This window comes from Salvelinus alpinus, chromosome 31 (genome assembly GCF_045679555.1).
Source record: "Salvelinus alpinus chromosome 31, SLU_Salpinus.1, whole genome shotgun sequence".
Taxonomy (NCBI): domain Eukaryota; kingdom Metazoa; phylum Chordata; class Actinopteri; order Salmoniformes; family Salmonidae; genus Salvelinus; species Salvelinus alpinus.
Genome location: NC_092116.1, coordinates 23,736,868 through 23,790,523, shown reverse-complemented (window position 1 = coordinate 23,790,523; position 53,656 = coordinate 23,736,868). Strand labels below are relative to the sequence as shown.

Here is a 53,656-nt window from a genome sequence, read left to right as displayed (position 1 = left end):
GGCTTGTCTCTACTAGCTCTTTAAGATTATCTCTCTCAGATCGGTCTACCTTATGGCTTGTCTCTACTAGCTCTTTAAGATTATCTCTCTCAGATCGGTCTACCTTATGGCTTGTCTCTACTAGCTCTTTAAGGTTACCTGTCTCTCAGACCTGTCTATCTCAGGGCTTGTCTCTACTATTTGGTTTGATTTGATTTACTAGCTCTTTAAGATGATCTCTCTCAGATCGTTCTACCTCAGGGCTTGTCTCTACTAGCTCTTTAATGTTACCTGTCTCTCAGACCTGTCTACCTCAGGGCTTGTCTCTACTAGCTCTTTAAGGTTACCTGTCTCTCAGACCTGTCTACCTCAGGGCTTGTCTCTACTATTTGGTTTGATTTGATTTACTAGCTCTTTAAGGTTATCTCTCTCAGACCTGTCTACCTCAGAGCTTGTCTCTACTAGCTCTTTAAGGTTACCTGTCACTCCCTTGACAAACATTTCCACTATTAGCAGCACTATACCCCTGTCTAATGTGTCCCATCTGTCATTGTTGTGTGTGTGTGTGTGTGTGTGTATGTGTGTGTGTGTGTGTGTGTGTGTGTGTGTGTGTGTGTGTGTGTGTGTGTGTGTGTGTGTGTGTGTGTGTGTGTGTGTTTGTGTGTGTGTGTGTGTGTGTGTGTGTGTGTGTGTGTGTGTGTGTGTGTGTGTGTGTGTGTGTGTGTGTGTGTGTGTGTGTGTGTGTGTGTGTGTGTGTGTGTGTGTGTGTGTGTGTGTGTGTGTGTGTGTGTGTTTTCGTGTGTGTGTGTTTCATGTGTGTGACTCAGACCTACACTACCTAGGAAACTTCAGCAAAACTTTTTTTGACCTGTCTGCCAGGGTGTACATACCACCCATTGTCTTAACAGAGAGTTGAGAATAGGACACAACATCATGATGTTTGCCAACTTGTGGTTTTTGGTTGGTTATTATCAAATAATAAACAACATTAGTGACGCTTGTTAAATTACAGATGGTATACCAGTAGTTCATTTAGTATTTTAGTCAGCAAATATCTCAAACCACACACTCAACAGGTGATTTTTTTACATAGTGGTTGGCTACTAGATTTCATCACATTCATACGATTATATATTTCGACATATCCATCCATATAGGTCATGAACCGTCATTCTGATTTCTATGTAAAATAGCCTTTTGAGTGACTAAAATATCACCCATAATATTTGTTTTGGATAGAAATGCTTAAAATTTGAGAAAAAGTTTGAAAGACAGGCTGAGTGGAGGGGGAGGGTATATTCATGAGCTCGCCTTGACTGACAGCTCTTTGAAACGCCTATGTCAAGCAACTTGGATGCAGTGAGCAGTGTTGCAGTAAAAACATCTCAAGCAAACTTGATGATACACAAAGCAACTCAAACAACATTGAAATTGTATCAAAAATGTTTTATACATCTTCCGTTTGGCATGTCTGTTGTGATGCGGTTCACAGCAGCACTGACTGATGTGTTGACTTCACAACTGTGTCTGACTAGTCACTTTTAATTATTATTATTATTATACCTTTATTTCAACAAGGAACACAGACTGAGACCAAGGTCTCTTTTACAGCTGGGCCCTGCGTATACATGTTTACACATACAGTTTAGGTACAATGATTAAGAAACTACACAAGATAAACAAAACAATCACAGATAACACAAAAAAATACAGCAGCAGATTACATTTACACATAGGTTATTCCCCTAACAGCACAAGAACTTGCATTAGCCGAAACAGTTACAAGCAATACAAAAATAAAAATAAAAAATATTTAAAATGGGCAACAGGGGGACAAGAGTCTCAAGTTTAAGCTTAGTCTGCAGGCTATTCCATAAGCAAGGAGCGTAACAGGAAAAGGCAGCCATACCCAACTCTGTGGAAATCGCATGGGCCTCAAGTGTAATCCATGCTTGAGACCTGGTTTTAGGAATTATATTTCTAATATTGACGAGTGATGATAAATAAGAAGGTAGTTTATTCAGAAGTGCTTTATAGACAAACACGAGAGCATGTTGTTCTCGTCTCACGGACAGCGAAGTCCAACCCACATTTTGATATAAAACACAGTGGTGAGTTCTGTAGCTAGCACCCGTAATAAACCTAAGTGCGCAATGATAAGTAGCATTCAGCGATTTAAGTGTGGATGCCATAGCATGCATGTAGATAATATCCCAATAATCTATAAGAGACATAAAAGTAGCTTGCACAATTTGTCTTCTATTTGTAGAGGATAAACATGTCCTGTTTCTATAGAGGAAGCCTATCTTGATTTTTATCTCATCTTGGCTGTGAGTGTGAAGCTGTTTGAAACACTTGAGACAAGGAGGGATGATGACATGTGATGTTTGACTGCAGACTGGAGCCAGACTCACAGACAGTCTTGTCTTATCGTTTCTGAGTTCCTTGAATTAACTATTAATACTACTATGCTAGCCCGGCAAGTAGGCATCCTTCACACACACACGCATACACTCATGACAAATCAGCAGAGATTTTGGCTGGCAGGGAAGGGTGGCGTCTTTGACAGCAACTGTTGAGAGATGTGGGAGGAAGGGAACACACAAACATACCTCCCTACCACACAGACAACTGTCACTGTGTTAACATATTAACTTGTTGGGCTGGTTCATCCAGACCTGTATTTCACTTTCACAACCACTGATGATGACTGGTGATTGGCCGACCTTTGTTTAGACTCCATTTTGCAAGATGGTGTGTATTGTGTAACCATGGAAACGTGAAGATACCTGTGTAACTTTGACTCAAATTCCACTTAATCTTCTTGCCGACTCTGAATAGCTCTACCCAAACCCCTGGACATGCACGTGCACCGATAGGGCTCTACCTGTGCAGAGCACGTGCCCCTTTGCCCTTACAGTCTCCAAAGTGCCCTTTTTGGTGGTGATATCATTCTTTTTAATTTTTTTAATTGTTCTCAACCCACTGTCGTCGTTAAATTATCATCTATGCTTCAGAACCAGAGTGGCTCGTCTTGATTGACTCTTCATATCCCGATTAGTGAACAGAAAGAACTTGTTTAATTTCTTCCAGTTTTGCCAGGCAAAATCAGAGTAGGCCTAAATGTATTATCCATATAAAATACTGTTTAGAAATCTACTACTGACTCATCTTCGCCAGAACAATATGGCTACCTGGCGATTTGATTGATCATTTTCATATTTCAGATAGGCCTAGTTTGGGTGGCTACTAGCTATGTCTAAAGATAAACTGCTGTAACATCGCACTGCCTTCAATATTATGGGATGGAGATGTAACATATTCTGGCGAATTTATTACGATATTTGTGAGGATTAACAGGGCTACCCGGCTGGCAAGTAGCACTCTACGAGTAGGCCTGCCCTCCAAAGTGATGGCGTTGTGCAGACAGAACATGCGTTTCCATCCGATCCTGTGACCCCACTACAACAAGTAGGTAGAATAATCGTGCTTGCTCTGGACTCCAGAGTAGTGACATCATATATCCCTAGTTGATGTCGGATGCTAACATGGATTACTTTCAGCTCCAAATGCAGGCGTAGAACGCAGTTTATTTCTGTAGCCTATCTTGCGTTTTGAAAATGCGTCACCGTTTATTACATTTACATTTAAGTCATTTAGCAGACGCTCTTATCCAGAGCGACTTACAAAATTGGAAAGTTTATACATATTCATCCTGGTCCCCCCGTGGGGAATGAACCCACAACCCTGGCGTTGCAAGCGCCATGCTCTACCAACTGAGCCACACGGGTTTATGGCTGTAATGTCAGACTAAATACAGCAATTGTGAGCGCACGTTCGAGTGTGCGCATGTGTGTGCGCGGGTGGTCGCACGTTTTATTGGCCTACGGCTTCTTTTTGGGGTTTCCAGAGCAAACGGTTTGACAACCACCGAGATACATGATAGTTGCAACAAATGGAGTTGGGTTGGATATTAGTCATGGTAGGCTACAGCATTTCTTACAATATTCTATTATGGAATTGTGTTGGTCGTTGTTAACCAGTGCAGCATTTATTCCAGTTCAAAATAGTTTAGCAAAATACTTTACTCATCAGATTGTGCTGATTTCCCCTCTTGTAGTAATTGCTCAACAAGTCTGTGACAGCGGTTGCGGAAGAAATAACATGTGTGTGCCCTTTTGTTGTTGTTGAGCACATGACCCCCATGCCCTGACAAAACAAGACTTTTGGAGGAATATGTCACCCATTTCTATGGTCAAATCTATTGGATATCACGTCACTCACTCCTCCACTAATTATAGACCTGACAGGGCAGACAAGTACCCATAGAAGTTATACGGATGTATGTCACAAAACTGCATATTATTACGAATGAATCACTGATCAGGGTTTCCGGGTAGCCTCCCTCCTCGAGCTACTCTGTGACTCGGGGTGTTCAGCTACGAGCGTGTGAGGGTGAGTGAAAAATGCGGCGGATCCGACGTTCACTGACGTTGCAGCCGTTCGCTCTCTCCTTCGTGGCAGCCGACCACAGCGGCGCTGCGCCAGAAGCAGACACCCACCCACTTGCTCACCTGCGAGCAAACAACGCACCAGCAGGTCTTTCAACGACCTGTGGAGAAGGGAGTGGTTGGTTGGTAGTCACACAGTCAGACGTTGATGGGCTGTGGGCTTAAGGGTTTTTTAACCTGTATTTCTGTAGTTAACCTCTCCATGACCATTGATAGGCCTCTATACCGCAGTTGTTAGGAACCATATCTATAAAAAATATATATCTTGTTTAAAATGGGCACATTTTATGTTCATAATATGTGTGAGGGGTTGTGTCTAGTTGGAATACTGTTGCCCAACATATAGCCACTTTTATTGTCCAAATAAGCTTCTGCATAAAACTCAAATAGTGGTTTTGGTCAATTAAAGGCCACATAAAAATACGCATAAAACAAGACGTAAGAAGTTGTGCAATTACTATTGGATGTGGTAACTTTAATTTAAAGCATTACTTTTCTGTGACACTCAAATCCTTGCCTAGTCCTATGTAAACTATGTGTGTGCGCGCGGAGCGGGCGCGGTTACAGAAAGGGTGCGCTCTGGCCTGCTCTGCGTGCGAGAGAGGAGTGGTTTCTTGGCTCACCAAGGAATGCAGGTAAATAATACGCACGAGAAGTTTCCATGACAACTTTTGATGTGGTGAGGTTTCCTATAGCAGTGCTTACGAAATAGAAATAGGGTTTCTCTTTCTCTTTAGATAACCCGCAATCTCCTACTTTGAGTGCTGCTCATTGACACACGTAAAGGGACTCAATGAGGCCAGTTGCTGCGTGTTCATTAGGATAACTAAAAGGATAAATTACATAACAGCAAGCGTTTAGGGTTAGGATCCTAGGATAAGAGGAAAGTTAGTTGAAATGTTGTTGACAGTTACTGAACATGAACATCTACTGAACATCTTACATAATACTAAACATCTTACAAACCATCTATTTGAGGCTAAATTATTATATGAGGAAATGTGTCAGACAGCACCAGACAACAACTTGCTTGACAACTTAACACCAGACATCAGACAACTTAAGGCAAATGTCAACTTGCAGATAAAAAATAACTGAGGGTATTTGAACCCGACCACCTGAGTCATAGAGGAGACTGTTGTTTGCTTCTGATGACTACAACTTCTCGTAACTCTTTAAAAGTCGCACCACCAGCATCTCCCACGCACTTGTTTAGCCCCGGCTCACCAAATCCATGGCAACCACTTGTTGAAGCCTCACTGCCCTTTGCTAAGAGATTGGATGAATTCTACCAGAAATCCTCCTTCCTAAATACACACCACCCCTACAAGACCCTTACAACGACCTCACCAAAACCAACCCCCATCTGAATGCACAGGGTGCACAAGCTGGCCCTTATCTAACTTCTGCCATACAGGGGCACTTTATAAGGACTTTGTCCAATTATAGGCTATAGATCACTAAAGTAATGTTGTCAAACGTATAGGCCCATATTTGACCATTTAAAAAGTTCTATAGCTATACAGTTCCACCACTCATGTCAAAGAATTGGAGCAATAAAATGTTCTCTCCACACACAATCTATTAACGTTTCTCTTTATCTTTCTTATTTTGGAATAAACCATGTTTTTCAACTATCCAAATGCTTGGAGCAAATTAATATTCCGAGGTGTGCATGTGGTTATGGGCCAGGGCTAGTGTAGTGGCGGCCAATTTACGTGCTTCTTGTCCAGTTTCACAGCCCTAAATTGCCATGGAAACGACAGGCCATGTTGGTAGAGCTGGTTCCTGAATGTCAGATTGTCATAGAGGGAAAGAGAAAGAGAAAGAGAGAGAGACGTAAAACACCAAATAATGAAAACTCGCTAATTATCAAAATCCAGAAAAGAGCCCTTAAATTCTTCAACCAACTAAAAGGAAGCGATTCCCAAACCTTCCATAACAAAGACATCACCTACAGAGAAATGAACCTGGAGAAGAGCCCCCTAAGCAAGCTGGTCCTGGCTCTGTTCACAAACACAAACAAACCCCACAGAGCCCCAGGACAGCAACACAATTAGACCCAACCAAATCATGAGAAAACAGAAAGATAATTACTTGACACAGGAAAGAATTTACAAAAAAACAGAGCAAACTAGAATGCTATTTGGCCCTAAACAGAGAGTACACAGTGGCAGAATACCTGACCACTGTGACTGACCCAAAATTAAGGAAATCTTTGACTATGTACAGACTCAATGAGCATATCCTTGCTATTGAGAAAGGCCACCTAAGGCAGACCTGGCTCTGAAGAGAAGACAGGCTATGTGCACACTGCCCACAAAATGAGGTGGAAACTGAGCTGCCCTTCCTAACCTCCTGCAAAATGTATGACCATATTAGAGACACATATTTCCCTCAGATTACACAGACCCACAAAGAATTCGAAAACAAATCCAATTTTGATAAACTCCCATATCCATTGGGAGAAATTCCACAGTGTGCCATCACAGCTGCAATATCTGTGATCTGTTGCCGCAAGAAAAGGGCAACCAGTAAAGAACAAACACCATTGTAAATACAACCTATATTTATGTTTATTTATTTTACCTTTTGTACTTTAACTATTTGCACATCATTACAACACTGTTTAATAGACATATGGCATTTGAAATGCCTATTATTTTGGAACTTTTGTGAGTGTAATGTTTACTGTAAATTTTATTTATTTCAGTTGCTTTGGCAATGTAAACAAATGTTTCCCATGCCAATAAAGCCCTTAAATTGAATTGAGAGAGAGAGAGCGAGCGAAAGAGGGGAGGGGGTAGTGTAGGGCTTACTCCCCCCTTCAACGCACTCCACTCATCTCTTCCCTTAGCTTCTCTCCCATCCTCCCCTCTACTCTGCGATTAGCCTGCGCAGGCTCTTCAATTTCCATGAGAATTGCGACAGGCGGTGAAAGGGTTAAGCCTGAGCCGGAGAAAAAGGGGGCGACGAAGCCCCCCGAATGCAACGCTAATTTTCTGCTCCGCGGGGGAGCGAGAGAAAGGGAACAAAGCTCTCTGGGGGAGTCTGCGAAGACTCCGCGGCTTTACTATGTGCACCTGCGAGCTCAAAAGCTACTGACAATGTGCCTCCGAAACGGACAATTACGAGCGGGCCAGCCACCCGCTTTATCTCAGGAGAGGGGAGGGGGGGGGTTTAAAAGAAGTAAATGATCGACCCTAAATCACTCTACACCACTCCCCCCTCTCCTCGCGCCTCTCCTGCACCCCGGACGCCTCTGTTCTTCTACCATCTCCCAAAACTTTTTGTCTGACTCCCTCGAAAGTTTTATTTTAAGCATCCCCAAGCATAACGGTGTCCACCTGTGGTGCCACTGTTTAAACGTAAACCCAGCTCGTTTTGATTGAGCGCGTGATGTCAGGCCTGCGATTGTTATTTTGTGTAATGATTTCCGCGGACAGATGAGGTATAACTCAAACAGCTGAGCTGCCATAGCTGAATAGGAGCAAATGAAAAATGTGTTGTAAAACATTAGCAGTCACCTTTATAACAAAAGCTTAAAAACGTAGGTCTATTGGCTTGCTTTAACTATTGGATTAAGTTAGTATCCCGCACTTGAATTAATTTAAGCCTGTATTATGCCATTTATTTCTGAACTTTGCCCGACAAAATAGGCCATCTCAATCGAATTATAAATCCGGCTCCAAATGATTCCCATAGCAAAACCTTATTTGAATCGACCTCTCAATCTGACGTGTGTAATCTGTGTATTATGCTAACTGGCACAATTTAAGTCTATTCTGTGTCAGACATTTCCCATATAGAATAGCCTATGGTGCGTTATCTTTGTGAAAAGACTCAATTTCACTCAATTGGAATAAACGGAATAGGCCTACAAGAGTGCATTTCCAAAAGTCAGTGAACACAATGTTATATAGCTTAGAAAAGTCATGGCTTAATGTTCCAAGAAACTGCTGAAAGCCTGCAACAAGAAATATATTTGTAGACCAGAGTTGTAATTTTTATTAATACTTGTCATCCTTGCCACATGTGAACATGAGTTAAAAAAAAAAAAAAAAAAAGTAAACCTTAGTATCAGGGCCTTAAGAATATTTATACACATCAAAAGTTGCAAGCCTTTTTCCTCACTATATACACACACAACCAGGATTGACCTATATAGAAAATAGAATAAAGTTCAGTTTAACACACTTGGATTGCAATGTAAACAGTCGTGTTTAATTATTCATTTAAATTACAATTAACCCTACCTCGACTTAAAAGTTATTAGGTACTAATTTCCATTTCAATGCAAGCAAGTTCATGTTTGGATTGCACAATACTAGGAGACTGTCAAAACATGACCAGTTCTATCCATCTGTTAGAATGGTTCTACCACTTTCATAGCCTAGGTCACCCACTTGCAAACAGACATTTTTCACTATATATAAAATAAACTTTAAGCAGCACTGGTTGACTAAATGATCATAAATGTGGGTTAGCAAGGGCTGTCAAATGAAGGAACATTAACCATCACCCCCTAAGTCTTGTTCAAGCAACTTGAGAAAACATGGCAACTCCTTTTGTAGAATAATAGGAAAATGTTACACGGTATCTGAAAATACCTCAAGCAGACAACTGACAGCTCAAATACAAACATGAGAAGTTAGATAACAGAAGTTTAATGTAAAATAAAAATATTTTAATTCTCCACCGTTAGTTGCCCGGGCAGAGTGTCATAACAGTGCTTGGTTGAACAAGTCTAAAAAGTAGAAATCCATACAGTTGCCAAACTAGAGAACATTAATGTGTATTTGGTAAAAAATATCTAGCTAAAACTGAGCTGAAGTAAACAATTAAATGGAATGCAGCATTTGTATAACAGTTAAGAGTGTTCTAAGAACAGTTAAAACCTGCAGAATACAGAGGATATTTGAACAGTAAGCAGTGTAGCAACTTGAGACTTTGCCAGCAGTGTGACTCCAAACATTTACAAAAAAAGGGTCAAAATAGTTGACTAACAAACAATAATAATGGTGCATTAAAACTCATTGCAGGAACAAGGCGTAATGTTAACTTTAAACCATGCTGTTATGTTAAACATTTTATACTCAAACTACACTAAAATTAGGTTGTGGTTTGGACAGTTGCTGCTACTAAACAGGAGTTAAAATAATTTCATATACTGTTTTCCCATTGTATTCAGTGAACTCATGAGATTGGACAACAAGACTATGCCATGTCATCCTATGGTATCAGATTGGCTTTAAAAACAAGAGCACATAACAAAGAGGCCATACATACATATAAACAAAATAAGTCACTTCATTCAAGTTATGTGCATTTCTCCATCTAGTTCACTTCACTAGCAGGCATCTAGTTGATTTGAGATGATCCGTTCTGAGAGAGGCCCCATTGGGCCACACACACCCCCAGTTCTGGAATCAGAATCTTTTCAAGCCTTGTGGCAGGTCATGTGATTTGTATGTCACTGGCCCTTGGAGGACCTTGATTGGCTAACCCAGTTCCCAGTGTGTTGTGTTCCTGTGGTGGGGCCCCTCCATTGTGGGTTGTGTCTGCATCCCAAATGGCATCCCATTCCCTCTATAGTGCACTACTTCTGACCAGGGCCCATATTGCTCGGATCCTAATTTGTGCATGATGGGTAATAGGGTGCCATTTGAGAGAAGTCGTGTCTCCATCCCTGTTGGTTTAGGTCGTGATGATTACCCATCAACCCAAGGGGCCGACGCTACCGTGCCAGTAGGAGAATACAATGGAACGTTGTGAACATTATAGAGTCTTGAAACATACATAGAGCCTGGGAGTTTCTGAACCAAGATTGTGGATGTCAAGGTCAGTTTTGTCAAAGAGGAAAAAAACATAATATGTACACACACACAAACGTTGTCATCATGGAGAGAAGTAAAGATCATATGTATAATACAGCAGTCCTTCATAGTTCACAGAGAAGGGACAGGTCTCCATCCAAACAGTGGCTGGGAGACTGAACAAACCACCCAGTCTTGGGACGGAATGGGGCAGACGAAGGGATTCTAGTTAAAATTGCAGAGGTAGAAAAATAACCTTTCCTATAAAGTCACTGCTGTTTTTAATGCAACACGGAACCATAATGAGTGTGTCTAAGGCTGTGGTTTTCAGTTCCGGGGGTGCGTTTTAACTTGTGTCCGGGCACACCCAACATCAATCCCAGTCACTACCCCCACCGGTCCCTAGATATGACTGAGGGGAACGGTCCCACTGAGATAGTGTTGTTGGACGCTGTAGCCTCCTCTCTGGGCGGCCGGGTCACTGGCGTCCCCCCCGGGGATGTACATACTGATCATATCCCTCAGGTCCCCTTGGAGAGGCCCGCGGTGGTGGTTAGGTCCACCAGTCGGGGAGTGTGATACTGGCTCTGGCTTCACCATGGACATGACCGGGCTGGGCTGCTGGGAGCTGCTGCTGTAGGACATGGGGCTGGGGAGGAGAGATAGGTACAGTGTTATGCCATGCAATGTCAAAGTGTGACATGCTACAGTGTCAAATGCTACGGTGTGACATTTTTGGGCCATGCAACTGAAGTCACCCAATTCAGGTAGAATTGTAGCATATATTGAACAACCCATTACACTATTCTATGCATCTGAAATGACCTAATAATATCAACTTCAGTAGCGCTATTCTTTACATAAAATAATCTCAAACCGCTTTCAAGCAACAAAAAACTATTTAGAAAGCATTAATCGGCTGGAAGGATCTGTAGCATAGCACCCTCTTGAAATAGCCTCAAACTCAATATGGTGTAATTTGCAGTTCAGTGGGTTTCATTTTAAATAGCTGTTTTGTAATAAAAGGGCATATTGATTGAAAGACCAACCCATATGAATAAAAATGATGATGCGTAACAGACTTGATTGATGTGACCAACATGAAAGAACTGCCAGTCACCCGAAGGGAGAGCCCTATACACGTGATGGAATTCACCATGTTTACAAAAGGCATGAGTGTTGGGCGTGGGGCTGGGGACAGCTAGGGCAGGCCCAGACTGGTTAGGCCACCAATATGACTACCGCACTGTAAAGTGAACGACAGATATTCTCCTTTAGGTTCACTACAGCTAATCGGAATTCACCATAAACCAACTAAACTTCAGACGAGAACATTTTAAAATATCGTAAGACTGAAAAGGAGTTGTTTAAAAGTATACTTTTTTGTTATATTTTCTCTAGAAGAGGCCTGGAAGAAGGCACTGAAGCGGACTAGAGGATTGAGGGTGAAGGACCACACACACAAAGCTTTTCTCATAGTGGGCCTCTTCACATGCTCATTCCACAGGCCTGAAAACAAGTAAACAACCTACATTAAACTCAAACGAATAACCTTTTTAATATTGAATAAAGTTAAGACAAAAGGTAGCATATTTTAATAAATTGTTACAGTTCAAATTTACGGGTTTAAGGCCTATACAGGTCCTTTGGCAAAATAATCTAAATTATAATATCATAAAATATGTGCAGTAAATTTATAATTTCTGAACCAAAAAAACAACAAAGTAATCTTCTGAAAAAATATAAAATTAGCAAAAAGAAAACAAAAAGTTATGGCTCTGTGCTGGGTGGGTGACTTGTCGAGAGTCATGACACGGGTTCTAATGAATCTTCATTTCTGACAGGCCAGCAGATCCAGTTTGGCAACTAACAGATGATCAGATCCACTTGTGTGAGCGTGTTGGCCCATGTGAATATTGACTAAACTATAGTAACTCAACTAATTAGAAGGGATAAACAAATAAAAGACCATTATTCTAATTGTCGAATATATATTTTAAAACAATAACGAAATAGGATAGGTAAAGCCTACAAGTATTGACATAGGCCTAGTACAATTGACAACGCAGTAAAAAGCAAATGTTAAAGGGTTTAATAATTGATCTTGGCTTTCAGAATATCAGCCACAACGTATTATTGTGCTGTTGTAATTAGGCCTAAAGTGGCCTATACCATTTTATTGGATTAAACAATTGGTTTTGATGATTGGAACATTGATTCGTCATCTTCAATAGCTGTAGCCTTCCACTGTTTGACTTCGAGAAAGTGAGTGCCTTGGTTACCATTACTGATATTAAATCTTCCATTCAGATGATACTTTATAGAGGCCATTTAAAGCAGGAAACAAACTTTCAAGCAAGTGTTGAAGTAGACCAAGGTTTACGAAGGTGACCTCTTCAAGCTTACAATACTTAATAGACCAAATAATCGAATGAAAAATTCTCAATTTAGTGGAGCTGACGGGCATAATGGAAAACAAGTACACGCATCAACCTTTTCATTTAAAAGGTTAAAAAATTACCCAAACAGGAATGACGTGTAGTCTAAGCGCATGTGACGCTACATGTTGTTCCTCGAGTCATTTACAAGAAGAACATGTGGAAGAATGGAACAGAACATAGCCTACCTGTAGGTGTTGGCTCCATTCATATACGTCTGTGCTGCAGTCATGGCCTGGGGATACTGGAGCGCGGACAGGTCATAGCGGTGCAGCTGCTGAGTGTAGCCGAGGGCCTCGTTCTGCATCCCAGCGTAACCTCCCGCTGGGCCCCATCCGTAGCTCTCCATTCTGGCGCTCCCACCTTGGCCCTGCGCGGCCGCTGCGGCCAGCAGGTTCCCGGCGGAGAGAGGGTACTTCGCCATCTGGTTGTCCTTCTTGAGCAGGGGCTTGGTCTTGCGCCGTGGCTTGTACTTGTAGTCGGGATAATCCTTCATGTGCACTGCCCTGAGGCGCTTGGCTTCGTCGATGAACGGTCGCTTCTCGGCGTCTGTCAGCAGCTTCCACTCCGCGCCCAGCCGCTTGCTGATCTCAGAGTTGTGCATCTTGGGGTTCTCCTGGGCCATCTTGCGGCGCTGCCCCCTGGACCACACCATGAAGGCATTCATGGGCCTTTTGACCTTGTCCATTGGGTCCCCGCCCGGAGGGCACACGGATTTGGACCCCAGGTGAGAGTTGCCAATGTTTCCAGTGACCGGGGACATGCCCTGGGTCGTTTGGTGCTGCTGCTGCTGCTGTTGTTGTTGCCCAGCAGGCTTCAGCTCGTGTTCCATCATGCTATACATTGTTTGGAACTTTTAAAAAGTGTCTCAGTTCAAATAAAAAAATGGATACGTAAACTAAACAGTCACAGCCTCTGTCGCCTATTACAGGCGAAGCCGAACGCACCAAGTGTTCCAAATCAACTAATTAACTAATAAGAACACTGACGACACACCCGCTTCGAACCACAGGGATTAAATTACGAGTTGGTATGTAAAGTGGTCATTACCTCAATCATGGGAGAGAAAAGTAAACTCGAAATGTTTGCGCTGTTTAAAAAAAAAAGCACTCCTTCAGTCAGTAGGTTCTCCGCGCAGTTGCAGACAACCACTTGTAGCGCTTCGATTCTCTCAAACTGAAGAGACCTGCGTGATGACAAAAAGTTCTTCCCTTTCACTCGTCGGGTTTTTCCGAGATAATTGTATTCCAAGAGTCGGGACCAATCCACGGGCGCGATGGGCTTCCCCCGTGCGCGCGCTCATTTGCATCACCATAGGTGGGTCCGGCGCGAGCTGCATGTGCTGCAAGAGCGGGCACTTGTTGATGAGCAAAAGAAAGCGTGTGAGAGAGACCGGGTGCTTTTCAATGAGAGAACGGAATAATCCCGATACACCCATTTAAAAGTGTGTTTTTAGCTCCAATTATTATAATGAAACGTTTAAAAATCATTCGATGGCATTGGTAGTTTGGCACACAGCGTACGCATGGATCGGTGTGTATAAAATGGGTCTACTTGCTGTGCTTCCATGATTAGGAGTAAAACACATAACATGTAAACGTATTATAAAACATTAATATATTTTAACACATTTCATCGATGTATTTCTTTCATGATAATGTCAAGACAATTTAAGGCTATTGAATAGAAGGCTACTTCTGTAGCACTTGTAACCACAACAACAAAGTCCACAACAACAGCAAACTAATTTTACCAAACGAATCGACACAGTGTGTTGTGTCAGAGTGTGTCTGCTGCTTTTCTAGACGTCTGACCTCGTTCAAACGATTGTTAGCCTATAAAGACGTTTGCGGCTTCTATACATGGTATTGATACGATTACAATGGCGCAAAGAATTCCTGTGGGGTTCCATGAGAATGAGGTCTGTTGGTTCAGCCAAATAGACGCTTTTCTAATGCTGGAGATCCAATAGAATACCGGTAGGTCAATGTTTCCCAAACCTACCAGGGGCATTCTGTCTCTCTATCAACCCAGTACCTAACTTCATTCTTCCTTTCATACTATTCTTTTTGAAAGGAAAAAGACCAGTCATCATTCAAGTGATGTCTAGCAGATAGATGGGGCTTTGCTCCTCTCCAAGCTCCATCAAAAGGTCAGATAAGGACAAATCATTTCCCACTGGGCACAGAAGTTAGTTCAACTTAATTTCAACATGTAAACAAAGTTCATTCAAACACTGGTTGGAATCACTTGATATCATACAAGTGGAAATCTTTGTATAATATAGACAGACAGTGTATACATAATAAATGGGTTCTTTCATTTTATTAATATGTTCAAAGCACTTTTAAAGTGATTTTCATTTGGCTACTTTAAAACAGGTAATGGTGTGGTCAGGTCACAATAACATCTTTAGTTGCTCTCTGAGGTTTCTAGCATGCAGGTGACACACAGATATGTGTGTGTGTGTGTGTGTGTGTGTGTGTGTGTGTGTGTGTGTGTGTGTGTGTGTGTGTGTGTGTGTGTGTGTGTGTGTGTGTGTGTGTGTGACACTAGCTCTGGCCCACAAGAAGTTTCCAGGCCAGCTCTCAGGTTAGAAAGGAGCCCCCCCCCTCCCCCCTCCCTCCCAATAGGTGAGCCAGTTTCTGTGAGAGTGACCTGTTTGACACCTGACTGACAGACATTATAAATCTCTCTCTCTCCCTCTCTCGCTCGCTCTGTCTCGCTGTGTTTGGGTCTCAGTGTGTGCTTGAGGGGCAGGTGTGTTAAAGGGTGTTTTGGGTAGCAGGTGTGTGTAAGTGTGTGAGAGGGAGAGAGTGTGTTAGATGCAGGTCTTTGTCACGTAAGAGTGTGTGTTTGTGTGTGTGTTCTGTATAGGCGTATAGAGTGCAGGTGTGCTGAGTGGGACAGTTTCTGAGAGAGACATCTGACTGACAAGATAAAACAGATTCTGTGAGAGTGACCTGGTTGACACCTGATTGACACACATTATAAATCTCTCTGTCAATTCAATTTCAATTTAAGGGCTTTATTGGCATGGGAAACATATGTTAACATTGCCAAAGCAAGTGAACTAGATAATAAACAAAAGTTAACAATAAACATTACACTCACAAAAGTTCCAAAAGAATAAAGACATTACAAATGTCATTAGTCAAGGACCATATCACCTCCACCCTACCGGACACCCTAGACCCACTCCAATTTGCTTACCGACCCAATAGGTCCACAGACGACGCAATCGCAACCACACTGCACACTGCCCTAACCCATCTGGACAAGAGGAATACCCATGTGAGAATGCTGTTCATCGATTACAGCTCAGCATTTAACACCATAGTACCCTCCAAACTCGTCATCAAGCTCGAGACCCTGGGTCTCGACCCCGCCCTGTGCAACTGGGTCCTGGACTTCCTGACGGGCCGCCCCCAGGTGGTGAGGGTAGGTAACAACATCTCCACCCCGCTGATCCTCAACACTGGGGCCCCACAAGGGTGCGTTCTGAGCCCTCTCCTGTACTCCCTGTTCACCCACGACTGCGTGGCCATGCACGCCTCCAACTCAATCATCAAGTTTGCGGATGACACTACAGTGGTAGGCTTGATTACCAACAACGACGAGACGGCCTACAGGGAGGAGGTGAGGGCCCTCGGAGTGTGGTGTCAGGAAAATAACCTCACACTCAACGTCAACAAAACAAAGGAGATGATTGTGGACTTCAGGAAACAGCAGAGGGAGCACCCCCCTATCCACATCGACGGGTCAGTAGTGGAGAAGGTGGAAAGTTTTAAGTTCCTCGGTGTACACATCACGGACAAACTGAATTGGTCCACCCACACAGACAGCGTCGTGAAGAAGGCGCAGCAGCGCCTCTTCAACCTCAGGAGGCTGAAGAAATTCGGCTTGTCACCAAAAGCACTCACAAACTTCTACAGATGCACAATCGAGAGCATCCTGTCGGGCTGTATCACCGCCTGGTACGGCAACTGCTCCGCCCACAACCGTAAGGCTCTCCAGAGGGTAGTGAGGTCTGCAGAACGCATCACCGGGGGCAAACTACCTGCCCTCCAGGACACCTACACCACCCGATGTCACAGGAAGGCCATAAAGATCATCAAGGACAACAACCACCCAAGCCACTGCCTGTTCACCCCGCTATCATCCAGAAGGCGAGGTCAGTACAGGTGCATCAAAGCAGGGACCGAGAGACTGAAAAACAGCTTCTATCTCAAGGCCATCAGACTGTTAAACAGCCACCACTAACATTTAGCGGCCGCTGCCAACATACTGACTCAACTCCAGCCACTTTAAAAATGGGAATTGATGGAAATTATGTAAAAATGTACCACTAGCCACTTTAAACAATGCCACTTAATATAATGTTTACATACCCTACATTACCCATCTCATATGTATATACTGTACTCTATATCATCTACTGCATCTTGCCATCTTTATGTAATACATGTACCACTAGCCACTTTAAACTATGCCACTTTATGTTTACATACCCTACAGTACTCATCTCATATGTATATACCGTACTCTATACCATCTACTGCATCTTGCCTATGCCGTTCTGTACCACCACTCATTCATATATCTTTATGTACATATTCTTTATCCCTTTACACTTGTGTGTGTATAAGGTAGTAGTTGTGGAATTGTTAGGTTAGATTACTTGTTGGTTATTACTGCATTGTCGGAACTAGAAGCACAAGCATTTCGCTACACTCGCATTAACATCTGCTAACCATGTGTATGTGACTAATAAAATTTGATTTGATTTGATTTGATTATGTACAAATAGATAAAGTACAAAAGGGAAAATAAATAAACATGGGTTGTATTTACAATGGTGTTTGTTCTTCACTGGTTGCCCTTTTCTTGTGTCTCTCAATTCAATTTCAATTTAAGGACTTTATTGGCATGGGAAACATATGTCAACATTTCCAAAGCAAGTGAAGTAGATAATAAACAAAAGTGAAATAAACAATAAAAATTAACAGTAAACATTACACTCACAGAAGTTCAAAAATAATAAAGAAATTTCAAATCTCTCTCTCTCGCTCTGTCTCGCCGTGTTTGGGTCTCAGTGTGTGCTTGAGGGGCAGGTGCGTTGAAGGGTGTTTTGCATCGCAGGTGTGTGTAAGTGTGTGAGAGGGAGAGAGTGTGTTGGATGCAGGTGTTAGATGCAGGTGTTTGTCATGTAAGAGTGTGTGTTTGTGTATGTTCTGTTTAGGCCCCTAGAGTGCAGGTGTGCTGAGTGGGGGAGAAAAGCCTTAGAGAGTGAGTGCATGTGAGTGTATGTATGTGTTTGCGTGTGTGTGAGAGAAAGTGTGTGTGTGTGTGTTTTCTGGTGAGGCCAGGTGTTGGTCTCTGTTGGTGACTGACAGTAACGCCCAGACACCAATCAAACCAGGGATTGTCGGGCTCCACTCTGCCGTTTCCGTTTCCAAGACAACCCCCTTTGGAATCTTTTCCAACACTCCCTCCCTTTCTCCTCTCTTCCCTTCACTCCCTCTCTCTCTCTCTTTTTTTACATTCAGTTTTGCAGTCTGTTTTTTCCCTTTTTCTTCTACAAAAACAACTCTCCTACTGAGGACCTCTGTCCCAGTCTCTCTCTCACACACTCTCTCTCTCTCTCTCTCTCTCTCTTTCCCCCCTCTCTCTCTCTCTCTCTTTCCCCCCTCTCTCTCTCTCTCTCTCTCTCTCTCTTTCCCCCCTCTCTCTCCCTACACACATTCACATATATATATATACCAGCCACCACTTTGCCACTCTTTGTCAATGTTAAAATCCTGTTTTCAAGTCCTTGAAAGTTTAAATCCGCAGCAGCAAGTTGCAACAAGGTTTTCCATTCCTACTGCTTGACAAAAGCACAGCCACTCACACCATTGTCCGGGGCTTTCCTTAAATACTAATGGACTGATGCGGCAGCACCTGTGCTATTGTACTGTCTGTTTACTATTAGAGCTTACTAATCACTTAAATGTGGGGTTCGTTCACATTTCTACACATGTGCCTTGGGATATGAGTATAGATTATACGGCCTATATTCTGTCTGTGACCATTGTTGTTGGGAAATCAAAGACGAATCTGAAATAAATAGGATCACATTTCTGAGTGATTTCTGTCATGATTTTAGTGGTTTGTAGTAGAGGTCTTCTCGAGTCCAAAAAGTTGGACCCGGAACCGAACGGATCTGAGAATAATCAGACCCGAACCAGAATAGACTCGGTGACAACCAGACCCCACTCGTACCCTAATGAGTCCATGTCTAGACCAGACCCGATTGGACCCAAGTTGCTCTTCTGGTTAACAAATTGGCCCTTATATGTTGGCTGGTCTTTCTATGCGTCAATAAAATCCCCCTTTAGCGTAAAATGAATATATATACAGTACCATTAAAAAGTTTGGACACACCTACTCATTCAAGGCTTTTTCTTTATTTTTACTATTTTCTACATTGTAGAAAAATAGTGAAGACATCAAAGTTATGAAATAACTCATATGGAATCATGTAGTAACCAAAAAAAGTGTTAAACAAATCAAAACATATTTTATATTTTAGTTTCTTCAAAGTAGCCACCCTTTGCCTTGATGACAGCTTTGCACACGCTTGGCATTCTCTCAACCAGCTTCACCTGGAATGCTTTTTCAACAGTCTTGAAGGAGTTCCCACATATGGTGAGCACTTGTTGACTGCTTTTCCTTCACTCTGCGGTCCAACTCAATCCCAAACCATCTCAATTGGGTTGAGGTCGGGTGATCAATTCAAATCAAACTTTATTTGTCACATGCACCGAATACAACAAGTGTAGACCTTACCCTGAAATGATTACTTACAAGCTCTTAACCAACAGTGCAGTTCAAGAAGAGTTAAGAAAATATTTACCAAATACACTAAAGTAAAAAATAGTAACACAATAACATAACAATAATGATGCTATATAGAAGGGGTACTGGTACCGAGTCAGTGTGCGGGGGTACAGGTTAGTTGAGGTAATTTGTACATGTAGGTAAGGGCGAAGTGACTATGAATAGATAATTTGACCCATATCAGACCCATATCTATCCTGCCCTGCCTTTCTAAAGTCTTCGAAAGCCAAGTTAACAAGCAGATCACCGACCATTTTGAATCACACTGTACCTTCTCCACTATGCAATCTGGTTTCCGAGCTGGTCATGGGTGCACCTCAGCCACGCTCAAGGTCCTAAACTAAATCATAACCTCCATCGATAAAAGACAGTACTGTGCAGCCATCTTCATCGACCTGGCCAAGGCTTTCGACTCTGTCAATCACTGCATTCTTATCGGCAGACTCAATAGCCTTGGTTCCTCAAATGACTGCCTCGCCTGGTTCACCAACGACTTCTCAGATAGAGTTCAGTGTGTCAAATCGGAGGGCCTGTTGACCGGACCTCTGGCAGTCTCTATGGGGGTGCCACAAGGTTCAATTATTGGGCAGACTCTTTTCTCTGTATATATCAATGATGTCACTCTTGCTGCTGGTGATTCTCTAATCCACCTCTACGCAGGCAACACCATTCTGTATACTTGTGGCCCTTCTTTGGACACTATGCTAACAAACCTCCAGACGAGCTTCAATGCCATAGAACACTCCTTCAGTGGCCTCCAACTGCTCTTAATTAAATACAAGTAAAACGAAATGCATGATCTTCAACCGATCACTGCCCGCACCCGCCTGCCCATCTAGCATCACTACTCTGGACGGTTCTGACTTAGAATATGTGGACAACTACAAATACCTAGGTGTCTGGTTAGACTGTAAACTCTCCTTCCAGACTCACATTAAGCATCTCCAATCCAAAATGAAATCTAGAATCGGCTTCCTATTTCGCAACAAAGCCTCCTTCACTTATGCTGCTAAACATACCCTCGTAAAACTGACTATCCTACCAATCCTTGACTTCGGCGATGTAATTTACAAAATAGCCTCCAACACTCTACTCAGCAAATTGGATGTAGTCTCTCACAGTGCCATCCGTTTTGTCACCAAAGCCCCATATACTACCCACCACTGCGACCTGTATGCTCTCGTTGGCTGGCCCTCGCTTCATATTCGTCGCCAAACCCACTGGCTCCAGGTCATCTATAAGTCTTTGCTAGGTAAAGCCCGCCTTATCTCAGCTCACTGGTCACCATAGCAACACCCGTAGCACGCACTCCAGCAGGTATATTTCACTGGTCACCCCCAAAGCCAATTCCTCCTTTGGCCACCTTTCCTTCCAGTTCTCTGCTGCCAATGACTGGAACGAATTGCAAAAATCACTGAAGCTGGAAAGTTAAATCTCCCTCAATAACTTTAAGCAACAGCTGTCAGAGCAGCTTACTTATCATTGTACCTGTATATAGCCCATATATAAATAGCCCACCCAACTACCTCATCCCCATATTGTTACTTATTTATTTGCTCCTTTGCACCCCAGTATCTCTACTTGCACATCATCTTCTGCACATCTATCATCACTCCAGTGTTAATGCTAAATTGTAATTATTTCACCATTATGGCCTATTTTTTTCCTTACCTCCCTAATCTTACTACATTTGCACACACTATATATAGATTTTCTATTGTGTTATTGACTGTACGTTTGTTTATTCCATGTGTAACTGTGTTGTTTGTGTTGTACTGCTTTGCTTTTTCTTGGCCAGGTCGCAGTTGTAAATGAGAACCTGTTCTCAACTGGCCTACCTGGTTAAATAAAGGTTAAATAATTTTTTTTTAAACATTTGCTGCGGAGAGCGTGATCACACAGTCTTCCGGTACAGCTGGTGCTCTCATGCATGTTTCAGTGTTATTTGCCTCGAAGCTAGCATAGAAGTAGTGTAGCTCGTCCGGTAGGCTCGTGTCACTGGGCAGCTCTCGGCTGTGCTTCCCTTTGTAGTCTGTAATGGTTTGCAGGCACTGCCACATCCGATGAGCGTTTGACGCTTTGCCTGTTTGATGGTTTGTTTTTGCAGCAATTCAACCATGAAGGCATGATTCACGCAGTCTCCTCTGAACAGTTGATGTTGAGATGTGTCTGTTTCTTGAAATCTGTGAAGCATTTATTTGGGCTGGAATCTGAGGTGCAGTTAAGTCTAATAAACTTATCCTGTGCAGCGGAGGTAACTCTGGGTCTTTCTTTCCTGTGTCGGTCCTCATGAGAGCCAGTTTCAACATAGCGCTTGATGGTTTTTGCAACTGCACTTGAACAAATGTTCAAAGTTATTAAATTGTTCTGCCTTGACTGACCTTCATGTCTTAAAGTAATGATGAGCTGTCGTTTCTCTTTGCTTATTTGAGCTGTTCTTGCCATAATATAGACTTGGACTTTAACCAAATAGGGCTATCTTCTGTATACCACCCTTACTTTGAAGTCACAACACAACTGATTGGCTCAAACGCATTAAGAAGGAAATACATTCCACAAATTAACTTTTAACAAGGCACATCTGTTAATTGAAATTCATTCCAGGTGACTACTTCATGAAGCTGGTTGAGAGAATGCCAAGAGTGTGCAAAGCTGTCATCTAGGCAAAGGGTGGCTACTTTGTTTAACACTTTTTTTGGTTACTAAATTATTCCATATGTGTTATTTTATAGTTTTGATGTCTTCACTATTATTTTACAATGTAGAAAATAGTAAAAATAAAGAAAAACCGTTGAATAAGTAGTTGTTTCCAAACTTTTGACTGGTGCTATATATATCTGCTATGGGCTATGCAGAGCCTTGGTCGGGTCCATTTGAGTCTATCAGCTGGAGTTAAATAGACCGAGAACCGAAAGAATCAAGCCAACCCGGACTAAAGGAAAAAAGTTTGAATTTTGGTCCTGGTTCGGGTCTCGGTATTTGGGTTCGGGTGGAGCCGTGAAGACCTCTAGTTTGTAGCCTATGATGTTACTTGGGCTACAATATAGGCTTATATAAGGCTAAAGTAACCTTTCCTTTAATTATTTTAATTATTTTAAACACTCTTGAAACTCAAGTCGATACTTGCAATAGCCTACATTCAGGAACTTTCATTCAGGAACTTTCAAAAGCAACACACAAGACCAAAGCGGATGTAATAGTATTAGTTATGTCAATAGACAAATGTACGAGGATTAGTTTGGTGTTATAATATCAAGCCTTCCTTCTTTTCTTTCCTCCATGTGACAGTTTCGGGGTCATTATCTATAATTATCTTCACACCTCCGCTTCTCTCTCTCTCTCTCTCAATTCAATTCGAAGGACTTTATTGGCATGGGAAACATATGTTTACATTGCCAAAGCAAGTGAAATAGATAATAAATAGAAATTTAATAAACAATAAAAAATTAACAGTAAACATTACACTCAAATGTCGCCCCGGATGTTTAGAGACGCATCTGCCATCCTCAAGGCAGGTGTTGATGAGCGATACCTGCCAATAATGTCGGCTGTCGCCTACTGTGGATGACAGTAGACGGTAGCAGTGGCCGCTGTGCAGCCCGAATACTGGTTGCCGCATTGGGTGCATTTGCATTGGAAACAAATTCGCAGCAGCCTTATACACGACAATGCGCCATCGCTACATGATATTTAACGGTGAATAAAATAAAGAGCGCTTTGAACCAGTGTGGAGTTTCGAATCTTGTACGTCATAACTAATATGTCAACCCTGATGGTGAGAAGTGTTTTCACCTCAGATAATGAGAGCGCTATCAGGAGAAATTCGCTGAATTGTTGGGGAATAAAATAAATATGGGAATTACCACACTGCTGATAATCAGGTGTTAACAGCCATCACTTCTTTTGGAGTTTGTAGAAAAAAAATTAAATAATGTCTTGGTAAAACAAGTTTTAAACTACACTCATGTTGTCAGCATGACTTGCCTAGTTAAATAAAGGTAAAATAAAATAAAAAATAGGCCATAAGTGGAGAAATAATTACAATTTAGCATTAACACTGGAGTGATAGATGTGCAGATGATGATGTGCAAGAAGGGATACTGGGGTGCAAAAGTGCAAATAAATAAATAACAATATGGGGATGAGGTAGTTGGGTGGGCTATTTACAGATGGGCTGTGTACAGGTGCAGTGATCGGTAAGCTGCTCTGACAGCTGATGCTTAAAGTTAGTGAGGGAGATATAAGTCTCCAGCTTCAGTGATTTTTGCAATTCATTCCAGTCATTGGTAGCAGAGAACTGGAAGGAAAGGCAGCCAAATGAGGTGTTGGATTTGGGGATGACCAGTGAAATATACCTGCTGGAGCACGTGCTACGGGTGGGTGTTGCTATGGTGACCAGTGAGCTGAGATAAGGCGGGCTTTACCTAGCAAAGACTTATAGATGACCTGGAGCCAGTGGGTTTGGCGACGAATATGAAGCGAGGGCCAGCCAACGAGAGCATACAGGTCGCAGTGGTGGGTAGTATATGGGGCTTTGGTGACAAAACGGATGGCACTGTGAGAGACTACATCCAATTTGCTGAGTAGAGTGTTGGAGGCTATTTTGTAAATTACATCGCCGAAGTCAAGGATTGGTAGGATAGTCAGTTTTACGAGGGTATGTTTAGCTTAATGTGAGTCTGGAAGGAGAGTTTACAGTCTAACCAGACACCTAGGTATTTGTAGTTGTCCACATATTCTAAGTCAGAACCGTCCAGAGCAGTGATGCTAGTCGGGCGGGTGCGGGCAGCGATCGGTTGAAGATCATGCATTTCGTTTTACTTGCATTTCAGAGCAGTTGGAGGCCACGGAAGGAGTGTTGTATGGCATTTGTTAACACAGTGTCCAAAGAAGGGCCAGAAGTATACAGAATGGTGTTGCTTGCGTAGAGGTGGATCAGAGAATCACCAGCAGCAAGAGCAACATCATTAATATATACAGAGAAAAGAGTCCCCCGAGAATTGAGCCGTGTGGCACCCCCATAGAGACTGCCAGAGGTCCGGACAACAGGCCCTCCGATTTGACACACTGAACTCTATCTGATAAGTCGTTGGTGAACCAGGCGAGGCAGTCATTTGAGAAACCAATGCTATTGAGTCTGCCGATAAGAATGCAGTGATTGACAGAGTCGAAAGCCTTGGCCAGGTCGATGAAGACGGCTGCACAGTACTGTCTTTTATTGATGGCGGTTATGATTTCATTTGGGGACCTTGAGCGTGGCTGAGGTGCACCCATGACCAGCTCGAAAACCAGATTGCATAGTGTAGAAGGTACGGTGGGATTCAAAATGGTCGGTGATCTGTTTGTTAACTTGGCTTTCGAAGACTTTAGAAAGGCAAGGCAGGATAGATATGGGTCTGTAACAGTTTGGGTCTAGAGTGTCTCCCCCTTTGAAGAGGGGGATGACCGCGGCAGCTTTCCAATCTTTAGCGATCTCAGACGATACGAAAGAGCGGTTGAACAGGCTAGTAATAGGGCTTGCAACAATTGCGGCAGATGATTTTAGAAAGAGAGGATCCAGATTGTCTAGCCCAGCTGATTTGTAGGGTTCCAGATTTGCGGCTCTTTCAGAACATCAGCTATCTGGAATTGGGGTGAAGGAGAAATGGGGGGGCTTGGGCAAATCGCTGCGGGGGGTGCAGAGCTGTTGGCCAGGGTAATGGTAGCCAGGTGGAAGGCATGGCCAGTCGTAGAAAAATACTTATTGAAATTCTCGATTATCGTAGATTTATCGGTGGTGACAGTGTTTCCTAGCCTCAGTGCAGTGGGCAGCTGGGAGGAGGTGGTCTTATTCTCCATGTACTTTACAGTGTCCCAAAACTTTGTGGAATTTGTGCTACAGGATGCAAATTTATGCTTGAAAAAGCTAGCCTTTGCTTTCCTAACTGACTGTATATTTTGGTTCCTAACTTCCCTGAGAAGTTGCATATCTCGGGGGCTATTCGATGCTAATGCAGTACGCCACAGGATCATTTTGTGCTGGTCAATGGCAGTCAGGTCTGGAGTGAACCAAGGGCTATATCTGTTCTTAGTTATACATTTTTTGAATGGGGCATGCTTATTTAAGATGGCAAGAAAGCACTTTTAAAGAATAACCAGGCATCCTCTACTGACGGGATGAGGTCAATATCTTTCCAGGATACCCGGGCCAGGTTGATTAGAAAGGTTTGATCGCTGAAGTGTTTTATTGAGCATTTGACAGTGATGAGGGGTGGTCGTTTGACCGCGGACCCATTATGGACGCAGGCAATGAGGCAGTGATCGTTGAGATCCTGGTTGAAGACAGCAGAGGTGTATTTAGAGGGCAGGTTGGTCAGGATAATATCTTTGAGGGTGCCCGTGTTTACTGATTTAGGGTTGTACCTGGTGGGTTCCTTGATAATTTGTTTGAGATTGAGGGCATCTAGCTTAGATTGTAGGAAGTCCGGGGTGTTAAGCATATCCCAGTTTAGGTCACCTAACAGTACGAACTCTGAAGATGAATTGGGGGCAATCAATTCATATATGGTGTCCAGGGCACAGCTGGGGGCTGAGGGGGGTCTATAACAAGCAGCAACAGTGAGAGACTTACTATTATTTTGTATTTTTTATTTATTGAATATTCAAAACTTACAATATATTTGCAGTGAAGCCGCTCAACAACTACATCATACCAGTCATCCAATAGATTCAGAGCGACACACAGAAGCATCCAGGGTCAATGCCCGATCTACCACCAGGCCAAAAAACGTGAACCCGAACCCTCCAAGATCCCCCCACAGTTCCCCAATAGCTGTCCCTCAACCATTCGAGACCCCTCCCACAGACCCCCCCCCCCAGGAAGAAAAATAAAAAATACAATTAATTCCATTCCCCACCCCCAAGAACCCCACAATGCACCAACAACCAAGAGAATGAACTAAAGAGAAAAAAGGAAAAGACAGAAGAAAACAGCAAACAACAATGCAAAAATAAATAAATATAATAATAATACACTTAAAACAAAGGACATTAAGGACAGCTAAAATCATAACAGCAATGCCAACTGTATATGTTTGTGTGCATGTCTGGCACTATTACATGTACGTGTGTGTTCTTGTATGTGTTCATTTGAATGAGAGTGTGTGTATATGCATGTGTACAAACACCTGCACAAAATCAGCCTCAGGCCAACCGGCATTAGTTGTAAAAACACTGCCACTTAGTGTCATTCAAATGTACTTTTTATTATGTTTAATTTTAATTAAAAAAAAAAAAGTTTTACTTTTATCTTTGACCATCATTCTATCTCCCACACAGCAACTCCACTCCCACTTGTCTCCAATTCCACATACCAACCCTCAGCTTCCCTCAGCCCATCCCATCTATCTCTGCTGGCCACCCACTTCGGGTTTCAACGCAACACATATCTTTCAACTATGCTGTGATGTTTAACGTACAATTTCAATCTATCTAATCAAATAGAATCCACAGATTGCGAGTTGAAGATAAATACTTTTACTAAGAGTATTAGTATATTAGTAATTGACTGATCCGGTCTCCCCAGATCTCCTAACAGTACTATTTTTAGGGTCAATTTTAGATCAATGCAATGCATTTCAGCCATTCCTGAACCTGAGACCAGAAACAGGCTACCCGAGGGCAATACCAAAAATAAATGGTCTATTGATTCTGTATCCTCACAACAAAAGCTTCAATGATTTTATGCCCCAAATATTCAACATTTTGTTGGTGGCAAGAATTCTATATAATAATTTTAGCTGAAAAGTACGAAGTCTTGAATCTTGCGTTGTTTTATATATCACCTCGTACCATGGAATCGGTACATCAAAAATCTCTTCCCAACCATTTTGCAATCTGTATGGCACAGTTGTCAACATCCTGGTCCTCAAATGAAAGTGGTATACTTTCCTATTTCAGCTATTTTTATTCCTCCGCCAGTTTTTATCCTTTATATTGGGCAGACAGACCAGTTCCCTACCTCCTCCCGTTGCCACCGCCTCCATTTTTGGAGCAATGCTGTAATCAATTGGTTGTACTCTTGGATTGAGCAGACCTTTCCGTACAATTCTGATAAATCCATGAAGGACATAACTCTACCATTCCAATTTACAATATCATTTTCGAACAAAATACCCTTTTCAAACAACTTTCCCATAAATACAGGTATTTTATCAACCAGCACATTTGAGTTCAGCCATAATATTTGTTGTACTATTTGTTCTATCTTTTCAGGGGGATGAAATTGAAATTGTAGCCAGCTCTGTAATGCTTGTTTGAAAAAGAGAGATACTTGAAAAAAGTATCATTTTCAATTAATCGAAAATGAGACATGACAATCTGCACAAAGGCAAAAAGGCAATTTTTAAACAATGGATGAGCTTTTTTTAGTAATCTACTTGAGAACCATTTCGGGGTAAAATAAAACTTTTGAATGAGTGAAGCTTTTAGAGAGAGGTTTAGTGCTTTTATATTTAATAATCTCAACCCACCCAATTCATATTCATTATATAGATAGGCATGTTTTATTTTGTCTGGTTTAGCATCCCAGATAAAGCAAAATATTTTTTGCTCATATGATTTGAAAAACGAATCATCAGGAGTAGGCAGCGCCATAAGTAAGTGAGTAAACTGAGATATGACTAAGGAGTTAAAACGGCTCAATTTTTCCATAAATAGACAGGTATTTACCTTTCCATGGTTGCAGGATCTTGTCTATTTTTACAAGTTTTCTATTGAAATTCATTGTGGATAGCTTATTTATATCTTTTGTGATATGAATACAGAGTATGTCTACTTCACTATCATCCCATTTTATAGGTAAACTGCAGGGTAATGTAAAAGTTGTATTTTTTAAGGATCCAATATGTAATATTGTACACCTATCATAATTAGATTTTAGTCCAGCGAGTACAGAAAAGTTATCTAGATCTTCAATGAGACATTGCAGGGATCTAGCTTGCGGACTTAATATAAAACTTGAGTCATCGGCATACATGGACACCTTGGTCTTTAAGCCTTGGATTTTTAATCCTCTAATGTTGTTATTGGATCTGATTTTAATAGCTAGCATTTCGATGGCCATATCGAATAGATATGGTGACAGCGGACACCCTTGTTTAACTCCTCTTGACAATTCAAAACTCTCTGAGAAGTAGCCATTATTTACTATTTTACACATGGGGTTGTTATACATTATTTTTACCCATTTTATAAGAGAATTACCGAAATTGAAAAAATCCAGGCATTTATAAATACAATCCAGTCTTACATGATCAAACTCCGCTGTAAATACCATTCCTGGCTTCTTATATGTTTCATGATGTTCTATTATTTCTAGTAGTTGTCGTATATGATCTCCAATGTATCGTCCATGTAAAAAACCTGTCTGATCAGGATGAACAATACCTGGTAAAACCCTTTTAATTCTGAGTGCTATGCATTTTGCTAGTATTTTTGCATCACAACATTGACGTGTAAGGGGCCTCCAGTTTTTTAGATAGACTGGGTCTTGCCATCTGGGTCTTGTTTTAATAATAGAGAAATCAAACCTTCCTGCTGAGTACCTGACAAACTACCATTTCTATAGGAGTAGTTAAAACAATCTAACAATGGAGCTTTTAGTATACTTGATATACCTCTACCGGTAGGCCATCAAGCCCTGGGGTTTTTCCAGACTGAAAGGATATAATAGCCTCAAGAAGTTATTCCTCTGTAATTTGGCCTTCGCACTGATATTTCTGTACATTTGTTAAGTTTCCATTTTTTATATTATTTGGAAAGAATTCCTTACCATAATCTTCATTCAGTGGGAAAGGATGAGACGGAGAAGAGAACATCTGCCTAAAACAATTAGCTTCCTCTTTTAAAATATCATTCGGAGAATCATAGATGACTCCGTCTTCAGTAACGAGTTTCTGCAAATTCTTTTTGTTAGTGTTCCTGCATTGGAGATTCATGAAAAATGTTGTGCATTTTTCTCCATATTCCATCCAGTTTGCTTTATTTTTGTAATAGATTACATTAGATCGTTCTTGAATAAGTTCCTCCAGTTCTTTTTGTTTTTCCTCTAACTTATTTTCTTTTTGTTTTTCCTCTAACTTATTTTGTATCTCTGTAGTATCGTTTTTATTGCTATCTACCTGTACTATTAGTTCATGGATTTCCCTTGTTAGTCTTGTCTCTTTAGCCAGAAACTGCTTTTTTATTATTGATGAATATTGAATTGAATGACCCCTGAAGGTACATTTTTAAAGGTATCCCAAACAATAAGGGGATTTGCTGAACCTATATTATACTGGAGAATTAGGTTATAAATTATTTTGTCTTTGTTCAAAATAAGTTATCCTCCAGTAAACTTTGATTAAATTTCCAATATCCCCATCCATGTGGAAAATCTATAAGAGTTATGTGAAGGCCAATTAGATGATGATCCGATCGCATTCTGTCTCCTATTAAAACTTTTTAAACCTTTGATACAAGAGAGAAAGATACAAGAAAGTAGTCAAGACGACTAGCTTGATTAAGTCTCCTCCATGTATATCTCACTAGGTCGGGGTTTTTTAGTCTCCAAATATCCACTATTTCTAATGTGTCCATAATATTTGTCATTTCCTTAAGGGCAAGGGGATTATAGTTTGTAGAGTGATTACCTTTACGGTCCATTGAGGTACTTAACACTGTGTTATAGTGTCCTACCATAATGATTAGATCATTTGTTGCCTGTAAGTTCAATAAATTGGTATAAATGTTTTCGAAGAAGTGTGGATCATCCTGATTTGGACCATATAGATTAATGAGACAAATCTCTTTTTTGTCCACTTTCATATTCAAAAGGATCCACCTTCCTTGCGAATCATTCCTGACTATTTGCACATTCAGATCGAAATTTTTGGTAATTAATATCATCACACCCTTTGAGTTCCTTTGTCCATGACAGAAAATTACTTCACCACCCCATTCCTTTTTCCATGCATCTTCATCTAAGGATGTAGAGTGAGTTTCCTGTAAACAGTATATGTTATATTCCTTTTCTTTTAGCCATGTAAAGACTGATCTTTTTTTATAATCTGCTACACCATTAAAATTATAACTGGCTACACTTAGTTCACCCCTTACCATAACTAGATACTATTCTCAGTCTAAATTGACCATAATTAGTGCTTGTAAAGTTACTGCCATCAGAGGTATTATGAATGTCAAAACTAGAGCTTTCAAATGTCTGATATTTAGAATTCAAGAAATAGGTTCTAGCAATATTTGTTTTATTCCCTTGCCTGTGAGCCAAATGCCACAGATGTTAGAAAATTGAGACAAGAGAGAGACTTGTTTCTGGAAAGGTGGATTTTTAAAAGCAGTAGCTCGAACTGTTTGGGCATAGACCTGGATAGTATTACAGAACTCTGCAGTCTGTCTCTGCAGTAGATTGCAACTCCACCCCCTTTGGCAGTTCTATCTTGACGGAAAATGTTCTAGTTGGGGATGGGAATTTCAGAATTTTTGGTGGCCTTCCTAAACCAGGATTCAGACACGGCTAGGACATCAGGGTTGGTGGAGCGTGCTAAAGCAGTGAATAATACAAACTTAGGGAGGAGGCTTCTTATGTTAACATGCATGAAACCAAGGCTTTTACAGTTACAGAAGTCAACAAACGAGAGCGCCAAGGGAATCGGTGTGATGCTGGGGGCTACAGGGCCTGGGTTAACCTCTACATCACCAGAGGCGGAGCAGGATATGGGTACGGTTAAAGGCTATAAGAACTGGTCATCTAGTGTGCTGGGAACAGAGAATAAAAGGAGCAGATTTCTGGGCGTTGTGGAATAGATTCAGGGCATAATGTACAGACAAAAGTATGGTAGGATGTGTGTACAGTGGAGGTAAACCTAGGCGTTGAGTGACGATGAGAGAGATTGCATCTCTGGAGGCACCAGTTAAGTCAGGTGAGGTCTCCGCATGTTTGGGGGGTGGGACAAAAGAGCTATCTAAGGCATGTTTGGCGGGACTGTGGGCTCTACAGTGAAATAAAACAATAAGTTCTAACCGAGACAGCAGTAGACAAAAGGCATATTGACATTAGAGAGAGGCATAAAGCAATCACGGTGTGGGTGTTGATCGGGAGAGCTAAGACAACAACGGGTAAATGGCGATGAATGGGCAGAGAGGGTCAGTTAGGTACGCATAGGACCTGAGTTCAAGACTGGGGCTGACAGATAAACAAAGAGGTACCACGTTAGTAAATAGTCCAGCAGGCATCAGTTGTGTAGCCGAGTGATCATAGGGTCCAATAGCAGCAATAGCTGAGTCAGGGAGCTGTTCGGTAGTCGCTACTACGCTAGGCGAGCGGGAGACAACAGCGTTCAGAAAGCTCGCGGGCCGGGGCATTGCGGTGACATCGCAATGGAAAAGCCTGTTGAAACCACATCGGACGATTACGTCGGCAGACCAGTCGTGATGGATTGGTGGGGCTCCGTGTCGACAATAAAGGGTCCAGGCCAATTGGCAAAAGAGGTATTGTAGCCCAAGAAGTTAGCTGGTATATAGGCCTAGCTCAAGGCTAGCTCAAGGCTAACTGGTGCTTGCTTCGGGACAGAGGCGTTAGCTAACAGTAGCCACTTGATTGCAGCTAGCTAGCTGCGATGATCCGGTGTAGTTGTCCAGAGCTTGCGGCAGGAATCCGGTGATGTGGTAGAGAGAAGCAGTCCGATATGCTCTGGGTTGATATCGCGCTGTGCAGACTGGCAGGTATTGTCCGAACTAAGGCTGGCTGGTGTCCGAGCTAAAAGTGAAGGCCGCTAGCCGTGGCTAACAAAGACCGATAGCTAGTAACTAGTTAGATGGCTAGCTCCTGATGGAGGTTCCAGTTATAAGGAATAAAAATAGCAGATCCGTACCACATTGGCTGAGGCGGGTTGCAGGAACGTATATTTAGTTCGTAGATAGAAAGTGAGATTAAAATATATACACAGGATAAGACAAAGACAAACACACATCCGACTGCTACGCCATCTTGGAAAAAAGGTTAATGATTAATTCATATTAAGCTATAATCTAATTCATAACACCCTGCCACCCTTTACCGAAGTGGATGTCCCTGACACCCTTTACCGAAGTGGATGTCCCTGACACCCTTTACCGAATATGGTGTCAGTCACTTAATGTGCATTTGAGAAGCCTAGCATGACATCATGGCCACTGAGTCCCACTCAGGGCAGTGTGTATCTAAACCCTATTTTAGAGTTTATTGTCAGAGTCATTTGCACCAGACCAAATCATGAGGATTCAAATGCTATGGTAATCACCCCGATAACATTGAGCTTGATGGAAAGGAAATGAAAATGAACAGAAATTAAGTGAGACGAAATCAACTAAGAAACGGGGGTTAAAAAAGGAAAGAAAGATAGATTAGAGAGGGGCAGAGAAAGACAGATAGATTAGAGAGGGGCAGAGAAAGACAGATAGATTAGAGAGGGGCAGAGAGAGAAAGAATGAAAGAAAGACAGACAGAAACAAAGGAGGGAATAAGTTGAAGAAGTGAAGGAAGAAAGGAGATAGAAAAGTTGGAGGAGAGAGAGAAGTCTGGCTAAAGAAAAGAAGAGAAGGGTGGTGGGTTTTGGTGGCGAAGGAGGTGGAGGAATGGAAAGGAGGGTGGGGTTGTTCCTTAGTCTTCTCTGACAGGCCCATTGAATGCACCTCTCTCCCACCTCTCTCCCTCCTCTCTTCTCATGCTAATGGTGCCTTCAGTCTCCCATCCATCCGTCACAGCCCAGAAAGACCTTGGCAGGCCCTTTACGAGCCTCCCCCTCGCATAATCCTCTGCCACACAATCGAGCAGCCAGCGGGGGGAGAGGGAGGTGGAGGTTGGGGTTATAGCCAGCACAGACCCAGGGTAGTGAAAGTGGTTGGGGTTGGACGGTGGGCCACCTACACTGTGACTGAGTGAACACGTATAATAACACATAGAAACATAACTTGTTGTGATGAGGTGTCGGCCACAGGGGGTTTGGAATGGGCTAGGGGATAGACCTGTTTGTTTGGGAAGGGGACAAACAGAGAGGTATGGTCTATGGTGGAGTAAGTGAGGGGAGTGCTGGGAAGTTGGCGGACAGTGTATGAGGGACAGATGGAGGAAAATGGTTTGTGTGGTGTATGGGTGTATATGGGTGCATGTGTGTTGAGGAATATTGAATAAAGATGCCTTTGGGCTTGAATAGCTGCTACTATAATTGAGGTTATATACGGTGAGAGAGATGCTGGTAGATTACCCGACCAACAGGCTTACTCTAAACAAAATACACTATACATACATTATGTGGACACCCTTTCAAATTAGTGGATTTGGCAGGTTCAGCCACACCCGTTGCTGACAGGTGTATCAAATTGAGCGTACAGCCATGCAATCTCCATAGACAATAATTGGCAGAAGTATGGCCTTACTGAAGAGCTCAGTGACTCAGTGACTCACGTCATAGGATGCCACCTTTCCAACAAGTCAGTTCGCCAAATTTCTGCCCTGCTAGAGCTGCCCCAGTCAACTGTAAGTGCTGTTATTGTGAAGTGGGAACATCTAGGAGCAACAACGGCTCAGCTGCGAAGTGGTAGGTCACACAAGCTCACAGAACAGGACCGGAGAGTGCTGAAGTGCTTAGAGTGTAAAGATCGTCTGTCCTTAGTTGTAACACTGCTTCTGGAAGCAACGTCAGCAAAAAAACTGTTCGATGCAAGCTTCATTAAATGGGTTTCCATGGCCGAGCAGCCACACACAAGCCTAAGATCACCATGAACAATGCCAAGCGTCAGCTGGAGTGGTGTAAAGTTTGCCGCCATTGGACTCTGGAGCAGTGTAAACTTGTTCTCTGGGGTGTTAAATCACGCTCTACCATCTGGCAGTCCGACGGAGGAATCTGGGTTTGGCGGAAGCCAGGAGAACGCTACCTGCCCCAATGCATAGTGCCAACTGTAAAGTTTGGTGGATGAGGAATAATGGTCTGAGGCTTATTTCATGGTTCGGGCTAAGCCCCTTAGTTCCAGTGAAGGGAAATCTTAACGCTACAGAATACAATGACATTCTAGATGATTCTGTGCGTCCAACTTTGTGGCAACAGCTTGGGGAAGGCCCTTTCCTGTTTCAGCATGACAATGCCCCCGTGCACAATAGCGAAGTCCATACAGAAATGGTTTGCGGAGATCGGTGTGGAAGAACATGACTGGCCTGCACAGAGCCCTGACCTCAACCCTATCTAACACCTTTGGGATGAATTGGAATGACGACTGCGAGCCAGGCCTAATTGCCCAACATCAGTGCCCGACCTCTGTAATGCTCTTGTGGCTGAATGGAAGCAAGTCCCAGCAGCAATGTTCCAACATCTAGTTAAAAGCCTTCCCAGAAAAGTGGAGGCTTTTATAGCAGCAAAGGGGGGACAGACGACATATTAATGCCCATGATTTTGGAATGAGATATTCGAAGTGCAGGTGTCCACAGACTTTTAGTCATGTAGTGTAGCAATAATCAAAATGGCAAGGAGGGAATTAAAAGACGAATGGTTAGTAACAAAATGCCTCAATGTATCCAGGTCTTTCCCTCTAATATAGAAACACCAACAGAAACAGCAGTAATACATATGGCTTATTGGGGCAAACCAGGATAGTTAAAGTGGATTAACTTTTCCTGAAACGACATCTGGTGGTTATTAAGCTAAACTACACCTCTAAGATCCTCAGACTTCATAGGATAATGTATGAATATAATCTTGTCTCCTTTTGTTTCAAAAGAAATGTATCATAGCAAAGATAGGTGATAGAATGATTGGAAATTCTGCAGATTTTATCTCAGCTATTCGATTGGCTGTTACAAGAGACGAGGCCTGTATCAAGACAAATAGATGGTTCATAGTTTAATCTGCTAATTTAAAAAAAAACATCTGTCTTGATTTCTGATACTATTTTATAACACTGCAGTTGTTTCCCACCCTGCTCAAGCCAGCTGCTATCAGTGGTCTAATGTACTGAAGTAAAAATACTTTAAAGTACTACCTAAGTCGTTTTTTGGTGTATCTGTACTTTACTATTTATATTTTGGACAACTTTATTTTACTTCACTACATTCCTAAAGAAAATAATGAACATTTTACTCTATACATTTTCCCTGACACCCAAAAGTACTCATTACATTTTCAATGCTTAGCAGGACAGGAAAATGGTCCAATTCACACACTTATCAAGAGAACATTCCTGGTCATCCCTACTGCCTCTGATCTGGCTGACTCCCTAAACACAAGTATGAGAATTGAGTACTTTTTCCACCACTGGTTGTTATCAAGGAACTATAGTAGCCTAGACAAAATTACTAGTGCCTAATAAGATGTTTTTCTGTTACAAAGACATGTCACCACAAGCCACACTTGAAACAGATACTGTTGCTTCAAGATAATAGCTTTAGTTGTACCAAGGAATCATGGCAAAGTTCCAGTGACATTCAGGCATAAGGGAAATGCAGATACTAGCTAGTAGTAACGTTTATGCTTTTTATGCTGTGTATGTGTTATGAAGTCTAATTGAGAGAGAGCGACTCTCCGTTGAGGCTGATCTGTGACCCACTAGCACCTCCCCTGGTTAGAGGGGAATAAGGCAACCTCAGAGTTACACACAAGGATACTTTATTGACACACACACACACACAGATGAAACACACATGGAAAGGTAGTGGAAGTCCAGAGACGAGTCCAGCTGTTGTTGTGCAGGACAGAGATGAGCTTGCTGCTCTCTCTGTGGCTGCTTGAAGGAGACAGAGGGGGAGGCAGGAATTGGGGATCTGGGACCCAAGATGACTGTCTGTGATTGGCTAACCACACTGTGTGGCGCAGCAGTCTAAGGCACTGCATCTCAGTGCAAGAGGCATCACTACTGGCCGTGATTGGGAATCCCATAGGTTGGCGCACAATTGGCCCAGCGTCGTCCGAGTTTGGCCGGTGTAGTCCGTCATTGTAAATAAGAATTTGTTCTTAAATGACTTGCATAGTTAAGTGTGATAAGGCCACTGGCAACCATGACTCCTAGCAACCTATCATTTGGCTAGGGACAGAGGTGTGAAGGGACAGTTTACGAGCCATAGCCTAGCCTGGTCTGTGTCCCTGAGAGAGAATGAGATTCTACCCCTCTAACCAGGGACTGATTTAGACCTGGGACACTTCATCAGGTAGAGCAGAAAACCAACAGTAGTCCGGACCTCGTAGCGTAAGATTTGAACACCCCTGAACTAGAGCAACTTGAAACAGACCAACTGTACTTTAAGTAAGCTGCATTTAGGCACGCAGCCCAATTCTGACATTGTTTGCCACAATTTGGTATTTTGACCAATCAGATCAGCTCTGAAAAGTATCTCATGTGATTGATCAAAAGACCAATTAGTGGGGAAAAAAATCTGAATTGGGCTGCTTGTCTAAACACAGCTCTAGTAGCAGCACCAGGGGGTGATGGCAGTGGCCAATTCACAAGACACCAGGAACATAATTTCAGGGGTTCCGACTAGTTAGTAGACAGCAGATTAGGAGAACTAACGCGGCAGGTTAGAATAACGACAGGTTAGGAGAATTAACATGGTAGGTTAGGAAAATTTGGTTACGGTTAGAATTAACGCAGCAGGTTAGGAGAATTAACATGGTAGGTTTGGAGAATTAGGTTAATAAGGTTAGGAGAATTAACATGGTAGGTTTGGAGAATTAGCGCAGTAGGTTAGGAAAATTTGGTTAATAAGGTTAGAACTTATGCAGCAGGTTAGGAGAATTAATGCGGTAGGTTAGAATTAACGAAGCAGGTTAGGATAATTAACGTAGCAGGTTAAGAGAACTAACGTGATAGGTTAAGAGAACTTACGGTTAGGAAGAGTTAGATAAAATACTTTACTAACCTCCTATTGCTGTTCTCCATCTAGTCCCAACCTCATGCCAGTTTCATAGTTGGGCAGCCTGACTGGGTTTATAGTTGCCGCCTTGTGGTGATTTTAAACAGCACCAGTTTTTGTAACCCACCGTCACCTTTATCAATTAAGATTTATCAAGATCGTCGCAATGGTAGGATGTTTTTTAGGACTTCGAGATGTCTAAATGCATGATAGATACAATTATTAAATCTATAACTTCATTGTTGGAGAAGGACCCGTATGTAAGCTTATCAGTCTATTACGCCTATTGTCTACAAAGCATGTGACAACTTTTTTTAAGTACATATGAATGCAACTTGAACCATGATTTACTTGATTTCAAACAGTACCAGTTTGTAACCCACTCTTCAAGGCCATCTAAAGACTGAAGTGAAATACTAGGCTTACCTTATGACTGCTTCATCGTAGGCAGCACCACTGAATTATTTCAGTTTAAGTTGAACTGGGTGGGACTTCCTATGGAATGAGAGATCACAACTCCATCAAGGTCTTTAGGATCAGCCAATGATTTATACTCGTAAGTAAACATCCCATAACTGCAGGTGGCAGTCAGTCATCATTTGCTTTATACTGCTTGGAACACTGGCAGTAGTCACCAACTCAGTGGCACTGTACCTCAAGACAGTTGGCCTCAATGGAGCTGTCCATGCTCACGGACACAACAGGTCCAATGTCTCTGGCTTACCCTAAATATGTGAAAGCAGATTTGAACATAAACCAACTACAAACACCAGAAATTATTCAAAATATACTTTTTTTTAACAACCTAATGTGTGAAAATGTACACGAATGCAATTGCAACCATAGTTCTTGTTAAAAAGGAGAAATACCTTTATTTTATTTAAGACCATTAAAATAAATACTATACAGAACCCAATGTAGAAATTTTGGTACACGGCTTCTGTCTCAAAAAAATGTTAACAATATCACATTTCCTTTAATAAATTCAGTTAAAAAATAGCACTGACAAAGCAATAACTCTGCACATTCCTTTCCCCCACCCACCCAGTGAGGCAATTTTATAAAACGGAAAAAATAAAGACAATCGCCATCATTTGTAGGTTGGTCCTTCGTATAAAGACCTCTCCAACAGTTTGGTGAGGTAGGTTACAAACGTGACACCCTTTCAAATCTAATCTTTCTGGAAAGAAAATCATAAACTAAAGAAAATAGCCTGTGAAACGTAAAATCCTCACAACCGGGTTTGTGACAATTGGAAACAAGGCATAGATGGATCTCTGTAGGGCTGCAGAACCCTTCCAACTGAGATTCCTGGGAAATCTGGGAATTTTTGGGAAAAGTTGGAATGTCACATTTTCTGCCTTGAGCAGCAGTCGCCCTGCCACCCCACCAATACACGACAGGCTTCAAACTAAAAATAATGCTACCTCAACTTCGGACTATACAAAAGGATAAAGAAAGTATAAACAAGAGAATCACACAGCAGAGATCAGGATCAAGGAAACATTTCATACTCATTCATGATCACATCTCACATTTTATTTGTTATTTGTTGAAGATGCTCCTTGAACACCCTTTAAAACCCACCCCAAGACGAGCTGGATACATTGTAGTCTTTTCGGAAGTACTATTCTGGTACGTAATAACTTCTCCAAGAACCCCCCCCCCCCCCCCCCAAAAGGGCAATAGTAATTTTATAGTCACACTTAAGAACTATTAACACCCACTGACTGGAGAGCAATGAAGCACGTCACAATAGTGAGATGCGTCCAAAATTGCACCCTGTAGCCTACATAGTGCAGTATATAGGGAATAGGGTACAGTGTCAGATGCAGCCAGAGTCACCCTAACTAAAAGCTAGTCACTTCCCAACATTATACACAAATGCCATTAAGTTGCATCAATTGGGGGTAAAGAGTAGACAACCACAACTAAGGTGGTCAGGTCAGTCCATTAAGTTAAATAGAGGGCACAGACGGCAGGTAGCCTAGTGGTTAAGAGCGTTACCAGCAACCTTTAGATTACTGGCCCAAAACCCCAAGAGACAACTGAAGAAAAAAAATGCCCTTGAGCAAGGCACTTAACAGAAATTGCTCCTGTAAGACACTCTGGATAAGAGCATCTGCTAAATAACTAAAATGCACAAAAGCCATTACGGCTAAGATGCATGTGTGCCCTCTATCAAACTCTATGGGGAGTCAACTAATCACCCAGTATCAGTCCTTAGTGCTTGGGCACCCAATAATTTAGAACCATCTCAGGGTGTCAGGGGTTGTTCCAAAGAGGAACAACCCCATCGACAATGCATTTTTGACTTTGGAAAGTGGTGTGGGTGGGGTAGAACTTAAGCTATACTATACTTACCTGACCAGAATACCGTAAAGGGCTATGAGGACAAGACAAAAACCCCAGTGTAAGAGTAAAATCATTTGTATTGAGTTTGAATACCAGTCGGTATTCAATCACAAGGATAGGAACCAAAGGTGAAATAGGATCGGATTTCCGGTCAAGAGGGGGAGGGCTCCAGGATCTGAGTGATCGTCGTTTTAACCGATTGGAGGGGGCTATTGGGTTTGGGGTTTTGTTGAAGCCAAGGGGATTGAGAGAGGACAGAAGGTTTGGGGCGGGGCAGAAGGAAATCTTCCAGAATCTAGATGAGGTCAGCCACATTCATGGGCATCTCCTCAACAGTGGTGTTGTAGAACGTCTCGATGTCCCTCAGCGTGCGCTTGTCCTCCTCAGTCACCATGTTGATGGCAACTCCCTTGCGGCCAAAACGACCCCCTCGACCAATCCTGACCGGAGAGAATGGAGGGTTTAGGTTGGATATTTAGTTGCATCTCTTTTGGTTGACATGTTGAAATGGACCTGCTGCATGTAGAGGAGCTGCTTGGTGCTACTGGACAAGAGATCAGTTCAACCCATTATCTGGAACCATTGACAGTTCACATTTAGCCATTTGTTTTCCCCAATTCTGTAAGTCTAACCAGTGTACTCCACTAAATGCATTGTAAGAGAACATGGAAAGACATCACAACTTCCATCAAATACGCTGTATTCAGCCAGTGTGGAATCTGATCATGAGTTCCAGAGCCCTGAGGTCCAGAACACACCAGCCAACAGAACGCTGAGTGGTAGAACTAGAACACTCAGGGGGTTCCAGAGTCAGTTGACACGCATGGATTTCATCATTATACAGCTCTAGAAACCTACGCTTACTTTCATGGTTGCAGATGCACAACTGAGCATTCTAATAAATGAGCACTGATGATTATCAAGTGCATTTCAGTGGCTTGGAAATACAATGACATTGAAAAGTAGTTAGGAAAACCTTTGATCATTTAAAGTGTATAATATTTGAGTGGAGCACACCATTAGAAAGTCTTTTGACAATTGGCTAGCGCGCAACATTGACATCAGTCTAAAGTAAAACTGGCATGCTGGCAAAGTTGTTACATAAGTAATATTTGACTACTTTAGCAATGGCAGTGTAATTCAGACTAGTCGTTGGCCTCTGTCAGAATGACTGAGGGTGTCAGAACTTTCGGGCCAACACTACACTGTCGCTTGAGCACGTTCATAATGGTATGAAGCAATAAGAGGTGCAACCTACAAAGTCAGATATATGTAGGCACATAAACCACCCCGGTGTCAATATATTGCTCTGCATGGATCATAATGTTCATTTCTAACGCTGCCTTCTAGGAATTGCACTTTAAGTCACCTGTGGATGTAGTTCTCCCTATTGGTGGGCAGATCATAGTTGATGACCAGGGACACCTGCTGGACATCGATACCTCTGGCCTGGAGCGGGACAGAGACCAAGGGAATAATCACTCATTAGCGCTGTACTTCGACTGGTGACAAAGCATAAGAGGACGGACATGTTTGGTATAGTCAGCCAACAAGGAAACAGACATTACATTAGAGAACAGCTGTAAACCGCTAATAAGTCATGAGTTGGGACTTTGAACCTAGTCACTGGAGAGCAGACTAAAATCACTACCTAAGACCAAGCTGGTAGGAGAGTTCTGGGCCCAAACTAACAGGGAGTGGGTGGGGGCAACCATTAGTGGGACACCATTAACAGGAAGGGACTTACCAGCAGGTCAGTGGTGATGAGAACCCTGCTGGAGCCTGAACGGAACTCCCTCATGATCAAGTCCCTCTCCTTCTGGTCCATGTCGCCGTGCTGGAAGAGATAAGACATGAGCTACAAGTCATACGAATGCATAAGACATTGGTATGAGATTCCTTTGGACCCAGGGTCCAGTTTGGATATTGTAGACTATCATTGGTGTGGTAATGCCACGATGGACTTTTTGACTGGGTTGTCAAAATGCTATACACAATGTGAAAATAATAAGTTTGTGTCATCTGTGCCCATAGCATGAACCAGCCTATTCCTCACTGAACAGAGCTGGCTGGGATGAACATGGACTGTTTCTCTTCCCCTGCCAGATATAAGATTCAGTGCCATTAGAGGACACCGCCTTGCCCAGTTGACAGGGGGGGGGGGGTGAAGTCAGATCGTATAAATAGAATTCCGACCCCATTGACTTGCCGCGCACACTAATTGTATGGGACAACCCCACATTGACAGCTACATTAAGGAAATCAGACTACACTTATGAACATCACTTTGATTGCCTTGTGCCTGGGTCACAAATCTAAGAGTCAATTTAAGCTTGATCTGAAAAGATGTATGAGACGCCGTGGAGCCTCCGGAGGCACGCAGAGACCAAACTGAGCTCTGTACCGCATTGCGCCTCCCAAATATTGTAACAAGGCCGAGGACTCCATATAGTTCCGCATTGACATGATTGGTTGACGATAGGTGGGGGCAAGAGGTCCTGTATAAACAAGCTCCCTTGACAACAGCGCCGTGAAGCTGAAGCAGGAATGCCCTGACTTCTGCAGAGGCTGTATCACCGTAAATTCTGCATGGCCAAATGCAGATGTTGAATTGACCATGCAGTGCCTCAATCTAAAATTACCGTAAATGAAACCGTTAGTTTCAATTCTCCAGCATTTAGTCTGTAGCGTAAGGTCCAAGTTAAATTCATGCTATGGCTGAAGCCCAAGTAATCTCAAGTTCAAAGGTGGTTCCTTACTCTGCTAGAGATTTCATAGCAACAGCTAGAGTAGTCAGGTCAGTCCATAGAAGTGAATAGAGGGCACATACGACATTACAGCAGCGATGCATGTGGTGCACTCTATCCGACCTTATGGGCTAGTCAAAAGGGTCCTCGTCTTACCAGAGCGGACACAGTAAAATCCCTGGCATGCATCTTCTCAGTGAGCCAGTCCACCTTCCTCCTAGTATTGATGAAGATCACAGCCTGGGTGATTGTCAGGGTCTCATAGAGATCACACAGGGTGTCAAGCTTCCACTCCTGGTAGAGGGGAGACATTGAGAATGGGTTAGAAGATGACTAGGCAGTCAAGGATGTGAGTTTAGTCACTCACATTGATAACCTTCCACAATTTGGATATGGTCTGAACAGAAGTAGCTTTAGTATCATTTAGTTTAGCCTTGCGAGTTTAGGTACAAATGGCCAAAATAGAAGTATAGAACGCATCAATGCAGATGATTTACCCACCAATATTTTCACTCATACTTCTCTACCACAGTCCAAATGATCTATGAGCCAAAATCTCACAAGTGGAAAGCCTTTGGCAGGATAGTAAATCATGAAGGTGTGCCATTCACAGCTTTAGTCAGATCACGCCCAGGGAGCCTGAGGCCACGCTAACAACCAGCTGACAGAATGCCAACTGGCCACCGGGAGGCCCAAGGGGTTCTGGGATCAGTTGACATGGATTAGTTTCATCAACCCCCCCCCATTGGATTACAGCAGCCATTTTGAAAGTTTGGATAAGATTCTGCTACATTACTGAATCGTAACACTTCAGAATTGAAGGCAGCGCAGCCATAGGATGTACTCAACTATCTCGTCAGAAAACAGGCTAAATCGATTCTAGCGAGATAATGGACCAAATGCAACCCCATCTTAGATCTGTGCCCAAGGGCAACGCACACCTCTTTCTCCACATTGATGTAGAACTGTCTGATACCCTCCAGGGTAAGCTCCTCCTTCTTGACCAGGATGCGGATTGGCTCACGCATGAACTTCTTGGTGACCTCCAGGACATCCTGGGGCATGGTGGCAGACAGCAGCACCACCTAGAGGGGTGGCAGAGGTTAAAGGGCATGTTTAACTACTTGATGTAACAGGAAAAATAAAGGGATGTTAGATGTGTTTAAGTCAATGGCCTTTTGGCAATTGTATTTGCTTAACGCCTAAGTCTTCGCCTCCCTAAGAAAAAGGTCAAAGGTAATCGAGGAGCGGGAGAGTCAATTCACTAGGCGCCTTTGTCAAGAGGGACGTCTCCCAAAGGTGATTTAAAACAAATCAAGCAAGACATTTTAGATAAAATATTCTACTTAGTTTTACAGGCGCATGGTTTCCTACCGACAAGACAAAAGTTGATTCAAGGGGGTGCGGCAGATCAAAACTCTTCCGAAGGACCGATAGTTGGCCACCATACAAGGTTAGTTATGCTTATCTTGGTGGGGAGAACTCTTCCATTCACCTAACAAATAGACACTACCACAGTTCAGAGGTCGACCGATTAATCGGAATGGCCGAGTTCAAGTTCTCATAACAATCGGTAATCAGTATTTTTGGACACCGATTTGGCCATATTTATTTTTACACCTTTATTTAACTAGGCAAGTTAGTTAAGAACAATTCTTATTTTCAATGACGGCCTAGAACGGTGGGTTAACTGCCTTGTTCATGGGCAGAACGACAGATTTTTACCTTGTCAGTTCGGGGATTCAATCTTGCAACCTTACGGTTAACTAGTCCAACGCTTTAACCACCTGCCTCATTGCACTCCACGAGGAGCCTGCCTGTTACGCGAATGCAGTAAGAAGCCAAGGTAAGTTGCTAGCTAGCATTAAACTGATCTTATAAAAAAAACAATAATCACTAGTCAACTTTTTAGGGATGGGGGCAGCATTTTCACTTTGGATGTATAGCATGCCCAAAGTGAACTGCCTCCTACTCTGTCCCAGATGCTAATATATGCATATTATTATTGGATAGAAAACACTGAAGTTTCTAAAACGGTTTGAATCATGTCTGAGTATAACAGAACTCATATGGCAGGCAAAAACCAAAAAAGGAAGTGGGAATTCTGACGCAGTTCGATTTTCAACTCATCGCCTATTGAAATGCCAGTGGGATATGGATCTTTTTGCACTTCCTACACCTTCCACTAGATGCCAACAGTCTGTAGAACATTGAATTAAGCTTCTACTGTGATGTTAGGGTGGATGGGGGCTGTTTGAGTCAGTGGTCTGGCAGAGAGCCAGGTCCTGGTCACGCGCATTCCACATGATAGCGACTTGCGGTCCATTATTTCTACAGACAAAAAAGAAATTCTCCGGTTGGAACGTTATTGAATATTTAGGATAACATCCTGAAGATTGATTCTATAGTTAGTTTGACAAGTTATTTCGACCTGTAATATAACTTTGAAGTTTTCGTCCGACGTTCGCCTGGATCGGCACGATCGTTTGGATGTGTATACTAAACATGCTAACAAAAGTAGCTACTTGGACATAAATAATGGACATTATCGAACAAAACAACAATTTGTGGAAATAGGATTCCTGGGAGTGCATTCTGATGAAGATCAAAGGGAATATTTATCATGTAACTTTGTATTTCTGTTGACTCCAACATGGTGGAGAACTGTTGTTTATATCCGAGCGCCGTCTCAGATTATTGCATGGTGTGCTTTTTCCGTAAAGTTTTTGAAATCTGACACAGCGGTTGCATTAACTACACATGGTTGATGATATTACTAGTTTATCTAGCGTGTCCTGCGTTGCATATAATCGATGCGGTGCGCATATAATCGTTGCGTTGCTCCACCGTGTACCTAACCATATACATCCATGCCTTCCTTAAAATCAATACACAAGTATATATTTTTAAACCTGCATATTTAGTTAACTTCTTGCAACTACAGGGGGTGCTGTTCCGCATTAGCATTTTTTGGTCTCCAAATTAAACTGCCTCGTGCTCAATTCTTGATCGTACAATATGCATATTATTGTTATTATTGGATAGAAAACACTTTCTAGTTTCTATAGCCGTTGGAATTTTGTCTCTGAGTGGTACAGAACTACTTCTACAGCACTTTTCCTGACAGGGAGTCAGATTTCAGAAATTTTGACCCCTGATCTGGGGTCGGTTTTAAGGTGCCTGTAAATGCTATGGAGAAACCGACACTGCCTACGTCTTCCTCTGGGTGTCAGTACGTCATGACGTTTTGAATGGATTCGATTGCGCAATCAGAGCCACTATAAAACAACAAAACGTGGAAGTATCGTTCTTTCCCTTCGCGCGTCTTACGCAAGATGGACATCGGACTTGCCTCCTTCCAAATGGTTGTTTAGCCAGTAATATTTCTCTGGTCATATTTTTACTCGTTATAGTTGTTATAATTTGAACCGTTTTATAGCAATTTATATCCGTTTAGCGCGATTTTGAGGAATTTCTTTGTCGTGCACTTTGAAGCTTAGGGCACGTTTCGGGGTCTCGGTCGATGTTAGTGGACATTTCGAAGGACAGAGGACATCTATCGACCAAAAGAAGATTAGACCCAAGAAAGGATACATTGCCCAAGAATCTGATGGAAAATCACCTCATAGTTATCGCTTCACTTGGCGAACCCTGTATTGCACAGTAAGGATAATTTTAGAAATGTAAATCAGCGGTTGCATTAACTAATTTGTCTTTCGATTCCTGTCAACCCTGTATTTTTTAGTCAAGTATATGATTAGCTTTCGATTAAACTAGATCACTCTGAAAGATGACGTCCGACATTGAGGCTTGATTTGCTACTATTTTCATTGTATAACCACGGTTTTGTATGGCTAAATATGCACATTTTCAAACAAACTCTATATGTATGTTGTAAAATGATGTTACAGGAGTGTCATCGGAAGAATTCTGAGAAGGTTAGAGAAAAAATTAATATATTTTGGCGATGATTACATTATAGCTCTCTTTGGCTTGAATCGATGCTCTGGTAACGTTTGCACATGTGGTATGCTAACTTATCGATTTATTGTGTTTTCGCTGTAAAACGCTTAGAAAATCTGAAATATTGTCTGAAATCACAAGATCTGTCTTTCCATTGCTATGCTTTGTCTATTCTTATGAAATGTTTTATGATGAGTAAATTGGTCATACACGTTGCTCTCTCTAGTAATTCTAGTCGAGTTGTGATGACGGTGCAATTGTAAACTGTGATTTCTACCTGAAATATGCACGTTTTTCTAACAAAACCTATCCTATACCATAAATATGTTATCAGACTGTCATCTGATTAGGTTTTTTCTTGGTTAGTGGCTATTTATATCTTTATTTGGCCGAATTTGTGATAGCTACTGATGGAGTAAAAAAAGTGGTGTCTTTTGCTAACGTGGTTAGCTAATAGATTTACATATTGTGTCTTCCCTGTAAAACATTTTAAAAAACAGAAATGATGGGTTTATTCACAAGATCTGTATCTTTCATCTGGTGTCTTGGACTTGTGATTTAATGATATTTAGATGCTACTATCTACTTGTGAAGCTATGCTAGCTATGCTAATCAGTGTGTGGGGGGTGATCCCGGACCCGGGGTAGAGGCTCGTGAAAGGTTAATATTGCCTGCTAACATGAATTTCTTTGTGTCACTTCTCGTGCAACAGAGTCAGGGTATAGGCAGCAGTTTGGGCCGCCTGGCTCGTTGCGAACTGCGTGAAGACTATTTCTTCCTAACAAAGACAGCCAACTTCGCCAAACGGGGGATGATTTACAAAAGCGCATTTGCAAAAAAAGCACAATAGTCGCACGACTGCAGCTAACCATAAACACCAATGCCTTTCTTAAGATCAATACACAGAAGTATATATATTTAAACCCGCACATTTAGCTAAAAGAAATCCAGGTTAGCAGGCAATATTAACCATGTGAAATTGTGTCACTTCTCTTGCGTTCATTGCATTCAGGGTATATGCAACCGTTTGGGCCGCCTGGCTTAGTGCCAACTAATTTGCCAGAATTTTACATAACTATGACATAACATTGAAGGTTGTGAAATGTAACAGGAATATTTAGACTTAGGGATGCCATCCGTTAGATAAAATACGGAACGGTTCCGTATTTCACTGAAAGAATAAACATTTTGTTTGAGATGATAGTTTCCAGATTCGACCATATTAATGACCTACGGCTCATATTATCATAATTAAGTCTGATTTGATAGAGCAGTCTGACTGAGCAATGTTAGGCTCAAGCAGGCTAGTAAGTATTCATTCAAACACGTCCGTGCGTTTTGCCAGCAGCCCTTCGCAATGCTCCAAGCATTACGCTGTTCATGACTTCAAGCCTATCAACTCCCAAGATTAGGCTGGTGTAACTGATGTGAAATGGCTAGCTAGTTAGCATGGTGCACGCTAATAGTGTTTCAAACGTCACTCGCTCTGAGACTTGGAGTAGTTGTTCCCCTTGCTCTGCATGGGTAACGCTGCTACGAGGGTGGCTGTTGTCGATGTGTTCCTGGTTTGAGCGAGGAGCGGCACGGAAGCTATACTGTTACACTGGCAATACTAAAGTGCCTATAAGAACACCCAATTGTCAAAGGTATATGAAACACAAATCATATAGAGAGGAAAAAATCCTATAACTCCTATATTAACTACAACCTAAAACTTCTTACCTGGGAATATTGAAGACGCATGTTAAAAGGAACCACCAGCTTTCATATGTTCTCATGTTCTGAGCACGGAACTTAAACGTTAGTTTCCCTACATGGCACATATTGCACTTTTACTTTCTTCAACACTTTGTTTTTGCATTATTTAAACCAAATTGGCCATGTTTCATTATTTATTTTGGGCTAAATTGATTTTATTGATGTACTATATTACGTTAAGTGTTAATAAGTATTGTTGTAATTGTCATTACAAATAAAATAAGTGTTCATTCAGTATTGTTGTAATTGTCATTATTATAAATAAAATAATCAGCCGATTAATCGGTCAACCTCTACCACAGTTTCTGGATCTCGGAGCAGCAAGGGCGGAGAATGGACCTTCACACGAGAAAATTACACCAGATGAATAGCCCCTTGAAGTCAACAACAGTTCAACCTCAGGGAAGAGGCAAAGCCAACCACACCCACAGGAGTGACTGGTGTGCTGAACAGTTGTAAACTGAAAGTTGGGCAACAGGTGACTAAGTTGTAAACTGCTAATAAGTTATGGGTTGGGACTGAGGCAGTCACTGGAGAGCAGTTAAACTGAATCAAGTTCATAACTAAAAGCAAAGTACACAGCAATGCAGTTAAGCCTGTCCTACAGACCAGTTAGCTGAAAGGTGTAACAAGTAACTTGTGCAATCTAACTAAATGTCCTTAAGACAATGCACTTTAGCAATGACTACAATGGCAAATATTTCAAGCTAGAGGAAACAGATACAGGAATGTCAAAAAAAAGTTACTTCCAATCAGATTCGAGCTACTACAGATGGGTGTAATAGTGCTGGTGGGTTGGGGTTAGTACAAGTCAGAATGACATACCTGCGTGCTGGTGGGGAGCTTCTGGAAGATCTCGTAGATCTGGTCCTTGAAACCACGACTCAACATCTCATCAGCCTCATCCAGCACAAACATCTTGATGTTCTTGGAGGCTGCATGGAGGCAAGGTGGAGTGATGCAACATTGAAAATACATCTACAAGTAGTCACTTCATTCTTTCTTCACTGGTATTATCACTACTACATTCATGGCAGAAGGGATAAAATGAGGGCAAATGCCCAGTGAACAATCTGATTCAATGCATTTACTATGTGCAAATCAAGTTGAGTCATTGAAAAATACTGTATTCAGCCAGTGTGGAATCTGATCATGAGTTCCAGAGCCCTGAGGTCCAGAACACACCAGCCAACAGAACGCTGAGTGGTAGAACTAGAACACTCAGGGGGTTCCAGAGTCAGTTGACACGCATGGATTTCATCATTATACAGCTCTAGAAACCTACCCCGCCAATCAAAGGTCTTATGAACTGCACACCTGGGTGCTACTAAGGAACAAAATGTGCAACAAACCATTGATGTTACCGCTACACTATTTATTGGTCAACTACTACATGTGGTGAATTAGATAACGTGTATAAAATTACTTTTTTTTTTTTTTTTTAAAGAAAGAAATTCACCCATTGATGGTCAATGAACCGTTTAACCCCTACTTACCCAGGTATTTGCGGTTCAACATATCAAACACGCGACCAGGGGTCCCCACCACTATGTGAGGGGCCTCAGCCTGCAGCTTGGTGACCTCGTTACGGACGTTGGTCCCTCCAATACAGGCATGGCAGGAGGCTCCCATGTAGTCACCCAGTGCCAGGATGACCTTCTGGATCTATTGAGGGGAGGAGGAGTTATTATAGTAATGTTCAAATTAACAATCAGGGGAGAAATATAGAATGGTTTCAGACTATAGCGGGGTGGTGTTCTTTACTCATATAGAATGGTTTCAGACTATAGCGGGGTTGTGTTCTTTACTCAAGACAACACTGTAGTTTGTAAGACTGCCACCTGTTTTGATGTGGGAAACCTCTCAACTGTATATGTTGGAAGCACATCAGATATACATCTGTGCCCATAGCATGAACCAGCCTATTCCTCACTGAACAGAGCTGGCTGGGATGAACATGGACTGTTTCTCTTCCCCTGCCAGATATAAGACTCAGTGCCATTAGAGGACACTGCCTTGCCCAGTTGACAGGGGGGTTAATGAGGTCAACAAACAAAAAGTCCCAAGTTTGGAATTGTGACATTTCTCAGGGTTGACCCAGGGTTAGCAAAATGTCAGCTGTTTACATTTCAAAACTATCGACACCTCTGGCTTCAGTGGCAGCTACTTAAACCCAGGCCAAACCAAAGTTAGCTTTGTGGCATGTTTTAAAAGCAGTCAATGATAAGCCAGAAACTAAACCCACTAAAGTTACTTCAAATGCAATTCTTGGATATAGGACCACAGGACAAGAAATGCAACGGTTTCATGCTAGAGATGTGAACATTACCCATTTGTTTTTAATTCCTTTTATTGTCCAGCTCATCCCCTCTCCTCCCTTGTCAACACACCTGCTGAGCCAACTCTCTGGTGGGAGCCAGGACCAGGGCTTGTGTGCCCTTCAGCTCCATGTCAATCTGCTGCAGGATGGAGATGGCAAAGGTCGCAGTCTTCCCAGTACCAGACTGAGCCTGTGCAATCACATCATAACCTGGAGACAGACAAGAATGCCAAGCTCAACATATAAATAAAGTTCATACACACTACGGCTGATTTAGTGGTAGGTTTCCTATACCGTTACTCTTTGGGTGTTATCCAATGCTTTTCCCTAGAATGTTACATCAAAACACAAACTAGACCAGAAAGCACCCCCAACCAATACCAGTTTGCTTTCAGAATTGTTTCAATAAGGCAGTAAATATCAGCTACTTAGACCAAAATTCAACTAGTTTATGTCATTTGTGCCCATAGCATGAACCAGCCTATTCCTCACTGAACAGAGCTGGCTGGGATGAACATGGACTGTTTCTCTTCCCCTGCCAGATATAAGATTCAGTGCCATTAGAGGACACCGCCTTGCCCAGTTGACAGGGGGCATGAAGTCAACATGCAGAAGGAAAGGCTTAAGCACTTTTAGTACCTTCCGTTTAAGTGACTGTTAGTCGTCTTTTCAAGCGGACGAGCTAAGAAAAATGTAGATTTCAGTCACTGTAGTGACATGGCAAGTTCCCTGTTGGAATAATCCCACAAGGTTTAGATGTAGTATTTTACCATTATGCCTTGCATCTGAAAAGTGGGTGTGGTTGAGTACTCACCCTTGATACAAGGGAGGATGGCCCTCTGCTGGATAGCGGAGGGTTTCTCAAAACCATAGGCATAGATTCCCCTGAGCAGCTTCTCACCCAGGTTCATCTCATCAAAACTGTCCACGATCTCATTCCAGTTGCTCTGTAGGTTGAGGGCAGAATATAGACATCCACATTATATTTTAGTAAGTTAGCAGACAATCTTATCCAGTTTTAGTTGACAGTGCATTCAAACTAGGTAAAAACCAGCCATCCTTTAGCAACTCCACATCTAACTTCATACATTGGAGATTTGGGGAACCAATTAGCAAGGTAGGCCTCATTACACAATATCTTGACCATCTGAGTATGTACAGTGTTTGCATTTAATTAGGAAGATTTCACACTATTGCGTATCTAGCTAGTCTTTCACATCCAATGTAGAAGTTGTCACACAGAAGCAATACACACCTCAATGATCCCATCTGGCTCCATGCCCTCTGGGCCATTGTCTCTGGGAGGTCTGAAATTAAACAGCAGTAGATGGTCATTATTAACAAACACCAAAGCGACAATGACACTAGGGAAATACTATGCTTCACAATCTAAAGTTGGCATATTGTAGCTTTAAAAAACGTCGAGAAATATCGTTAGGCTACACTAGACAAGCGGGTACGTCCCAGTAATAAACTGTTTTTGGTGATGACAGTACTATAACAGATTTTTTTTTAGAATATGTCAGCTAAACTTCTCATAAGCGTTAATACTATTGCCGAACAGCAGAATTGCACACTGGAGATTGTTCTGTAGATAACGTCGAGGGGGGCGCGGCATTTTCCGAGGAAAAATTGCCCCATGGTCTACATAGCCGCCATTTCAAGATGGTCGTTTTTCACGGCCTGAATGCTGGTGATAGCTAGAGGGATAACAGCAAGCGTAAACGACTGAATATACAAAATTAGTTAAATAAATCAGAAAACAAAACATTTAGTCTGTTTTTGAACATCCGAGTAGTGCATTTTCCTACTGAAAGTAAGCCCTATGAAAACGATTGGTAGGTACCAGGTTTACATATACGTGTCAAACTAGGATTAGCTTGCTAGCCAGCCAACTAGGCCCAAAGTAGAGCCTTTTTTCGATGTATTTGGCAGCTTAATCTATATCACATCTCGACCATTTTTTAAATACACTAGTCGTGTACGGTGTGCTAAGTAGGTCAGAAAAAAAAGATAGCAATCGTAAATCAATCCATCTTTATCATAAGGCCTGCCATTGTCTCGCAAGTACCGTTAACTACGACGACCATGTGCGTGAAATTTCCCCCTGCACTCGCCATCCAGCTGACCTGTAATTTGTCACCATGTTGCCCTGAACAAGATAAATAGGTCGTCGTATGTTCAAAAGTAGGGTTTATCAATACTAGATTAACACATCAGGCGGTATTCCGGAAAGGCCTAGACCAGGCTTGAAAAGCCTCACTCAAGTGTATGCGGAGAAACCGGCACCGCCGCATCTCCGCACTGAAAATTAGCAAGTTGGGCTAACGATCTGGCAGGGGTTTTCAAATCAAACCTACCCCATGTTTCTCAATTCACCAGCTTTTAAGACCATTGACAATAAAACGCTGTCTTTCGACGTTACAGATAAGTCAAAAGTTCTCAAAAAGCCGGGTCGATGGACCTTTAAACGAGCTAACGTTCACTAAATTAACATTAACTGGCTAGCCCGTAATATGCTAGCGACTGTAAACAAACAATTTCGCTTCAAACATTGCATACGTTTTCAGATCACATGCGTTTCATATTTCTATTTAAAATGACAACTTAAACAATATTACGCAATACATTGCCAACTATATGCGTTCATTCCTTACCTATCTTCATACTCAGCCGACATTATCACAAAGGATGAGAATGTGGTAGGAACCTTATATATACGTCAACGTGATGAGCAAACTAGCGATTTCATTGCAGCAGCTCTATGTCTATCAATTATGACTCCACCCACTATGACATATCATTGGCTAATTCATACGTCATTAAATAAGTGATTGACAGCATAATCGCGTTTATTTGCACACAAGCAGGCGGGATATGGTGCATAACCCTCCCATTGCATGTAGCTATTGGGCAAAAGCAGTCTTAATGTCGGTTTTCATTGGGTATTTCCTTTGCAACATTGAGCGCGCT

The 53,656-nt window shown here is 42.2% G+C and overlaps 2 protein-coding genes and 2 non-coding genes across 4 annotated transcripts; all 4 read right to left on the bottom strand.

Moving 5' to 3' along the window:
• Positions 1–8,483: 8,483 nt before the first annotated feature.
• sox19b (SRY-box transcription factor 19b) lies at positions 8,484–13,960 on the bottom strand. The gene is made up of 2 exons (XM_071377782.1): positions 12,933–13,960; positions 8,484–10,955 (listed from the first exon to the last, which is right to left on the bottom strand). Exons 1-2 carry the CDS (start codon positions 13,586–13,588, stop codon positions 10,709–10,711), a joined length of 903 nt encoding a protein of 300 aa, XP_071233883.1. The 5' UTR covers positions 13,589–13,960; the 3' UTR covers positions 8,484–10,708.
• Positions 13,961–38,386: 24,426 nt separating this feature from the next.
• Positions 38,387–53,418, bottom strand: LOC139561736 (eukaryotic initiation factor 4A-I-like). The gene is made up of 11 exons (XM_071379002.1): positions 53,341–53,418; positions 51,939–51,990; positions 51,498–51,630; positions 50,754–50,893; positions 49,860–50,028; positions 49,189–49,298; positions 43,584–43,727; positions 42,799–42,936; positions 41,643–41,732; positions 41,265–41,344; positions 38,387–40,335 (listed from the first exon to the last, which is right to left on the bottom strand). The coding sequence occupies exons 1-11, from the start codon at positions 53,361–53,363 to the stop codon at positions 40,191–40,193; spliced, it is 1,224 nt and encodes a 407-aa protein (XP_071235103.1). The 5' UTR covers positions 53,364–53,418; the 3' UTR covers positions 38,387–40,190.
• On the bottom strand, positions 40,595–40,737 carry LOC139561939 (small nucleolar RNA SNORD10). The gene has a single exon (XR_011672258.1). It is a non-coding gene; the product is annotated as a small nucleolar RNA SNORD10 (small nucleolar RNA).
• On the bottom strand, positions 49,490–49,632 carry LOC139561938 (small nucleolar RNA SNORD10). Its single transcript, XR_011672257.1, has one exon. It is a non-coding gene; the product is annotated as a small nucleolar RNA SNORD10 (small nucleolar RNA).
• Positions 53,419–53,656: the final 238 nt, after the last annotated feature.

Excerpts from the sequence above, each read along its gene's own strand:
- sox19b (XM_071377782.1), bottom strand. The coding sequence starts at position 13,588 with ATGTATAGCATGATGGAACACGAGCTGAAGCCTGCTGGGCAACAACAA. Across the intron at positions 10,956-12,932 it reads AATGGAGCCAACACCTACAG|CCCCATGTCCTACAGCAGCA; the intron begins GTAGGCTATGTT and ends TCTCCTCCCCAG.
- LOC139561736 (XM_071379002.1), bottom strand. The coding sequence starts at position 53,363 with ATGTCGGCTGAGTATGAAGATAG. Across the intron at positions 50,894-51,497 it reads CATCCTCCCTTGTATCAAGG|GTTATGATGTGATTGCACAG; the intron begins GTGAGTACTCAA and ends GTCTGTCTCCAG. Across the intron at positions 50,029-50,753 it reads CCAGAGAGTTGGCTCAGCAG|ATCCAGAAGGTCATCCTGGC; the intron begins GTGTGTTGACAA and ends TCCCCTCAATAG.